At 40.5% G+C, this 60,948-nt stretch overlaps 1 protein-coding gene across 3 annotated transcripts; it reads right to left on the reverse strand.

Moving 5' to 3' along the window:
- Positions 1–25,181: 25,181 nt before the first annotated feature.
- On the reverse strand, positions 25,182–59,315 carry LOC144604485 (bactericidal permeability-increasing protein-like). Of its 3 annotated transcripts, none has more exons than XM_078418958.1 (16): positions 58,995–59,315; positions 58,296–58,445; positions 56,097–56,202; positions 51,693–51,821; positions 48,160–48,312; positions 46,063–46,126; positions 43,559–43,619; positions 43,371–43,462; positions 42,427–42,603; positions 40,209–40,268; positions 38,430–38,597; positions 38,217–38,284; positions 35,226–35,268; positions 34,932–34,995; positions 31,613–31,689; positions 25,182–25,330 (listed from the first exon to the last, which is right to left on the reverse strand). In XM_078418958.1, the coding sequence occupies exons 2-16, from the start codon at positions 58,405–58,407 to the stop codon at positions 25,295–25,297; spliced, it is 1,410 nt and encodes a 469-aa protein (XP_078275084.1). In that variant the 5' UTR covers positions 58,408–58,445; positions 58,995–59,315; the 3' UTR covers positions 25,182–25,294. The 3 variants fall into 3 exon arrangements, with proteins under 3 accessions (XP_078275084.1, XP_078275085.1, XP_078275083.1); XM_078418959.1 differs by lacking the exon at positions 25,182–25,330 and adding an exon at positions 25,522–28,346 and having other exon boundaries at positions 58,296–58,350; positions 58,995–59,313; XM_078418957.1 differs by lacking the exon at positions 25,182–25,330 and adding an exon at positions 25,522–28,346 and having other exon boundaries at positions 58,995–59,313.
- Positions 59,316–60,948: the final 1,633 nt, after the last annotated feature.

Below are 60,948 nucleotides of genomic sequence, written 5' to 3' on the forward strand. Positions count from 1 at the left end.
TCAGCACCCTTCCCCCATCATCAACCCAAAGAGCCAAACTCAGTGGTCAGAATTCAGGCCACATTATTTTAACCATCTAACGCGGAGCAGTGGGATTAAACTGTGGATCCCCAGGGTGAGCTCGTCAGAAGCACTGAATGAAACGGATAGGATGTAACGGACACTCCCATCAGTTTACATGGAAATTCAGTAGCCCACCCGACTAATCTGCAGATAATTGGAAATCTCATTTGAGGACAGCAGTTTATCAGTAAGATCATCATGTGCTCAGTCCTGCTGTTACCGTTCACAAACTGCATGAAAGAGGTGAGAAACACAGCCATCAACAGGTAGTAAAACTAGCTGTAATTCTACATGTCTCTCAGTAATTCAGAAAGGTGACTCAGCTAATGGGGTTGTTCCCATCTACAAAGGGATCCAGATCAAATAATTTCTTCTCAAATTAGCTCTCTACAGCAGTGCAGAGAGAGAATTTAAAATCTCAGAGGTTGAGATTGGTCTTTAAGGAACCTGCTGAACCTGAGGAAGAGTGAACCACACTCTACAATCATCAGAAAAATGCAGGCAGACAGGGGGCACTCAGCTAAGCAGGTAGTACATGTGTAGACAGGTTATCGTTTCAGGCTCTGAAGACAAGGTTAATTGACTTCGGTAAGATTTGTAATTTGTCCCCAGTGTGTAGAATAGCATTAGTGTAAGGGGATTGCTGGTCGGCATGGACTCAGTGGGCCAAAGGGCCTATTTCCTTGCTATATCTCTAAACTAAACTAAACTAAACTAAATTAAACTGTCAGTTAATTCCTAAATATTTCCCTATTCCCCATAACCTTGCAAGTTATTTTCTCTCAAGTGTCTCTCGACTTAACTACTGAAGGCCCTGGCTGTTCTTGTTACCGTTGTCCTAAATATGTGACATTTTTCATGACTAATGTTGGGACTTCATAGGACTCTGTATTTACGAAGCAGACCCAAGGGCAATGCTTCCCAAACTTTGATCTCTGACTGGGCTCGACCTTAGCATTGATTCTGGTGTTGTGGCAGTTCGAGTGAAATGAAGAAAATGAATACAAGGAACTGTAAATACTCGTTTACAAAACAAGACACAAAGTGCTGGGGTAATCAGTGGGTCGGGCAGCATCTCTGGAGAACGTGAATAAGTGACGTTTTGGGTCAGGACCCTTTTTCAGATTGAATGTGGTAGAGGGAGGGTGGGGGGAGTTCCACAGATTTACAATTCTGTTTCGGGTCGAGTCCCATCTTCAGGTGTGTGCCGCTGAGTTACTCCAGCATTTTGTATCTATCTTCAGTGTAAACCAGCATCTGCAGTTCCTTCCTATACACCTCAATGTCTACATTTGCTATCCACTTTTGGACTTTAAAATATCTGATACTGGACATCGAGAATAAAAACAGAAAATGCTGAAAACACTCAGCAGGTCAGGCAGCATATTGCAGATGGAAAAACAGGATGAGTGCTTCAGGCTGAAGCCACCACATGAAAACTGTCCTGTCTTGGTTGCCTCTCACTTCAACTCCTCGTTATAAAATGAGTAACACAGGAATTCACTCACTGTATCTTCACCACATTCCATTGAGTTTCTTTAAAAATGGCTGAGCATTTGATGTCCTTATTGATATGTACAAGAACATGAAAGGTATGGGTAAAGTGCACACTCATCACAGTCTTTTTCCCAGAATAAAAGATTCTAAAACTAGGGCTCATAGTCCTCAGGTGAGAAGGGACAGTCCAAGAAGGGACAGTTGGAGGGTAGTCCAAGTCTGGTCAGTTTAAGAATAAGGGGTAGGTCATTTAGGACTGAGATGAGGAAAAACATCTTCACCCAGAGAGTTGTGAATCTGTGGAATTCTCTGCCACGGAGGGCAGTGGAGGCCAATTCACTGGATGTTTTCAAAAGAGTTAGATTTAGCTCTTACGGCTAAAGGAATCAAGGGATATGGGGAAAAAGCAGGAACGGGGTACTAATTTTAGATGCAGCCATGGTTCGAAGGGCCGAAAGGCCTACTCCTGCACCTATTTTTCTCTGTTTCTATGTTTTCTATGTTGCGATCGAATGAGTTGCCAGAGGAAGCTATTGAATTGGATACAATTATGACTTTGAAGAGACATTTGGAGAGATATATGGATAAGAAGTTTTTAGAGAGCTATGGGTCAAATTAAGGCAAACGGATTAGTCCAGTATGCCAATTTGGACAAGGTGGGCCGAAGGGCCCGTTTCTTTGCCTACAGCTCTACAACTATTATTCAAAACAGTCTAACTTTTAAACAATAATCCTAGTTCTAGATTTCTTCATAAGGGGAAACATCCTCCCCACATCCACCCTTTCAAGATCCTAGAGCGAGAAAAAGTATCACTAATGATTAAAAATATTCATATGCTCCTTCACCCCAAACTAAAGTGTTTGCATGTTAAAGAGGAATAATCCATTCAGTGGAATAATGGAACATGTTGGTAAGGGCCTAAGAGCACCAGCACTGCCATCTGGTGGCAAAAAGATGCATTGCTTCTACCAAGCCAGAGTAAAGATGAAGAGCAGCAAAAATGAATAATTTTGCATTTGATTCTGAACAACTAATGCTAAACTGTTGCTTCTTCAGAGGTGCTGTCATGAGGTTGCACAGTACCAGTAAGAGCTATGCTTATTGACTGGGCTGCATGTGTTCCATTCATTAAGAAAATAAGGTATCAGAGGTCTTGAAGACTATTCGGTACTATTTCAATGTAATCCAGAGAGAGTGCTTTACTGCCCCTTGGATGGGTCATTGACCCTTGTCTCTAAATTCCCTCCCTCAGGTGGATGTTAGAATCACGTGTCAATATTAGCAGAAGCAGAACAGCAACATTAAGTCTTCACAGTCTTGACCTGCTGTCAATTACATAGTAACTTAGAAGAGTTAGATAGAGCTCTAGGGGCTAGTGGAATCAAGGGATATGGGGAGAAGGCAAGCACAGGTTGTGCACTGATTGTGGATGATCAGCCATGATCACAATGAATGGCGGTACTGGCCCGAATGTCAGAATTAACATTAACCCACATTAAAAAACGCTAACCCATCAACTACTGTGGCAGCCACAGGGCCAAGCAACTCAATAGCTGGTTTTAAGACTTTCCCTGGTTGGTAGCTCTTCAAAGCTATCAGGCTTGTAGGTTCGTAGATGTCTTCTTTGATTAAAAACATAGTTACCCTCCTTCTGTGATGGATGGATCCCTCACTCGCATCTCCTCTGTGTCCTGTGGTTCGGCTCTAGCTCCACCTCCTCCCAGATGGAACAAGGATAGAAAAGCCCTGGTCCTCAGCCGACATCTTCCCATCACTAGACAGCACTGAGCGGAAAACAACCAGCATCTTTCAAAAAAGAATTCAATGAATACTTCTGACAGGTAAGCATCAAATCCTGATCAGCATGTTTACAAGGATAAGATCACACTCTCTGTAAGGAGAATGTCACAAATCACGGACTGATTCTGTACTTGATGGTCCACTCCTCAAATCCCCCATAAAGAGAACAATGGAAAACATTATTTTAGTTCATCCAGTCTTTAAACTCCCTTCGCTCAATCTATGTGCGCATAAATCAGTCAGTTAAAGCATTGACATATTTTATATTTTATATTTACAAACACATGACTTAGAAATTTTCAATTCAAGGCACCAAAGAGCAGAAAATGTCCAGCTCCTTTCTGAAAGAATTAGTTGAGTACTTGAAGCACAAGTAAGAGGAAAAGAAGATAGCACATGGAATTAACTGGATTTCTCTTTCAAGGAGCTGGCACAGGCATGACGGATTGAATGGCCTCCTGTGTTGTAAGATTAATGATTCTCAATGTCGATTTAAAGTTATTCCTTTTCGTACTTTAGCCAGGTTTACATATGGAAACCAGGTTTGGAAGGTGGGACAAAGAAGATCACCGGGGTTTAAATTAATGAAGGCGCAGAAAATTGCCGCACGTTGCTTGGAATGCCAAGTGTTTGTGAATGTATTCACACTGCAAGCCAGCTCCAATCACTTGTTGCTTGGCTGAGTCAATGTGCTGCTTTGCTTGACAAGAACAGACCACCCTAGAGGTACATTCAGCTTAATTATTGTGTAATGTGAACACAAACATCCACTTGTTTCCGTGCTGGAGAAATGGGCGCATGTTTACTGATACAGCTGAGAACTTTACAGTCCGTTCCAAGTAAAGTTCAAACTGGGCCTTTCTGGAGTCTGACCTCAGCTTCAGCCTCTGAACCCTTTCTTCCTTTCTTTTCTGGATCCAAATCATTAAATATTTCTCCTTTTCTGTGGCTGTTAACACGTGACAGGAAGCAGAGTTCAACAGAGTGAAGATAGACGCATAGGGATTGGAAGTGTGAACTTGGTAAGTAAGGGGACCATTGTGTCTTGGCGCGCCTGTATGGGAAAGCATAGCAAGAGACTGAATACACTATTCACTGATACATCCACTGCCTAGCCTGCCACTGAGCCTCACAGGGAACAGCTTTGCCTCAATCTACTGTACTGTGATAGATGGTGTAAAATATTAGAAGAAAAATATACAAAGTTCTAGGAATATTTTTAAGCAATCTGGTGACGTCTAATGGATTTGCTTCAGCTGTATTGCATAACTCCATTTTATTTCTGTTAATTTGTTTTCATAAAAAGCCAGTATGGGTGACCCCCCCCCCTCCCTCCCATTAGAGATATTAGTAATGGTCCCTTTAAGGTGAAGACCTATTGTGGATCATGGCCTGTTGGACCTTGAACCTTCAGATAAATGATGAGCATGTGGAACTCACTGCAACCAGTTCAGGCAAATAGATGAGATGCATTTCAGGGGAAATTCCATTGGGGCAGAAGAGTGAAGGGAAGAAAGAATTTACTGATAGTGTGAGGGAGTGGAATGCGAGGAACCTCATTTGAAGTATAAACTTAGACATGTTTTGTTCACTGCTACTTACTTGTTTATCAGTTCAGAAAGAGGCCATTCAGCCCATCAAGTCCACACCAGTTCCCAACAGTTCCCTCTGGCCCTACAATTTAATCTTCCTTATATTGCCTTCAACATCCCTTTGATTCTTTCAACCACTTACGAGCGGTAATTTGCAGCAGCCAATTGACTATTGTTGGGATGTGTGGGGAAACCAAAACGCCCACTTGGTCAAGTCAAGTCAATTTTATTTGTATAGCACATTTAAACACAACCCACGTTGACAAAAGTGTTGTGCATCAATGCAGGTACTAAAACAGAACATACAATAGCACACAAACCTAACAACACAGACATAAACAGTTTTCAGTGCCCCCTCAGAGGGCCTCAAATGCTAGGGAAAAGAAGTAGGTATTGAGCCTAGACTTAAAGGATTCGATGGAGGGGGCAGTTCTGATGCGGAGTGGGATGCTTTTCCACAGTCTAGGAGCTGCAACCGCAAAAGCACGGTCACCCCTGAGCTTAAGCCTAGACCGCGGGATAGTCAGTAGCTCCAAGTGGTGATAGGAAAAATGTGCAAACATCACATGGATGGACAGGATTGATCCCAGACTGCAGGAGCAGTGGGGAAACAGCAATATCCACTGCAAAACCATGGATTCCACATGATTATGTATGTGGATGACAGAGAGGACATGGGAGAGTGAGACGGTTGAAAGTGATGTGTATTTATGACACTGAATTGTAAAAAGATAGGATTCTTCTGTGTGGAATAATAAGTGAATGTGAGTATCTAAAACCACAAAGACGACATCACTATGTAGTTTAGTTTTTAGTTTAGTTTAGAGCATGGAAACAGGTCCTTCGGCCCACCGAGTCTGCACCGAGGAGTGGTCTCCCGCACATTAACACTATCCTACACACACGAGGGACAATTTATACACACACCGAGCCAATTAACCTACATACTACATACCTGTACGTCTTTGGAGTGTGGGAGGAAACCAAAGATCTCGGAGAAAACCCAAGCGGTCACGGGGAAAATATACAAACTCCGTACAGACAGCACCCGTAGTTGGGATCGAAATCCGGGTCTCCTGCGCTGCAAGCGCTGTAAGGCAGCAACTCTACCTCTGCGCCACCGTGCTGCAGTCACCGTGCTATAATCAAAACAGAAAATGGGAGAAACACTCAAAAGGTCAGACAGCATCTGCAGAAAGAGAACTAGAGCATGGGATAAATATCCTTCTCCTCCCTGCATGTTCATGTGCATGCCTAAAGGCGTCTTAAGTTGTCACCATCATGTCTGGTTCCACATCCATCCCTGGCAGCATGTTCCAGACACTTTCCATTCAGTGTGTAAAAAAAATTACCCCCGCTCATCTCCTTCAAACATTCCCCCTCTCAACTTAAAGCTATGGCCTGTAGTATTTAACATTTTTACCCTGGGAAAAAGAATCTGCCTGTCTACCATCTCTGGGCCTCTCATAATGTTATGAACTTCTATCAGATCTCCCCTCAGCTGCCAACATGCCAGAGAAAATAATCCAAGTCTGTCCAAACTCTTCTCATAGTTAGCACTCTCTAATCTAGGCAACATCCTGGTAATCTTCTTATGCACCCTGTCCAAAGCCTTCATATCCTTTCTGTAATGGGGCAACCTGAACTTCACACAATACTCCAAATATGGCCTAACTAAAATATTATACTTTTTCTTCTTCTTTCGTATGTCAACTACAACAATCAAAAGTGGCAATTGGTGCTTCAGAGTACCGTCGTTGACGCTTTGCTGCAAATTTTGCCAGTTCCGTAGAACTACCCAGGGTGGACGATGAGGACATAAAGCAGCTCCCACCCCGAATGTTATACATTACTTTTTGACTTTTATACTCATTGCTCCCACCAATGAAGGCAAGGGTACCATATTTTTTCTTTACCTGTCCATCCACTTGTGTTGCCACTTTTCGGGAGCTATGGACTTACACCCTGAGCTCCCCGTGTACATCAATGCTCTTAAGGGTCCCTGCCAGTTATTGTAAACTTTCCCTTTACATTTCACCTCCCAAAATGCAACACCTAATAGTTCTCCAGATTAAACCCCCTCTGTCATTTCTCTGGCCATATCTGCAATTGATGTATTAATTGCAACTGTTGTATATCCTACTGTATCTTTTAACAACTTTCTTCATTATCCATGATTCCACTGATTTTTGTGTCATCTGCAAATTTATTGATCAGCCCATCTACATTTTCATCCATCATTTATATATATCATAAACAAATCTCAGTATAATAGTCATTTCCAGACAGAATCAATATTTTCCCTTTCCTCAATATTTTCCATCTTTCCCTTTTTAAAACTTTTTTTCCCTTTTTCCCCTTTAAACCTTTTATGTCCCAACTAGTTGTTGAGTCCAAAGTGTTGTTATTAGCTGGTGAATGTGAGGAGGCATGGAAGGCAGAAATGGAGGTAGCAATACATAGCAGCATTGAAATCCCTCTGTTTGTCAAGATGACAATTATAAATGCAACAGTAATTTTTTTCTTGGAAAATAAATAAAACTGCAGACTGCAGCCTGGAATCTGAAACAAAAGCAAAAAAGCAGCTCGTCAAGCAGCATCTGCAGAGAGAGATATCAGTTAGCGTTTTTGGTCAGTGAACCTTCAGACCAGCGGAGGAATGGAGGGTTTACAGTTTTCAAAGTAGAGGTGTGGAGACTGCACGGAATTACGTTAATATAGATCAGGTGATAAAGAGTACGAACATTGGCCATTAGCTAGATACTATAAAGAAACAGAGAAAGGAACATAAGCATGATAATGGGAACTTATGAGAGGGCAGTTTCAACTAAATTTGGAAAACACAATGTTCATACAAAAGGTTGCAATGTGCCTAGATGGAAGAAAATATGTTCTTCTTTTGTATATCTTTTATTTATTTGTTCTATTTACATTCTATATCTCCCATTTCCCCTTCCCCTGACTCTTAGTCTGAAGAAGGGTATTGATCCAAAACGTCACCCTATTCCTTTTCTTCAGAGATGCTGCCTGACCCGCTGAGTTACTCCAGCTTTTTCTGTCTATCTTGAGTGTAATCCAGCAGTTCCGTCCTACGCAATCTTCTAGTTTACGTTGATCCTCATTATAGCTGTGGGAGGAGACTGAAGTCAAACAAGTCAGGATGGGAGTGGGATTGAGAATTAAAGTGGCATGCAACTTGAAGCTCAGTGTCACCCCTGTGAGAGTAGGAACTTTAAAAGGTGGGTTGCCTGTGGTCACTGTATTTCCAGATCTGAAGGCTCTTTCCTATCTGAAGTACACCAATGAATTTTACCTAAGACCAATAGCTGCATTGGCTGTGAAGAGCTCTTGAATGTAAAATGTGCTGTTTAAATGTGTGTTTATTCTTTCTTATGAGCTTGAAGATGTTTGCAGGAACAAGCGTCACATTCATCATGGATGAACTTAGATTTAACTCTCACTAATTTCCTTGAGGCTAGAAAATAGCAACACTTGGGCTTGTCGTGAGTGATCAAAGGAAAAACCTCCATGAATTTGAATTGCCAATCTTTGCCTTTGGCGTAAGGATAGTTGAGAACCTCCCCTGATCACTGCCATCTGTTTCCTGTGTTTTACATGAGTAAGATTCAGTAGAGTTATTCACATCCATTGGATTTAGGTTTGTTTGCTTGGTTTGTGGGATGATTAAGGTTTTTTTACATTGGGACAGAGTATTATTTCATTAATAGGACAATTTTATTTTAACCACGAAGGACTCTTTATCCAATAGTGATCTCAAAATAATTGAATTTGATCTTAGATTTGGAAAGAGTTAGTTAAAGCTACAGATAAGGAGTTCAAAAAAGAATTTAATTAATACAAGACCAGTAACTAAATGAGTAAGAAGGAACTGCAGATGCTGGTTTAAACCGAAGATAGACACAAAAAGCTGGAGTAACTCAGCGGGTCAGGCAGCATCGCTGGAGAGAAGGAATAGGTGACATTTCCGATCGAGACCCTTCTTCAGATTGATCACTCTCCAGAATTTTGCATTTACTTTCGGTTTCAACCTGAAACATCACCCATTCCTTCTCTCCAGAGATGCTGCCTGTCCTGCAGAGTTACTCCAGCTTTTTGTGTCTATCTTCAGTTATTAAATGAGACTGGTTTGGTGAGAGAACGTACAACTTGTGGGACCTGGGCAGAAATCAAGGACACCAAAGAGAGACAAAAGGGTATAAAAAAGAATATTAAATGAGCTTAATGATAATTGATATTATCAAATAAAACTTTGGCAATGTTGTTCGACATTAAAAGATAGCCAACAAAAATGAGGACCTTTAAAAAAAAAGGATGTACTAAAGCAAATAAAAATAAGGAAATGGAAAACTTGGTCAATAATTACTTTGTGTCTGTCTTTTTTGAGAAAGACATTGCAGCGAATAGAATGAATTTGAGATGGAATGTCACTAACGTCAAGATTAAGAACTGAGAACGTAGGGAAGTGTGAGCTAGAAATGTAAACTAAATAGAAGCAGTCAATAAAGATGTGTAAATGAAAGGTTTTTAATTGTGTTTTTTGCAAAAAATGGTTACAATAGTTGAGAATGGGATAATATCTATGGATATACCTTATGAGGTCTTCAGAAGTCTGCATGATAAAAGTTCATTAAATCTAAGGTCTGTGGAAGCATAGGGAAATGATTGACTACTTTGAAAATTGATGAGGCCAAAGATTCTCAAACTATTTCTGACGCCCATCCACCACCCTACTCTAACTATAGGCGTTGAATATTTGTTAAACATATATCAATGTTCTTTCAATTACAATCACAAAACCCATCTTTAAAAATAAGAGATGATGATAGCAAACACCTAACCGTAAATATTTAGTTTCTATTTTTTAATGGTGTTAATGTAGCATTGTCCTTTTCATATAAGCTGTTTTTATAAATGGCATAAAGGTTTTGAACTTCAATTGTAAGGTTCCCAGAACAGTGTTGTTGTTTGTCTGCCTAACAACGTGTGGTGTTAGTTACTGCATGGACTGCTTTATTGATCAACTAGACCAAGTGGACCCGTTGGGCCCAAACCTCTCCTGCATTGGTGCAGCACCCTGTCCTCCCCCACTCCCCTCTCTCCTCAACCTCTCCCCTCCCCACTCCCTTCACCCCCACTCCTCCCTCCCCCCCTCCCTCCTCCCCTCCCCCTCCCCTCCTTTTAAACTTAAAAATGTGAATAACTTTAAAAATATAACATTAATTTCAATAAAAGTACTTGCATTATCACTAAAGCGACAATGGTGAGTAAGGTTGGCCTAAAATTGTTGCGCTATCGTGTACCGTTTTGGCTAAAGTTCAGTCACAAACAAGATAACAAACAAGAGTTTTAGTATATAGATGGCAAGGTGTCACAGCTGCAGGGACAGCCTTCCACCTGCCATTTCAGTGGCTTACTGGAGAATACCACAAGACATGAAATAACCTTCCAGCCGATAAAGCTGTAATGTCTGGGGAAAGAGGGCAGGGCGCTTCCAGGGAGTGAGAGAGACCAGGACAGCTTGGTGAAGAGCCGCGCCCACAAGAAATATGTTCTGAGTGCAAAGGCACAGTGAAGAGATCTTTCAGCATCACAGCTTGATAGTGTTGGCAAGGTGCTGCCAGGGATATCTCTATAAGTAGCATGGAAGTCGGCACGGTGGCGCAACGGTAGAGTTGCTGCTTTACAGCGAATGCAGCGCCGGAGACTCAGGTTCGATCCTGACTACGGGTGCTGTACTGTAATGAGTTTGTACTTTCTCCCCGTGACCTGCGTCGGTTTCCTCCCACACTCCAAAGACGTACAGGTATGTAGGTTAATTGACTGGGTAAATGTAAAAATTATCCCTAGTGTGTGTAGGATAGTGTTAATGTGCGGGGATCGCAGGGCGGCGCGGACTTGGTGGGCCGAAAAGGCCTGTTTCCGCACTGTATCTGAAATATGAAATAATATGAAAAAATATCTCTGAACACCAACAATTAGGTGAAACTTGCGAAGAACACAAATGCCTAGGTTCTCATTGCCTGCACCTTTGAAGTGACGAAAGAATGGATGAGAATCACTTAATTTTAAGTTTATTTTGCAAAGTAATTTGTGGGTCATAGATTCATAGAGTCAGTCATGGAGTAATACAGCTTGGAAACAGGCCCTTTGACCCAACTTGCCCACACTGGCCAACATGTCCCAGCTACAATAGTCCCATCTGCCTGCATTTGGCCCATATGCCTCCAAACCTGTCCTATCCATGTACCTGTCTAACTGTTTTTTTAAATGTTGGGATAGTCCCTGCCTCAACTACCTCCTCTGGCAGCTTGCTCCATACACCCACCACCTTATGTGTGAAATGGTTATCCATTAGATTCCTATGAAATCTTTTCCCCTTCACCTATGGGTCATATAGATCCATGGATCAATACTGAACTGACTTACAGCCCCCAAACCCAGACTACAATGTTCAGTCACAAACAACAGGTCACCAGAAAAGTTCAAATAAAACTGATCTTGAAAGTGGTCAGGTAGCTCAACTCTGGCCTTGGGCAGGTGTTGCAAGTGAACACATTTGGTTCCGAACCCCAAGTCACCCTCGTGATGAATGGCACTGTGGTGGCGCTAGTAGTACTACTGCCTCACAGCTACCGATTGTCAGGTTCAATCCTGACCTCGGTTTCCGTCTGGATAGAGGTTGCATATTCTCCTTGTGACTGAGTTTTCTCCCATGTCCCAAAGACTGGCAGGTTGATGGATAACTTGGCCACTGCAAATCACCCCAACTGTGCAGATGACTGGTACAATTTGAGTGAAGTTAATGACAAAATGAGGATACCAAAATGGGATTAAAATAGAATCAGTATTCATAGGTGCTTGATTTTTGGCATGTAGTTAGTGAATCGAATGGGCTGTTTCTGTATAGCTCTATGACTCCATGATATTTGCATCAATAATTCATATTTAGGTTACACTGTCCAGATTTCATACTTATTTTGATCAATCAACTCGTTTTTCAGTGGCAGAAGGTTCCCCAAATCTCACATCACCGATGTACCTACTGAGCCAGTAATTCCTTAGAGAACCTGTAGTCAATGGCTGTGTGCATCAGAGCATGACATCCGTCTCTTTACAAACTTTGGGGATCTAACATCTGAGAATGAAATCATCATCTCTGTAACCAAAGAAAAACCTATATTAGCTTTAGAGAGAACATGACATGATTTAGCCGATTGATTCCTGGAAATAACTTGCTGCCCTCTATGGAGGGAATAAGCAAATAGAAATGTATCGGTTGAAAGCAATGCTTTTTGAGCAAAAAACATAAAATTCCTGGCTGTGTGTAGTCCCTGAAAGTCATTTCCATTGCAGAGAAAGACAGGGAGCAAATTGACATCAGGACCAACACCAGCAGCCTCAGAGTATTGTTTTTATTAAATTTCAAATATAAACTTTATTCAGAATAAAAAATATATTCGAAACATAAACTGGGCAAAAACTCTTCATGCATTCTCAATGTCTCTATGTCAATGGTGTCATACTCAGTAGTGTTCATACCTGTCTTAAAGGAAAACACCCTTACTACACCCTGACGATATCCCTTCCCTTATTTGAGGGGTGTCCCCACCAGATACTGCCCCTCGATGTCTGGCAGTGGAAAGACCCTAGACAGCAGTCCTCCCCACAGTTGCACCAAGCTTCAGTGGATCCCTCAGCACATACTCCTGCAATCTGGAATGGGTCAGTTGCAACATTTCCTGATGGACATCTCATTGGCTGGAAGACCAACAAGTTTGGGGCAGACCAAAGAGTGTCTTTCACCAAGTTGATGGTCTTCCAACAGCACTTATATCTGTGTCCAAATGTGTTCCCGGCAACAGGCTGTAAATCTGAGAGTCTTCTGTTGTGGAGCTGTTCAGGATGAACCATGACATGGAACCTTGCTTCCTTCTCCAGACCCTCTTCGCAAATGTGCGAAGAGATGGGAAAGCACCTCTCCATAGCAGTCGTCCCAAGGTCAGCGTGTATTGTTAGTAAGACTCTAGCTACACTTCAGATTGTCTCAGAAAAGCAGCCAACATTATCAAAGACGTCCAACCCTGGTGAACCCTTCGTCCTCCTGGCAGAAGGTACAGAGGCTTGAAAGCACGTACCATCAGATTCAGGAACAGCGTCCTCCCCTCTGTTATCAAGCATGGTGCTTCCATAAGCTAGTGTACTCTCCGATTCACCTCTACTCCATTGTGGACGTTGGCCGATATCTAAGGAACTGAAGTGCTTCAATGCTGAGGACTATATTCTGCACTCTGTATCTTCCCCTTTTCTTCATCTATTGTACTTGAGTTTGATTTGATTGTATTCATCAATGGTATATTTGATCTGTTTGGCTGGCATGCAAAACAAAGTTTTTACCTGTACCTCGGTGCACATGACAATAATAAACCTAAGCTTAAACCTAAATAGCATCTTTAGCCTCACGGCAATGACAAATGTCAATTGAAGAAATGACTTTTTTGGTCTTCGTGGTGGTTAGAATGTGAAATGTGAAATTTACTGCAATGGAAGTTGGCTGAGGTAAATTGATAATTGATTTTTATCAAAAAATGGAAGTACTTGAGGGAAAAAGGGATAGAAATGTACAGAGAAGGCTGAGTTGAGTATATGGCACAAGAGGAGGTGAATGTAGAGCATCAACAGCACCTCAGTCTAATGCAGTCAAAAGGTCCACAACAGTGCAGAATCTGCAATGCAACATTGTGTTGTACTGAGGCCTGCGCCAGCAGTTGGCTACATTAGCAGCTCCACAAGGACAGGTCACAGTTGTCAACATTTAGGTTGATGCAGTTAAGCTACTTTCCCTTTTAAACATACTAACATGTGTGATTTTTTAATGTCCGTGATTTATTAAAACACTCCCTCTTACCAGTAACCAACAGGAATACCCAATCATGAAGTCACTCACTAAACTATTGAATCTGACTCAATAACTTGTTGATTCCTGAACAAAGGAGTTGAATCTTAACCTGTGCCAGCACCTCCATCCAAAACGCTTCAAAGCAAAATCAATGCTTTCATTACGTGAGAAGGAAAAGTTTTGTACATTTCTCTCAATAATTTTATTCATTGAATAAAGGCCTCCACAGCGGTCGATCTCAGGTAGCGTCGATCTCAGGCAAGGGATCACAGGCTCTGATGGTAAGTCTACGGCCCCGTGGTGGGGCTAAAAGTCAGTCTCGAGCAAGGCCACCAGCTCCATGATGTTAGGCCTCAGATTGACCGTAGATACGATCTGGAAAACAATCCCATCTCCCCCACATAAAACAAACCAGAGAACATTTATACAAATTTTTAAACACAGTAAAAATAACAAAAAAGACGATAAGACAGACAGACCATTGGCTAGAGGTAAAAGAGCCATTAGGAGGCAGTGATCACAACATGATAAGTTTTACTCTGCAAATGGAAAGGCAGAAGGGAAAATCGGAAGTGTCGGTATTACAGTATAGCAAAGGGGATTACGGAGGCATGAGGCAGGAGCTGGCCAAAATTGACTGGAAGGAGGCCCTAGCAGGGAAGACGGTAGAACAGCAATGGCAGGTATTCCTGGGAATAATGCAGAGGTTGCAGGATCAATTTATTCCAAAGAGGCGGAAAGACTCTAAGGGGAGTAAGAGACACCTGTGGCTGACAAGGGAAGTCAGGGACAGCATAAAAATTAAGGAGAGGAAGTATAACATGGCAAAGAAGAGTGGGAAGACAGAGGATTGGGACTCTTTTAAAGAGCAACAAAAGTTAACTAAAAAGGCAATACGGGGAGAAAAGATGAGGTACGAGGGTAAACTAGCCAATAATATAAAGGAGGATAGCAAAAGTTTTTTTAGGTACGTGAAGAGGAAAAAAATAGTCAAGGCAAATGTGGGTCCCTTGAAGACAGAAACAGGGGAATTTATTATGGGGAACAAAGAAATGGCAGACGAGTTAAACCGTTACTTTGGATCTGTCTTCACTGAGGAAGATACACACAATCTCCCAAATGTTCTAGGGGTCGGAGAACCTAGGGTGATGGAGGAACTGAAGGAAATCCACATTAGGCAGGAAATGGTTTTGGGTAGACTGATGGGACTGAAGGCTGATAAATCCCCAGGGCCTGATGGTCTGCATCCCAGGGTACTTAAGGAGGTGGCTCTAGAAATAGTGGAAGCATTGGAGATCATTTTTCAATGTTCTATAGATTCAGGATCAGTTCCGGTGGATTGGAGGATAGCAAATGTTACCCCACTTTTTAAGAAAGGAGGGAGAGAGAAAACGGGTAATTATAGACCAGTTAGTCTGACATCAGTGGTGGGGAAGATGCTGGAGTCAATTATAAAAGACGAAATTGCTGAGCATTTGGATAGCAGTAACGGGATCATTCCAAGTCAGCATGGATTTACGAAGGGGAAATCATGCTTGACAAATCTACTGGAATTTTTTGAGGATGTAACTAGGAAAATTGACAAGGGAGAGTCAGTGGATGTGGTGTACCTCGACTTTCAGAAAGCCTTCGACAAGGTCCCACACAGGAGATTAGTGGGCAAAATTAGGGCACATGGTATTGGGGGTAGGGTACTGACATGGATAGAAAATTGGTTGACAGACAGAAAGCAAAGAGTGGAGATAAATGGGTCCCTTTCGGAATGGGAGGCAGTGACCAGTGGGGTACCGCAAGGTTCGGTGCTGGGACCCCAGCTATTTACGATATACATTAATGACTTAGACGAAGGGATTAAAAGTACCATTAGCAAATTTGCAGATGATACTAAGCTGGGGGGTAGTGTGAATTGTGAGGAAGATGCAATAAGGCTGCAGGGTGACTTGGACAGGTTGTGTGAGTGGGCGGATACATGGCAGATGCAGTTTAATGTAGATAAGTGTGAGGTTATTCACTTTGGAAGTAAGAATAGAAAGGCAGATTATTATCTGAATGGTGTCAAGTTAGGAGGAGGGGGAGTTCAACGAGATCTGGGTGTCCTAGTGCATCAGTCAATGAAAGGAAGCATGCAGGTACAGCAGGCAGTGAAGAAAGCCAATGGAATGTTGGCCTTCGTAACAAGAGGAGTTGAGTATAGGAGCAAAGAGGTCCTTCTACAGTTGTACCGGGCCCTGGTGAGACCGCACCTGGAGTACTGTGTGCAGTTTTGGTCTCCAAATTTGAGGAAGGATATTCTTGCTATGGAGGGCGTGCAGCGTAGGTTCACTAGGTTAATTCCCGGAATGGCGGGACTGTCGTATGTTGAAAGGCTGGAGCGATTGGACTTGTATACACTGGAATTTAGAAGGATGAGGGGGGATCTTATTGAAACATATAAGATAATTAGGGGATTGGACACATTAGAGGCAGGAAACATGTTCCCAATGTTGGGGGAGTCCAGAACAAGGGGCCACAGTTTAAGAATAAGGGGTAGGCCATTTAGAACGGAGATGAGGAAGAACTTTTTCAGTCAGAGAGTGGTGAAGGTGTGGAATTCTCTGCCTCAGAAGGCAGTGGAGGCCAGTTCGTTGGATGCTTTCAAGAGAGAGCTGGATAGAGCTCTTAAGGATAGCGGAGTGAGGGGGTATGGGGAGAAGGCAGGAACGGGGTACTGATTGAGAGTGATCAGCCATGATCGCATTGAATGGCGGTGCTGGCTCGAAGGGCTGAATGGCCTACTCCTGCACCTATTGTCTATTGTCTATTGTCTATTGATGGCGCCACCCAGTGGAAATGCCATTGAATGTCAAGAGTAGATGATTAGACTCACTCCTGTTGGTGATGTTCACGGGTACAATAGTTGCTAGTCACTTATTAGTTATCCAGATCTTGCTGCATTGCAGGCGTGCGATGTTTTATTTTCTGAGGAGTTGCAAGTGGCATTTAAATTGGATCTTTAACAGTGACCATACCCTTTGTGACACTTCAATGAAGAAAAGTAATTGAGTAATAGTCGAACATGGGGGCTGGGCTTTGAATTTCTGCAGTGGTGTCCATGAACTGAGGTGATTGCTCTCCAACAATTACAGATAACGGATACAAACATTAAGGAGGCAAAAGATGTGATCAGGGACCAGTGAGTGTCAGGAGAATGGATTGTGAGCTGGAGCCATCGAGAAATGTGGAAACAGATAAGGAATAAAAACAGCCAGTCAATAGGTTACAAAGTTATTAAAATCTATATCTACACTCAGGGGTAGCAAGGAAAATGTGAGAGGTTGCATTTGAAGTATATTTGAATTTCGTTTCGATGTTGGATGTGTGGATAATGTCCATTAATTTTGAAACAGTAATTCCTAGGCTCCAATCATGTCATGCCTATAAAAAAAAGACTTCTCACACTCCGTGTGTATTTGCAGGATAAAACATGTTCAATATGTCTCAATTCACACTCCCATCCAATTCCAAATGGGGTTTTTCTGTGAGGCATCTGCTCTTCCAGATAAATCTAAACAATTGTTAATGAGCGGGTCCCCAAATATTAATGGATCTGTAGATACGTTTTGGTGTCATATTTCAAGAGAGTTACAATTCCCCAAGCTTGTTGGCTAGAATGCATTATTGTTTATCACAAGAACAGCATAATTGAAAAAGACAGCAACATATTAGCAACCAGCATCCCGGACCAGAACAGTTCACCTCTGCACCATCTCTAGCATCAGACACGTCAGCACTTCTTTCCTCGTTAGTGTGCTGCTCATTAGCATGAGGCTGAGCAAATTGCTGTTGGTCTCCCATCCATCTATTGCCTTGCCTTGATCTTTCACCCACCCAGCGGTTGTTGTTTCCCGCTAAATTCTGCTGTATGAAAAGATTAAAAAAGAATTAATATGAACACAGTTATTTGTTGTGTTAAGCTAAGCATTATTTTTGTGATCCAAGAATTAGGAAAATGAAGAAGTGAAGAAAGGTGAACAAGGGAATACCATCAGATGGTGGTCAATGTGCTTGAAAATGAAAACCAATATGACAGTGGAATCAATGGAGCAGGTTACTGTGCTGTAGCCAACCCAGATGATGTCTTGGAGAACTTTGGAGAGGAAGAGTAACAGTTTGACAGGCTTTTCCTTGTCTCCAGTGGAAGGAGATGGGGAAATGTTTCCTTTGTGTGTTCCAAGCAATGAACATCAGATCTTAGCACTGAGCCATGGTGTAAAGGATATGGATTGTCAAGCACAAAGAAATGAGTCTTCTATAGGATAGTTTGTAGTCAATAGCCATATTCCTTTGCATTGTATTTTTGTGTGCTATTTTAACAAGGTTAAAGATTAGGCAAAATAGCAACCAATAATTTGATATGAATAGTGTACTAAATATCATTGCCCAAGGGATTCCATACAAAAACACACACGACTCAAAAGCGGACAATGACTAAATTACCCAGCAATTCTCTCCCACGCACTTGAGATGCCTTTAAGAAGCTCCTCCCACAACATGCAAGGCATTGCCTGCATTGCAACAAACCAAAGCTAGCCATCTCCACCTCTTCCAATCACTTCCACCATCTCCACTTTCCCAGCCACTGACTAAATTTGGGTTAGAGATTCAGAAAATTCCTCTGTGATATGCAATAGTTAATTACAAATGGTCCAGTAGACCACATTGACCATAGTTGTAGTTTCAGTAGTTAACCTGCTTTTTATTGTCCACCAAAAACTATAGATAATGGATACAAATATTAAAGAGGCAAAGACTGTGATCCAAGAAACAAGTGTACTGGGAAAATGGAATGTGACTGGAGCCACGGAGAAGCTTGGAAACAGATGTGGAGTGAAAACAGCCATGTTCACAGGTTTCAAAGTTATTAAAGGTGATATCTACATTCAGGGGAAGCAAGGGAAAAGGTGAGATGTTTCATTTGAAGCACATGTAGACTTAATTTGGATGTTGTTGAGGGAGAACAGTGTCTGATGATAGTGAAACAGTGATCCCAGGGCTCCAATCATTTAATGCTCCTAAAACAAGACCTTTCACATCATGTGTGTATGTTGGGGTACCGATGTTAAATATGTCTCAATTCCCACCCCAGTACCAAATGGGATTTTTAAAATATATGCAGCTCTTCTGAATGAATCTGAACAATTGTTAATGACACAGTCCCTTGAATATTAATGGACCTGTAGTTCATTTTTGCTCTTATGTTTCAAGGTAGTTAGAATTCCTCTAATGTTATTGGCTAGGGGTATTATACAAATAAATTGCTGCATGGATCATAACACCATGCATCCGAACAGCATTGACTCTAAATAGTAGTCAATATTTAATAGCATACCATTTGAACATGTCCCATGTTTGGCACCATAACTGGTTTCTGCACATACATGCCTCTTCCTCGAGGAGCTTTACGGAAGATCTGTTGGTTTTCTATCCCTCCGTAAGCTTGTTCCAAGTCGATTTGGCCTGAAATTGTATTCTGGTGAATCAAATGCATTAATGTGAATACAGTTATTGGTTTTTATTAAGTCATTCACTATTTCTATTTTGATTTGCCAAGTGGCCAAGAGGCAGAAAAAGGGGAACATGGCAGTTCAGTGCTCAGGTGAATAATATGGTTGAGAAATCAATAGAGCAGTGCTGTTTTTTCTTGTGTATTCATGATCCATGTCCATCCATGACAATGTCTTTGGGAAATCAGAAGAGGGATTGCAGTTTGACAGGATTTTACTTCTCACCAGGGGTGGAGGTTGAGAAAGGATACATGTTTTTTTAAAATCTCAGGATTGAACCATGATGTAATGTATATGTTCAGAGAATCACAGGGAACTGAGATTCTTTTGTGGGAAAGTTTGTCGCACTGGCAAAGTCCTTGGCAATGTTATTGTGTGGGCTATTTTTAATATTAATTAACAGCAGAAGGTTCAAAAGTTGGCAGAACAGCAGGCAATATTTTGATTTCAGTTTTTTTTACCACATAACAATACCCGTGGCATTTGGAACAGAAACATTAAAAATTCACAAGGAAGCAATAATCAGACTGTCTAACAATTCTCTCCTACAAATTCATGAAGTATTAAAGAGCTCTTTTCCATGGCAGGCATGGGTGGCACGAGAATAGTTTATAGGAAAATATGATGAGATTGATGGGAATGTTCTGAGAGCTGGCATAGAGTCAATGGGCCAAATGGCCTCTTTCTATGCCATAGTCCTAGAGTGATACAGTGTGGAAACAGGCCCTTCATAATGGCACTTGGAAATAGTTCACCAAAAAAATTGAAAAACATTAAAAAAAAAATGTTAAACCTAATAATCTTATTTAAAAGCATGCGAAACTACACTCAATTAATTAAAAATAGAAATATACAATCAAATAAAGAAAAATAACCACAACACGTACTTAAATACCTCTTGTGTGATGGTGTGGCCTCTATTCTGGCACCAGCTCGGCCTGGTGTAAAGATGAAGGGCCAGACCTGAAGTGCATCTATCTGCTCCTTGGCTCAGCAACTCAAAATGAGTCCGCTCTGAATCCAGGGGGCAGAGAGAGAGGTGGTGTTTGTGTATCTGAATGGAAGGGCATTCTCTGCACACGTCCATAAGTCAAGGATATCATGTCTCATAAATTACAGCAAGCTGTCCATTATCTGCACGTGCAGCATTGCCTCAAATGGCCAAAGGGCCTACCCCTCCCCTTCACCAGAATGTTCACTCCACCTGCCTGCACTCTGGAGCCCAACAATATTTGCAAATCAACAAGGATTGTAAGAATTTTTAAAGACTCCTTGAGTTCTAATATGTACAGGTTACCTTATACAGTGCCACCGAGAAACCCAATCATGAAACTCTCAAAATTATACATCAATATGGGTTCATCAAGCGGAGGTCTTATCACTCGAGGCAAACAGTGCCTGCTGTATTAAGAGTTGGGTACTCTTGATCAATCTTGATCCGTTCAGTCTGCCTCAGTATTACTCAAGGTGGAGAGATGAAATGGTCAATCCTAAGGAAGCTAAAAGCCCGGAGCACATTGTATCAAAGGTTTACTCGAGCACCCTACATACATAACCCAATCTGTTGCACCAGAAATTAGTATTAATGAACCTTCAGTTATTCGTAAGATTATGTTCCAGGACAGTTAGAAACCCCCAGTTTGTTACACAAAAAAGAACAGCATATATAAAATATTGCATTGAACAGGGTAACTTGGATCTAAACAATATTCAACTCTTGAAAAGCATTCTGACTCAAAGCAGCATTATCATTGATAACAGCAGCGTGGATGAGAATACACAAGGCATGATTAAGAAGTTTACAGATGACACTAAAATAAGTGCTGTTGTCGATGGTTACGGGAATTACAGTGGGATTCTGATCAACTGGGAAAGTGGGCTGAGGAATGGGAAATGGTGTTTAATTCGGGTAAGTGAATTACCATTTAATTCGCAGGTAAGTGAATGCACAGGTAATGCACATGTAAGTTGCATTTTGGGAAATCAAACCAGCGCTGTACATTGAGAGTGAATGGTTAGGGCCCTGTGGAGTGCCGAATAGAGGGATCTGAGAGTACGAATATATAGTTCCCTGAAAGTGGCACCACAGGTAGATGGAGTGGTGAAGAAGGCTTTTGGCACATTGGACTTCATCAGTCAGGAAACTGAGTGAAGAAGTGGGGAGGTTAAGTTACAGTTGAAGAAGATATTGGTGAAGTCGGTTTTGGTGTATGGTGTTCAGTTTTGGTCACTCTTCTATGGAAGTGAGGCCACGAGCAGGAAAGGGTACAGAGAAGATTTACGAGGATGTTGTCAGGACTCAAAGAGCTGAGCTATAGGGAGAGGCTTGGGCAGGCTTGGACTTTATTCGTTGGAGATCGGAAGGCTGAGTGGTGATATTCTCGAGGTGTATATAGTCATGTAGGGAATAGATGCAGTGAATGCATAGTCTTTTTCCCAGGATAGGGGAATTAAGAACTAACGGGCATAGGTTTAAGGAGAGGTGAAGGATGTCAGAGTCATATAGTTATAGAGTGATATAGTCTGGCAACAGGCTCTTTGGCCCAACTTGCCCACACCGGCCAACATGTCCCAGCTACACTAGTCCAACCTGCCTGCGCTTGGTACATATACCTCCAAACCTGTCCTATCCATGTACCTGTCTAACTGTTTCTTAAACATTGGGATAGTCCCAGCCTCAACTACATTCTCTGGCAGCTTGTTCCATACACCCACCATGCTTTGTGTGAGAAAGTTACCCCTCAGATTCCTATTAAATCTTTTCCCCTTCATCTTGAACCTATGCCCTCTGGTCCTCAATCCCCTACTATGGGCAAGAGACCCGATCTATTCCTCTCATGATTTTATACAGCTCTATAAGATCATCCCTCATCCTCCTGTGCTCCAAGGAATAGAGACCCATCCTACTCAACCCCTCCCTATAGCTCACACTCTCTAGTCCTGACACCATCCTCATAAATCTTCTCTGAACCCTTTCAAGCTTGACAATATCTTTCCTATAACATAGTACCCAGAACTGAACATAATATTCAAAATGCAGTCTCACCAACGTCTTATACAACTGCAACATGACCTCCCAACTTCTATGCTTTATACTCTGACTAATGAAGCCCAATGTGCCAAAAGCCTTTGACCACCTTATCTGCCTGTAACTCAAGGAACCATGCACCATGTGATAGGAACATGTGTGGCAGACTGTGGGTATATGGAATGAACAGCCATTGCAGTTGAGGCATGTACAATAACAGCATTTGAAAGACATTCAGACGGGTACATGAATAGGAAAGGTTAAGATGGAAATGGACTAAAAGTGGTTAAATGGGGCTAGCTTTGATGGGGCATCTTGGTCAACATGGTTTTGGGCTGAAGGACCTGTTTCCGTGCAGTATGACTTTCTGTCTCTATGCCTCTAATCATTGAACAGTACATTACCAAAATATCTTCACTGTTGGCCTGATAAGCAGCTTCATATTCAATGACTGCACTGTCCATACAACAGTCGCTATTTGGGAGCATGAAGTCAGCACCCATCGGGAGCATGAAGTTGTCACCCATCGGTGGCATAGAGAAGTCACTCATCCATGGCATAAAGGAGTCACTCATTTGGGGCATTTCGCAGTCACCCATCTGCGGTATGAAGCTGTCACCCATTGGGAACATAAAGCCGTCCTCTAGAAATTCCATCTTTCTGTTGACTTGTTACAATCTTTCAACGCCCTTGCTGATGTTGACTGAAATTGTATTCTGGTGAACGAAAAAAAAAGATTAATAAGAGTCATTGATTTTATTAAGTTCAATGCATTTGGATCTGATTTGCAAAGGGACAAGAATGAAAAGGTGGAGAAAGACAAATAAGGGATCAATGTGGGTGAGGAATCAAATGGGTATTCCGGCAATATTCACGGTTTATGTCCATCCAAGAGAATGTCTAAAAAGGAGAAAAGGGTTAACAGTTTGACAAGATATTCCTTCTCTCCATGGGAGGGAGATGGCAAAGGGCATAAACATTTGAGTCGCGATGTTTTGGAGAACACTGGGCACTGAGATTTTTTAATGGGATACTTTGGAGTAACTGCAAAGCCATTGTTATTGTGCGTGCTATTTTTAAAAGTATTTAACTCCAAACAATTCAGGATTTGGCTGGCCATTTTAGCTCACCTTCCCCTTTTGTCCTGGGACTCTTCCATTGCTAGAGTGAGGCCACGTGTGAACTGGAGGAACAGCACCTCATATTCAGCTTGGGTAGCTTACAATGGTATGAACATTTAATTCTCCAAATTTTATTAACACCGCCTTCCCCCTCATGCCCCCACCATGGTGGACATCAATCCTCTCACTACCACCCCCCCCCTCCATCCACTTCCACCTATATCCATCCCTCTAGCTTTACATTTCATTCTTCCTCCCTCCTTATCTAAAACCCCTTTGTCTCTCATTTTCATCTTTAGCATTTGTCCACCTACAGTAATTGGCAATCACCCCCCCCCCCCCCCCACCCACCTGTATCTACTTATCACTTGCCAGGCTTTGCCAGACCCCTCACCTCTTTTTTCTCTCTCGCTCACTCACAGCACCTGGAATGGTTCGTGAGAGGAGGGACTAATGTAGCTAAATTATCTCGACGCCAATGTATGAAATCGAATCAAACAATACAGTCGCATATTTAAATGACACGTGAAAGATTCCGAGTTATCTCAGCAATGCTGGATGGAGACAATAATCTGATATGAAACTTGTACCCAAACCAGACCCAGAGAGTTGCGAAATCTTTTTCAAGGTGTCCCAGTCGAAGAAAAATTTGTCTGAGTTACAAAATGGAAATGATAAAACAATACAGTCCATTAGCATTTTTTAATTACCAACTACTGTGTGAGCTAATTCCACATTTTCTAAACGTCAAATAGTACAAATTGCGGAAAATCTGAAATGGACCCGTCGATGCTGGAAATACCCAGCGTTTGTGCACGGAGAAACTGTTCAACATTTCGGGTAAATGACTGTCATCAGACCTAGAGGCCTCAGAATTTGAATATTTGAACTTGGCATCAGTGTGTATAAGGTATTCTCTTCCCCTTTCCTATACGAGCATTGTTTCTCAGTGCAGAGGGGGGAGTGGGTCATCTGGCACAGACATCCCCATCTTGTCCTGGTCACCAACCTTTAATAGTGACCCGAAACAGCAAATACAACTATCCAAAACATACCTATCACCCTACAAAAGAGCAACATCGAAGATAGACACAAAATACTGGAGTAACTCAGCGGGTCAGGCTGCATCTCTGGAGAAAAGGATTGCGTGACTTTTCACATTCAGACCAGTCTTCAGAGCTGAAACATCAACTATTCCTTTGCTCCCCAGATGCTGCCTAGCCCACTGAGTTAATCTAACACTTTATCCAGCATTTATTGCCTCAATCTCTCTTTATCCATCTGTCACTTGGTTTCTCTTCCCCGTTTCTCACCCTGTGTGTGTGCGAGTGTGAGTGTGTGTGTGTGTGCGTGTGCGTGTGCGTGTGCGTGTGTGTGTGCGTGTGCGTGCGAGTGTGTGTGCGCGCGTGTGAGTGTGAGTGTGTGTGTGTGTGTGTGCGTGTGCGTGTGCGTGCGCTGGGAAAGGAAGAGACACTCTTGGAATTTCTGTTTTTCTGATATATGATTCATAATGAATGCACGTTACTTTGAAGTAAAATACCGTGAAGTCACCTATTCATTTTCTCCAGATCCACTGAATTACTCCAGCACTTTGTGTCTTTTTTTGTAAATCAGCATCTGCAGCTCCTTGTGTCTATATGTGCATCCTACATTACCCCAAATACACTGCCACCTTTTCTTTCTGGTTTACTTTCAAATTATGCATCATCTCAATTTTGAAATAGTTCACTGTTTATTCATCATTGCTGGTCCAAAATGCTGGAAGCCCCTGCAAAACAACATTGTGGGATTTCAGACTTTTAAATGTACATGCACTGGATGTGAACTACCACCACTTACTGATGGACAATTAATAATTTATGTGGTCATTAGAGGCAATGCTTAAATAATAAATAGAAATAACATTCCATTTCATTACCATCTGTATAAAAATAAAAATGGAGAAAATCGGAGATGGTATATTCTCATTAATTTTATTCACTAATACAACATTTGTTCAATATCACTTACTACATGGGAAAAAAATTACAATCCAAAAAAACGATTTAATCACGAATAATCAGAAATCATCCTCACCAATACCCCAGCTTTACCCCAATACCAACAACACATTGTAGATGTTGTTAAGATTTTCAAATGTTTATGAACTGGAGCATGACTTGAACAGCTGAGACCAGGTTTCACATACAGTGAATAGAGTGCAGAATTAAATGATGAAGGAAGGGAGGTTATAGGTGAGCGTTACAATGAAATAATGCGGAATATAGTAATACCAAAAATCATTCGAATAGGGTTAATGGCATCTGAAACTTACTAAGGTTGAAAGATTGGATATGAGAAGGAGAAGGGGAAATGTAGAAAAAGAAATGTCTGGGTCAAGCCAATCACTAAGCAAGCAGTGCTTAACGTTTCTTTATTTAATGCTGTAATTTTGGTGTTTACAAGAAATACTGAGGCTTTCTCAGCAGCGGTCTTAACTTTGTAACCCTGCTTCTGCATTTCATCGATTTCTGAGCCTGTGATAATGTCAAGGTCTTCATCTGCCTGGTGGCCCATTCTTTGGCAAGGAGTATTTGCCCCCCATGGATGACCCCCTCTCCCATCTCCAACACCCCTCTTCCTCTCTGACATTCCCTTCTGGCCTTTTAGCCTTTCTCGACAAATTTGTTTTCAACTGCTGACAGGACATCTACCCGCTTGACTTCTCCACCCCTTTCACTCAATCCAAGCTCACCCTCTTCATGCATGCAAATCAAGAATCCTGATGCAGGCCTTTACCCAAGATATCAAATGTCCCTTTGCCTCCATAGGTGCTGACTGGCCTGCTGGGTTTCACTAGCAGTTTTTTTTTTCCAGATTCCAGCATCTGCAATTGCTTGTGTCTGTCATTGGTATGATCACTTTGATCAATATGTGGTAAGTAAAAGGATCTGTCAATACAAGTCTCCACTCAGTATTTATCTTTCTGTAGAAGCTCATGTTATAACTTCTATTGCATTAAATTCTTCCTTTTCACGCATGCAGGTAGCGATGAGGGAGAAACCTAAAGTATGAGCATTTTCCTCTATTGTATCTTAAAGTTTTGATGTTTTGCAGTGATAAGATTCTCTCCTTACTTTCCGCTATCATCTTTAATCAACAACACAGAAACGGTCCTTCAGACCATCGAGTCTGCACTAAACATTACGCACCCACTTACACTAACCCTATTTTATTCTCCCCATAAATGTCATCACACACCAACACACTGGGAGTACTTTACAGGGGAAAATTAACCCCCCAGATCTCGTTTACTTTAGAGATACAGTGTGGAAACAAGGCATTTGGCCCAACAACACTAACACCATCTTACACACACTATTTTTACCAAAGCCAATTAACCTACAAACTGTACGTCTTTGTAGTGTGGGAGGAAACTGGAGCACCCAGAGAAAACCCATGCAGGTCACAGGGAGAATGTACAAACTCCGTACAGACAGCACCAGTAGTCAGGATTGAACCTGGGTCTCTGCCGCTGTAAGGCAGCAACTCTGCCGCTGTGCCACCATGCAGTCCCATTCCTGTCTTTGGGAATTGGGAGGAAACTGTAACATCTGGAGGAAATCTCCCTGGAAACAGGGAGAATATATGCTCTCCAAACAGACGGCATCAGAGATCAGGAGTCATGCAAGTCATTTGTGCTGTAATTCTGCTTGCTGCATCACTGTGCCACTTTATTTATTTGTTTATTTTCAGATCTGAGAGTCACTGGCATTTCTTCGCCATTCCTAAATCCCCTTCAGAAAATAGTGCTGTGCTGCTGCCTTAAACTGTGTTTGTCCTTCTGGTGTAGATTTGCCAAATGTGCTGCATGGAGATCCAAAATCTAGACCCAGTGATGATGAAAGACTGGCAACAATTTCTAAATCAGGATAGCATGTGATTTGGAGGAGATCTTGCAAGTGTTGATATCCCCAAGTAGCTGCTGCCTTTGTACTTTGTACTTTGTACATCATGGGTTTGGGAAATGCTAATGAAGTAGCTGAGGTGAGTGACTGCAATATATTTGTTGCTATTTTGTAAAAAGGTGTGTACTGCAGCCATCATGTGCAGCTGGTGGATAGAGTTCCCATTAAATAGACTGTTGTCCTGGACATGTAGGCAGTGAAGAGTATTCCATCATGGTGCTGACTCCTGACAAACAGGCTTTGGGATGCCAGGAGGTGTTTGCTTTAGGATGACCTGCACTTGCAGGCAAGATACTAATGTGAATGATCCAATTGGGCGATGTTGACAGTGACAAACATGATGATGATAACGCCATTGAATGTCAAGGTAGATGGTTATAATATTCACAAGCAGGCTAGATTCTACCCTGACATGAAGCAAAAACACATGCATTTATGATCAGAGAAAAATGGGAACTGAAGTCCAGTTTCATTTCCCTAACTCAGGAGCAATAAACCCATTTGTCACTATGCCATTATTCTTCAGTCTTTAACTCAGAGATTGAATCTCATACACCAACTACTTGCCTTATCCGTTCATTTTCAGATGTGCTGACGTAGAAAGTTGTTACGATTAACTTCTAAGCATTTGCAGGACAACACATTTTTAGGCTTAGTTTTACAGTGTGAAATTATGTTAGTTTATATTGCCATTTAAAGGAAGGATTAAGAAATAAGTAAGTGTTATCTGGGTAACTGTAGATTAATTTAGTAAATTTTAGCAGTTTGGTATGTTTTATGGTGGTAAATTAACTTTCAATTTCCATATTGTAGATCAGTTGTGAAGAGTATTAAACCCTGTAAGATTAAACAGATGAATTATTAAGTCAGAGTTGATTTCATATATTTTTCAACTCACATTGTAACATGCTGAATGCAATTTGAGCTGTTGTATCACAATATATTTTGCTTTCAAATTACCCTTCACATTTTTCAAAAACTAAATGCAGACCGGTGCCTGGTCTTTGTCAATATTTTATCCAATATTTGGAGGTGCTTTATGTCTAACACAATCCACCTTCCAAATTTGTTCAAGTTCCACATTGGAAATTCTAGCTACTCTATCATAGCAGCTTCCTTTTCAGAGTCAGGGTACCAATGGAAACAGTGTTCAGCATGTCACAGGTGTGAGCCCATGAAGTATTAAATCATCCCATATACAAGAAAATATTATTCTATTGGTCCAAAAACAAACCTTTACTGTAAACTGAAAATCACAAAATCTACTATTTAATTGCTATGCCTTTCCCTTTGAACTGATGTAATTGTCACATTTTTCAAATGTGTACTAAGGAGGGAAGCTTAGGGTTGGAAACCCTCCAGAATTATTCTGCCAGCAGGAATTGTAGCTTTATTTTGGTTTACTTTAGAGATACAGCATGGAAACAGGCCCGATGGGCCACTGAGTCCACACCGACCAGCGATCACCCCCATACACTAGAACTATCCACACACTGGAGGGTGGCAAATGTTGTACTTCTTTTAAAGAAGGGCTGCAAGGAAAATGTTGGGAACTGTAGGCCGGTGGGCTTAACATCTGTAGTTGGTAAGTTCCTGGAGAGTATTCCGAGGGATAGGATATACAGGCATTTGGATGGGCAAGGGCTGATTAGGGATAGTCAGCATGGTTTTGTACGTAGGAGGTAATGTCTCACAAATCTGGGTGATTTTATTGAAGACGTGACCAAAAAGGCTGATGAAGGCAGAGCTGTAGGTGTGTACATGGACTTCAGTAAGGCATTCAACAAGGTTCCGCATGGTAGGCTACTCTGGAAGGTTAGATCGCATGGGATCTAAGGAGAGATAGCTGAATGGATAGCAAATTGGCTCCATGGAAGGAAACAGAGGGTATTGGTGGAAGGTTGCTTCTCAGACTGGATGCCTGTGACTAGTGGTGTGACTCAGGGTTAGGTGCTGGGCCCGTTACTGTTTGTCATCTACATCAATGATTTGGATGAGAACATAAAGGGCAAGATTACCAAGTTTGCTGATGATACAAAAGTTAGCAGTTTTGCAGATAGTGAAGATGGTTGTGAACGACTGCAGCAAGATCTGGATCGATTGGCCAGGTGGGCGGAGGAATGGTTGATAGAATTTAATACAGAGAAGTGTGAGATGTTGCATTTTGGGATGTCGAACAAGGGCAGGACTACACAGTAAATGGTAGGCCTCTGGGTAATGTTGTAGAGCAGAGGGATCTAGGAGTACAGGTGCATGGTTCCTTGAAGATCGAAGAGTCATATAGCACAGAAACATGCCCTTTGGCAAATCTTGCCCATGCTGACCAAAATGCCCCATCTATACTACCACCTGTCTGTGATTGGCCCATATCGCTCTAAACCTTTCCTCTCCATGTACCTGTCCAAATGTCTTAAATTTTGTTCAAGTACTTGCCTCAACTACATCCCCTGGCAGATCATTCCAAATACCTAATGCTCTGTGCGAAAAAGTTGCTCTTTATGTTCCTATTAAATCTTTCCCTCTCACCTGAAACTTTTGTCTCCTGGTTCTTGATTTCCCTACTCTGCATATAAGACCCTGTGCATTCATCGTATCTATTCTCTTCATGTTCCTATATGCCTCTAAACTTCACTACTCATCCTCCTGCAAGGACTAAAGCCCAAGCATGCCCAACCTCTCCCTATAGTTCAGACACAAGTCCTGCCTCTGATTTTATCCTGTTCATTCCTCAATGGTCTGTTTCTTTCCAGTGATTGTGGAGTATTTCACTATTTTCTTTTCTGTTTAATTTCACAGTTGCTTTTTTGGCTTCTTAATTGCTCTCTTGGGACTTTTCTCCTGATTACTTTGTATTTTCCACCATGCTCTCAATGTGCTTGGTGAACATATCTCTCCTTATGTTCAGCTTTCACAAATGTCCTCCTTCACTAAACATAGAAACATAGAAACATAGAAAATAGGTGCAGGAGTAGGCCATTCGGCCCTTCGAGCCTGCACCGCCATTCAATATGATCATGGCTGATCATTCAGCTCAGTAGCCTGTACCTGCCTTCTCTCCATACCCCCTGATCCCCTTAGCAAAAAGGGCCACATCTAACTCCCTCTTAAATATAGCCAATGAACTGGCCTCAACTACCTTCTGTGGCAGAGAATTCCACAGACTCACCACTCTCTGTGTGAAGAAATGTTTTCTCATCTCGGTCCTAAAAGACTTCCCCCTTATCCTTAAGCTGTGACCCCTGGTTCTGGACTCCCCCAACATCGGGAACAATCTTCCCGCATCTAGCCTCTCCAACCCCTTAAGAATTTTATATGTTTCTATAAGATCCCCCCTCAGTCTTCTAAATTCCAGCGAGTACAAGCCCAGTCTATCTAGTCTTTCCTCATATGTAAGTCCCGCCATCCCAGGGATCAATCTGGTGAACCTTCTCTGTACTCCCTCTAAGGCAAGAACGTCTTTCCTCAGGTTAGGAGACCAAAACTGCACACAGTACTCCAGGTGCGGTCTCACCAAGGCCCTGTACAACTGCAGCAGAACCTCCATGCTCCTAAACTCAAATCCTCTTGCTATGAATGCCAACATACCATTCGCTTTCTTCACTGCCTGCTGCACCTACATGCTTGCTTTCAATGACTGGTGCACCATGACACCCAGGTCACTTTGCATCTCCCCTTCTCCCAATCGGTCACCATTCAGGTAATACTCTGCTTTCCTGTTCTTGCCGCCAAAGTGGATAACCTCACATTTATCCACATTATATTGCATCTGCCATGCATTTGTCCAGCACAATATCCATTTCTAAGACTATACTCAAATCTACTTTGATTACTGTTCAACATTATTGTAATATACCATCACATTTTGTTTTCCCAGGGTTAGTCCTCTTTCCCAAATCAGCTTTGATCCAATCTTTTACCCTGGTCTCCATTATTGCTTCACATTTAAAATGCCATTAACTCCAATACCATTTAATCAAATAAATATTAACCATACTTGAGCATGCTCAAGATGCACATTTACTGGATTACAAATAAGTTGTTAATTTGAGTAAATGAGAGATGGAACCATTCACATCTCCTTTTTGATCAGCAGTAACCCTTACCTGGTCAATTTCGATGATCGGATTGATCAACGATATCTTGTCTATTTTTGGTATTGGGAGTCCCTTCTTCAGTTTTGCTTTGAAAACATTTAAACATTTAGAAAGCATTAAGTACAAGAGGAAAATTATATTTTATATAGCCAGGTTCTGGTTTTCATTTTAAAAAAAGGTACATATATTTTAGAGGAAGTTTTAAACAATTAGTCTCTTGAAAAATAATTGTTACCAGCAACATGTTTATAATGTAAGGTACTCTGACCACAGTAAATAATGACAAGGCTCATGACATCTCTCCATTTGGTTACAATTTCCCTCTTCACGTATTGTGACGGATTCATCTTAGACAATTTTACAGTATATCTTTGCAAAAATGAGTAAGGATCTATATTGTTATATCTGCAAGAATACCATTTATGTTATTTTACAATATTACACATGTACAGTCCATGTAATAAACACCAATTATCCCTCACAGAACAAGAATTAGAATTTGGAAATATTATGCTGTAACTCAGAGACAACTCTTAAAGTCTAATGAAATGGTCAAAGCTCTGGGAATAAACAAGATATCATGTGGGAGCGTTATAGTATAGAGCGTTAAGGAAGAGAAGTGTGAAAACGCACCCCTCCAGATTCAGGGACAGGTTCTTCCCAGCTGCTATCAGGCAACTGAATTATTCTACCACAACTAGAGAGCAGTCTATCTACCTCATTGGTGACCTTCAGACTATTCTTGATTAGACTTTACTGGCTTTATCTTGCACTAAACGTTATTCCCTTATCCTAGTTATTCCCTTGTCCTAACTATGCTTACCTCTTTGTAGGGTACGTTGAACAATCACTGTTCCAGGCGCACACTGGCCCTATCCCCGAACTCTACCTCCGCTACATTGACAACTGCATCGGTGCTACCTCCTGCACCCATACAGAACTCACGGACTTCATTAACTTCACGACCAATTTCCATCCTGCACTCAAATTCACTTGGATCATCTCCAGACTGTTTCTAGATCTCACCGTCTCCACAGGAGACAGACTATTGACTGACATCTACTACAAACCCACTGACTTCCATACCTATCTAGACCACACTTCTTCCCACCCTGCTTCCTGTCAAGACTCTATCCCCATCTCCCAATTCCTCCATCTGCGACGCATCTGGGCTCAAGATGAGGTTTTCCATACCAGGTCATCGGAGATGTCCTCATTCTTTTGGAAACGGGGGTTCCCCTCTTCCATTATAGATGAGGCTTTCACTAGGGTCTCCTCGATATCCCGCAGCTCAGCTCTTGCTCCCTCTCCCCCATTCATAACAAAGACAGAGTCCCCCTTCTCCTCACCTTCCACCCCATCAGCCGTTGCATACAGCACATAATCCTCCAACATTTTCGCCACCTCCAACGGGATCCCACTACTAGCCACATCTTCCCATCTCCACCCCTTTCCGCTTTCTGCAGAGACCGATCCCTCCGCAAATTCCTGTTCAACTCGTCCCTTCCCACCCAAACCACCCCCTCTCCTGGTACTTGTCCCTGCAATCACAGAAGATGCAACACGTCCCTTTACCTCGACTCCATCCAATGACCCTGACAGTCTTTTCAGGTGAGGCAGAGGTTCACTTACACCTCCTCCAACCTCATCTACTATATCCGCTGTTCCAGGTGTCAACTCCTATACATTGGCGAGACCAAACGCAGGCTCGGTGATCATTTCGCGGTACACCTCCGCTCAGTCCGCCTTAACATACCTGATCTCCCAGTTGCTCAGCACTTTAACTCCCCCTCCCATTCCCAATCTGACCTTTCTGTCCTGGGCCCCATCCCTTGTCAGAGTGAGGCCCAGTGCAAATTGGAGGAACAGCACCTCATATCTTGCTTGAATACCTTACACCCCAGTGGTATGAACATTGACTTCTCTAACTTCAAATAGCCCTTGCTTTCCCTCTCTCTCTCCATCCCCTCCCCCTTCTCCCACCAGTCTTACTGTCTCCGACTACATTCCATCTCTGTCCCGCCCACTCCCGACATCAGTCTGAAGAAGGGTCTCGACCTGAAACCTCACCCATTTCTTCTCTCCAGAGATGCTGCTGGTCCCGCTGAGTTACTCCAGTATTTTATGTCTACCTTCGATTTAAACCAGCATCTGCAGTTCTTTCCTACACATTCCCTTATCCTGTATCTATACACTGGAGATGGTTTGATTGTAATCATGTATTGTCTTTTCGCTGACTGGTCAGCACACAACAAAAGCTTTTCACTGTACCTCTGTGCAAGTGACAATAAACGAAACTGAAACTGAGCAGCAGCCTAGCAAGTAACATTCCATACCACATGATTGATGTGAACACTTGGTTTCACGCCATGAAAAGTTCAACTCTGCCCTCTGGTAACTGCATGAGAGAAGAGTGTAATGACTGTGCAGATCCAGTCCGTAATGGACAGGGAGCAGGGAAGATTCGATAAATTAAAAATAAAAGTTCTGTAAATGGAAATTCAAAAGTTTTCTGAAAGGCATGACTAATGAAGAGAAGATCAGTGATATATTTTTGTGGACCGCAGAAGGATCAAATAATTTCAAGAAAATGGAAACTACGCGAGCCGGAGACCAGATGATCCAACATACATCTTGAGCTGAATTCAAATCACTGGGCCACATTTATGAGTTCCATTGCCAAGTTAAAACCAGGTGAGTCAGTCAACAATTTTCTTATAAGGTTTAGAATGCAGTTAGGAAGTAAAAATTCAAAGTAGTAAATGGAGAGTAATTGGCAATTGTTTGGGATACAGCATACCGACAACTGCAGAAAGCTTGGATTGGGAAAAAGGAGTTCATGATAGCACAGGACATGGATGCAACCAGAGCATAGGATTTGGAAGACATGAGGAATTAAATTAATCTCATTAGCCATGAGCTAAAAAAACCCAACTACATGGAGAATTGAAAGCAAAATGCAGAATAAAAATGCTCTCCAGTAAGAGGCAAAACAAGGATCAGTCCCCATCAGCACTGAACATTTCACCGGGTTTGAAAACCAGGCACATATCCCCAAGATGCCACCGTTAGTTGCAGTATCATTACTAGTGGTTGCGGCCTGGCATGGAGTGCTCTATGGCCAAGTGAAAGCCTAGTCTGTTAATGAGACTGATCTCAGGGAGAGAAGCCTGCCAATTAAACAAGATAGGCACACTATAAAGTCACAACTTCATGGTACTCTAATTGTCAGAATTTCCCTCTGAAATGCTTCCTTCTATCCAGTCAACAGTTACAATGGTCCAAAGTGCAACTCAACTGGAGGATTTTCAATTTTAGGCAGACATACCATTTATTTTCGGAATCACAATCTTCTGTAGCCCCAACTTCAAAACTATTTCCATTGACTTTACCTGGGAGCAAATTATAATAAAAATTAATGTATTTTTTTTATCTTTAAGCTTTATATTTTCCATAGATTGTTACTTTAAGAGTAAGCAATTCTACGTTTAAAATAAATAAAGTCACATGGTTTACTCGCAGAAGTGATTAAAAAATATATAATCAGCAATTATATATTAATTTGTAAAGTTAATAAGCAGTAATTAACTGCATCACTTTTAAAGTGACTCTGCACACTTACTGGAATGGTTCCCACTTTAGATTCTTCCACTACCAAGTCCACACTAATTTAAAAGTTAGAAAGATATTTTTAAGAATTGAAATTGACACAAATAAGTTGCAAAATGTTAAACTATTGCAGAAAAATGTTTCTTTAGAAAATCATAATGTAACTTTAATGGCTTGCAGAATAAAATGGTTGCACATTGGTTTAGGCAAACACTGTTCTTGAACATGACTGCCTCATGTCTCCTACTGATCAGTAGTCTATTAAGTTGTAAAGACAGAAGCCAAAATCAAAGATCCTGATAAATTTAACTCTTCCAAGAATTGAAGGGTAATTCAGAAATTAAAAAAAAAGAGTTGTCAGAAGAGTGGGGGGCACAGTGGGTGGCGCAGAGGTAGAGTTGTTGTCTTACAGCGCCAGAGACCTGGGTTTGATCCCATCTATGGGTGCTGTCTGTACGGAGTTTGTATGTTCTCCCCTTAAACGCGGGGGTCTTCTCCGAGATCTTCGGTTTCCTCCCACACTCCAAAGACGTACAGGTTTGTAGGTTAATTGGCTTGGTATAAGTGTAAATTGTCCCTAGTTTATAGGATAGTGTTAATGTGTGGGGATCACTGGTCAGCGTGGTCTCTGTGGGCTGAAAGACCTGTTTTCGCGCTGTATCTCTAAAGCTAAAAAAAATGGATAGAAACTGCTCGTTAAATAGACACGTGATGCAATTGAGTAGGGGATAAGGAAGTGGACACAATGCATGCTTTGCCTTGCATGCATTCTTTGCCCGACAGTCGAAAACATCATGTACAATTGAACAGTACTTGCATTCTTTTGCACCCCTTTACCTTCATTCACTCTGTTATTGTGTTTTGAGCAGAGGATCTCAAGTAGGTCACATGCTGCAGGAGAGTCAGGATGGATATAGTCTGGGGAGTAGGAGGGATGTTGGAGCTTATTCCAAATGTTACACACAAATTATAATATGTAATAAAATGTCTAAATATTTTGTGCCAATGGTCTTGTCTGTTGCAAATTATTTACTCAGAATTATATGTATGACCTCAAAGAGTGGACTATACCTTCATACCCAATATCAAAATGATAGTGGCATACAGGTTATGAAATTAGACCAGCACTCATTATTTACACATTAGGCTTGCAGCAAACGGTTTGATGATCAACGGGAGAGCCACTGCAAAATCCAAGATGAAGTCTTATTTCTACACCAAACATATTCTACTTTGTGTTTGAATCAGACAACGCAATGAAAAGCAGGACTGGTTAAAATCACAAGTAACACAAAGCTGTTAGATATCTCCCACCTTCATCACCACAAATCAGGTTTCAGACCATCTAATTTAATTATATATCATTGCAGCAACATTGACCATTACTCAGAATCCTAGATATTCCCATCCCGAAGCTCTGCGGCAATAACTTCTTCATGTGGTCGGCAACAGTTCAAGACCACAACTCACCACCACTTTCTTCAGGAAGGAGGAATTGGCAATAGATAATACAAACAACCGTTGAGATACTACATGGTTATTTATGGGCATTATTTAATCAACATAAGAAATTTTAAGGGAGTGTCTCTTCTAATTGATTGAACAAAGGTCAGGGAATAAACAATTTGATCTCCTCCAGAAAACTTATCATATCTTTAATTCAAAGGTAGACACAAAATGCTGGAGTAACTCAGCGGGTCAGGCAGCATCTCTGGAGAGAAGGAATGGGTGACGTTTCGGGTCGAGACCCTTCTTCGGACTGATGTCAGGGGAGGGGGCGGGACAAAGATAGGATGTAGTAGGAGATAGGAAGACAGTGGGAGAACTAGGAAGGGAAGGGGAAAGAAAGGGACAGAGGAACTATCTGAAGTTAGGGAAGTCAATGTTCATACTGCTGGGGTGTAAACAGCCAAAGCAAAATATGAGATGTTGCTCCTCCAATTTGCGCTGGGCCTCACTATGACGATGGAGGAGGCCCAGGGCAGATTGGGAATGGGAGGGGGAGTTGAAGTGCTGAGCCACCGGGAGATAAGGTTGGTTAAGGCAGACTGAGCGGAGGTGTTGAATTAAACGATCGCCGAGCCTGCGCTTGGTCTTGCCGATGTAGAGAAGTTGACATCTGGAACAGCGGATACAATAGATGAGATTGGAGGAGGTGCAGGTGAACCTCTGCCTCACCTGGAAAGACTGTTTGGGTCCTTGGATGGAGTCGAGGGAGGAGGTAAAGGAACAGGTGTTGCATCACTGTATTGCAATCACTGTGATGGCTGTTTGTGTTATAAATTGTATCTGTGTGTCCTGTGCTTTGTGTTGTATACTGCCGGACCCTGACGTGAGAGGACGCTGGCGCTGTTTATTCGCCGCTTCTCCGTTAGGATAGTTTGTCTGTTTGTTTTTATGTTATGATTGTTTTTGTAAAGCGCTTTGAGCTTCTGGTAAGGCGCTATATAAAATAAATGCTTATTATTATTATTATTATTATCTTCTGCGGTTGCAGGGGAAAGTACCTGGGGAGGGGGTGGTTTGGGTCGGAGGTCCCTCTCTTTCCCCTCCCTCTTCCCAGTTCTCCCACTAGTCTTCCTGTCTCCTACTACATCCTATCTTTGTCCCGCCCCCTCCCCTGACATCAGTCTGAAGAAGGGTCCCGACCTGAAACGTCACCCATTCCTTCTCTCCAGAGATGCTGCCTGACTCCCGCATTTTGTGTCGACCTTCGATTTAAACCAGCATCTGCAGTTTTCTTTCATACATATCTTTAATTCAGGTCATTGAGATAATTGGAACTGAACCTTTTGAAAACAAATAGATGCTTGAAGTTGTCTGAAACACGCTTCACCACTGAGGCAAAAACAAATTCAGAAAAATTATCTGCTTTTATTGTTGTTTGTCTACAATTACACATTATTTTCTGTCTTGAATTTGGTGTCAACTTGAAGATCCAAAATAATAAAGCTAGGATCTGTTGACAGATAAAGAAAATATTTTTCTCCTCTTTATTTCTTACCTGCTGAGAGACAATGATCCATGCAGGTTTCCATCTGAAGTGTACACCTGCCCACACACACTGGCTGTCTGTGGTTGACACAAATATTATTAAAACAATATCAGCACATAAATCTTACTTACAGGAAAAATAATGATATTACCCCAGCCTTTTTCTTTTTTTACGTGAACACCGGTATATTTAATGTAAAGATCTAGTAAGAAAGGCACTTACAATACCCAAAAGGAATAGCTCCGCTAAGGAATTGTTCGGAAAGATTGCGAATACGTCGGCTGCAATAAATACATTAGAAGAGAATTTTCCTGGAACAAGCTTCACAATTGGTTGTTTTGTAGCACTCATCACAACTTTCATCAGTAAGTTGGGGTACTCCTTTGCAACCTGGATGGAGTCAAGGACATTATATAATGGACTGACAAGAGATAACATTAGAATTTAATACTAAACCCATTCACTCATTATCCCCAAAGATTAACTAAAAGCACAAGTCAGTTCACTTCCCTTTTGAAATTTCAAACCAATTCCAACTTAAAAAAGAGTGCACATTTATTTTTCTGATTTAATATTCATGAATCTAATATGTATTTTTAATAATGATCTGACTCTAATTCTGTAATTAGAATCAGAACGTCATTGCATAATTATAGCATTCAATTTGTTTTAACAGTAGAATTGACTTTAACTTTTAGACGACCGATCAATAGAGCATGTCAATATATCAGATATAATGGCACGTTCTGTCAAAGAAGCGGCCGCAGTTTTAATGAATTGACTTATTGTTTTTAGCCAAGAGTTATGAAGCATCAAGTGACCACCCTAATGTTACTTACTAAATTAAAATTTTCCAATTCAGGCTGGCCTGGCTGCCTTTGAAGTGCAAATAGAGAGTAAATCACAATTGTCAAGGATGAGACTCCTAGCACAGCTGTGACCAAAATGAGAATTTACCGTGTGTAGCGAGATTGTGAGCCGTGCAAGAATCAATTAGTTCAAAGTTAAAATGAACATCAGTGTCCTAAAATGGCCACTGACATCATTTGAGGCTGATATAGTTCCAGAAATGAAAATTGATTCCATAAAGGACTCATAAACTCACGTTGAAAGGAATTAAATTTTAATCTATCATTGGCAGTATTATCTGAGGGAGGATAGTTGTCCAGGTCATAAGGGAGGACTCCTCTCTTTGATTAGAGATCGTTATTTGTCCTCAGCTCCCAAGGAATTCCAATTCTCTCATCCAAACAATTGTATCTCCAATGATGCAGCATCTCTAATAAAATTCTATGCTCCAATTTTGAGTGGGATTGAACCTGTACCATTCTAAATCATGGGTATGAATGCTACACACTGGCCAATCTATCACAACTATTTCTGGCTTGTGCAATTAACTGGATTAATTAAAAGAAGGGTCTTGGCCCAAAATGTCACCCATTCCTCTCTCCAGAGATGCTGCCTGTCCTGCTGAGTTACTCCAGGTTTTTGTGTTTATTTTCAGTTTAACGCAGTGTCTGCAGTTCCTTCCTACACAACTGGATTTTAATGTTAATTTACAAAAAAATTTAGAGCAATATATATCTGAAATGTTACAACTTGACCAATGTTGATATCACTTTTGTCTAAATTCCTTAATCCTATTTCAAATTGGGAGTAACTCAAAATATTTCATAATTTTACAGGGATCGATGCAAAACCAATGTTACCGACTTAAGAAGAAAGCAAATTTTAACCACTGCAAAATGGTGGCAAGAGATAATCACCAATGTTTGTATTTTAAAATTCTCTGTTTTGTTAATTTATCATTGAGAGAAAATGATGAGGGGCAAAGTAAAAGTGGAAAAAAAGTACTTAATATAGAAACTGCTTAAATAATGTAATTTGCACTCTAATAGTTTACATGGGATTTATCCAGAAAAACATGTTACACTATGATGTATTTGAATAGATGCAGTTAAATAATTCACACAACCGGTCACATAAATTGATATTTAATACCTCAGGTAAAAGAAAATTTAAACTGGATGTGTTCAACTGAAATGGTATATCTTTTGGAATCTGAAATGAGATGGAAAAATGTTATCACCACATGAAGTTATCAAACATGACTGAGCACTCTTAAGGCATTCATTTTTGTAATGATACTTAATCAGCTTTTTCACATCAGCAATTTTTTAATCGATTATTAAAATAGATAGAACATTCCTTTTTAAGCTGAGTGATATTGTGGATTAAACTAACAGAGGACATGTAACATTAAATTGATCCCGGCACTTTGGTTTGATGGTACATCATGCCAACAGACTATAATCAGAATTCAAAGATTCATTGAGGACAGGAAAAGATGGATTTCTGCATCGCCAATATGATGGGTTACACTTAGATTGATAAATTCTTAGGCTCTGGCAGAAATATGTCTTTAACTGTTTCCAGCTATCTTTTGCAGATACCTCGTAACAAATTTGTTGAATAAACTATTCATTTATAATTAATTTTAATGTTAGATTTGTTAGATATTCTTTCTGTGCTCTTAGATACTATTGCCAAATAACTACTTACAAACTCCTTTAAAACTCCCACCTCCCACCTTCATGCAGTTGTTTTTGATATCCCAATCATGAGAAAAATGATTTTGATTATCCACCCTATCCATGCCTCTTATAATTTACTGGACCAAGTGGACCCGTTGGGCCCAAACCACTCCTGCATTGGTGCAGCACCCTCTCCTCCCCCACTCCCCCCTCCCCTTCCACTCCACGCTCCTCTCTCCCACCCACTTTCCCCCCCCCTCCCTCCCCGCCGACCCCCCCCTCGCCCCCTCCCTTCCCCCAGCAACAGGCCTGGCTCTCCCGTCCCCAAGAGACAGGTGGCCGAGCCCTGCTCAACGGGCCCCAAACTGCACAGGCGCGGACGCTTTTGTTCTACGCACGTGCGGATGCGGCGGCCATCTTATGTAAGTACCAGATCAATGGAGCCCCAACTGCGCATGCACAGTTTTAAAATCTTTAAAATGTGAATAACTTAAAAAATATAACATCGATTTCAATGAAACTTCTGCCATTAGCACCAAAGGGACGACGATGAGTAAGGTGGGCCTAAAATAGTCATGTTATCATGTACTGTTTTGGCTGCAGTTAAGGAACAAACAAACAAACAAGAGTTTTAGTATATAGATGATATACCTTTATCAGAGCATAGAAAACAAAGGCAAGAGGTGTAAAGGAGACGAGAGGGTGTCAGATAAGGAAAGAAGAGGAGGAGTGAAATGTAAAGTCAGATGGAAGGATATGGGTGGAAGGAACAGGGAAGTGGAAGTAAAAGGAGGAAAAGGGAAACGAGTAACTAGGTAACGGGAAGGGTGGGAAATGATCGTAGGGAAGAGGGGTGGGTGATGACGATACAAAGGAGGGAACGTCACTGTGCGTCTTTCCCCACCAATCACTTATCTCCCATCCCTCCCATCTCATCTCCCCCTCACCTGTATACACCTATCATTTGTCAGGCTTTATCTCATCCACACAGTTCTTTTCCTGCTTTTTTCCTCACCTACTCCATTAGTCTGAAAAAAAGGTCTTGGACCTGAATGTCATCTGTCCATTCCATCCACAGATGCTGCCCGACGTCCTCCAGCACTGCTTTTTGCTCAAGGTTCCAGCATCTGCGATCTCGTCTCCATGTGGTCCTGACATCCCATCTACTTTAATGGAGACCTTTGAACTATCTTTTCATTCACAAAATGCTGGAGTAACTCAGCAGGTCAGGCAGCATCTCAGGAGAGAAGGAATGGGTGACGTTTCGGGTCGAGACCCTTCTTCATTCAGACTGATGTCAGGGGGGCGGAACAAAGGAAGGATATAGGTGGAGACAGGAAGATAGAGGGAGAACTGGGAAGGAGGAGGGGAAGAGAGGGACAGAGGAACTATCTAAAGTTGGAGAAGTCAATGTTCATACCGCTGGGCTGCAAGCTGCCCAGGCGAAATATCATATTTTGCCCTCAGCACCTCATATTTCGCCTGGGCTACACAATAATCAGGGCTGTTGAGAGATAAGCAAATGGTTCTTTCCAACTATTTTAAGAATTAACAAAAGGCATTTGAATAACTGAACACGTGCCAAAGATGGATTAAGATTTCAACTAGTATTTCGTGTTTGGGAGTGGTTACCCAGAGTGGGGTTTTTTCCCAATCAGTCTACTTTGGAGACATGATTCACTTACCATGTCATTTGTGATGTTGAATTGCAGTGCTCCAGCGACAAAGTATGCAAAGCCCCCAGTGTTAACAGAGTATTCAGACAGTCCAACGACTAACATTTGGTTTGTGGTGTTTGAGAGATTAAACAATTGTGCAGTAAACGGAGCCTCCGTGTGATGTTGAACATCATATAATTGTCCCTAAAGAAGATTTGAAAAAGTTATCAGTCACTATTACACGGAATTAATATCAATTCAGAAATTGTTCAATGCAATTGGCAGAATACTTTCAAATTAATCTTTTAATCACTATTCAATACACATTCCATTCCAATCAACTGACATTTTGTTATTACAATTTGTTCGGTCTGACCTGCTGAGTACTTCCCAGTAAGACATACAATACAACATTCCATGCAAAAGTGCTTGGAGGGGAATGAACATTTCGTTTTCTTTCCGCCAAAACTTAATTCTTTTTTTCCAAGGAAAAATGATTGACTTAATCTTCAGGAATGAGACTCCATTGCTAACCTGGAGTCCTTAGCAAGAGACATTTGTGTTAGTATCCTGGGGAATAATTTCATACGACACATATTCTTCATGCCAGATCCATTCTGAGAGTCTAAGCCTATGGTTACCATTCGCTTTGTGTTTCTGCAGTTTTGGTTGTGGATGATACACTCTTTAAAGCCAAGAGCTGCCAGGGTCTGACACCACTTAACATTTCTCAGCCCTTTCACGTGAGGTCCACGTGCCAGTAATTATTCTCAAATTTTAATGATTTATTGCCACCCAGGTTGAGCTCACAACTCATTAATAGCTATTTTAGACGAGCAAATATCTCTGCTGACAAAAAGCCAAATTAAATACTAATCAAAATAAACTTAATTGTGTTTAGAAATGCAAGCCTGGAAAAGCGGAACCATATTCCCCAGAAATTTAAAAATAAATCACTTATGACAATGTACCTTTACGGGGAAATCAATGAAATCGGTTGTGATCTCCGGTTCTCCAACCAAAGAATAATCAAATTCTACATACTTGTCCAATTGGCATGAAACTGTGAACAAAACAACAGAAACAGTAACGTCCACAAAAGACACAAACGCCACATGTAAATATTTCCCACTGACAACTTATGCTAATGAATACTTACCTCTCAGAGTCTGGATGAAGTCTTCAAGCTTTCCAACTGCATCTCTGAATTCAGAACACAACTGTATGATAAATATAACAAATAATTAAAATGTTAACGAGAAAAGTACATTGAACCGCCCATTTCCTTTTTCAGAAGCATTAATGAATCAGTGAGGTATGCGTGTTGAACTTAGTTTTAGGTTTAGAAATTGAGCATAGCCTCTCGGCCCACCCAGTCCACACTGACAAACGATCACCCATACACTCGTCCTCTCCTACACACGAGAGCCAATTTACAGAAGCCAATTAACCTACAATCCATCATGTCTTTGGAACGTCGAGGGAAACTGGATCACCCAGATGAAACCCACATGGTCACAAGGAGAATGTGCAAACTCTGTACAGGCAGTACCTCTACCACTGCGTAAACGTGCCGCCCCACTTCATGGTTATTGACTGATTTCTGAATCTTTCCAGTTAAACCAAATACAAATTCTCAGTCGGGGTTCATATTCTAAAGTATAAAACTTAGGAAGAGGAGAGCATTGTCTGTGTTTCTGCTGTTTTTCCCATCAGCTTCATGTTCCAAAAAGTCTTCAGGTTCACAGCAATTGCCAAGATTCCACGTAAACGAAATGAAACATTTTTTATTATAACCTTACAGTTTTATAAGTTTGGAAAATGTTATAACAAGGTTTTAAAGACAAACATACATTTTTCTTCAGAAGTTTTCTTTTGTACTGTATGTTACATTTTTGTGATTTGCACATCAGAGCACCCTGAAACTTTGGCGTTGCAGATTTAAGAACATTTACATTTCTATTACTCTGAATAATTTCACAGTTCTCCACATTATGTTCCATTCCTAACATTATTGTCTACTTGTAACTCATTTTAGGAGATCAGAAAATTCCTTCCTCACATTTTACTGTCACATAAAAAAACATGGTCGATAATCATTTTTTTCAAAGATTCTGCTACAGTCCCTGGACTAGTCTAAGAAGAAAATCATTAACCAAAAACAAAATCAATGGAAGGTGTAGGGTACTTGATCTCACAAGCCTGCCCCACTGCTTAATATGATCATGGATAATCTATGCTAGCCTCAACTCCTCTACTATTCCTTATACTCATAACTCTCAGTTTCTCAATCTTTTAAATATTGATCTATCTCCAACTTAAATATATCTAATGCCTCTGGAACATCCTGCCTCCACTACCTTCAGGGCAGGAGGTTCCAGAGTTTTGCATCTTATTTTGTAGCTGTGCCCACTTGTTCATGATTCTCCCGTTAGTGGAAATAACATTCACCCCATCAAGTCCCCAAAGAATCTTACATGTTTGAATAATTTCACTCCTCATTTTTCAAAACTCCAAGGAAGACAAACCCAAACTATTTAGTATTTCTTGATCGGGCAAGCCTCTAATCCCAAGATTTAGACTGATAAACCTCCCTTCGACTGCCTTCATTGCTACAATATCCTTTCAGGTAAGGGCCCCCAGAACCGTGCACAGTATTCCAGCTGTGAGCTTACTAATACTCAGCACAACTGCAACAAAACTTACCTGTTCTTGAACCCCAATCCCTTTGCAATAAAAGCCAACATGTTGTTTGCCTTCTTAACTACCTGTTAGATCTGCCTGCTAACTTCATGATTTGTGCACTCAATGATCAAGTACAAAATGAAATGATATATTTAACATAAAAAATAATACATTTTTTAGTGATATACATTGTCTCTAATTTACCTGAATTTACAATTATTAAATCTCTTTACAATTTTTTTGAATTTTACAGCTTTGATCTTGATAACATCCAAAACTAGACTGACATTTTCATAGGAACTGAGCTAAATCAGGGGAGGTGGAATGGTTGGCTTAATCAATAATACTAATGAGGGTCAAACATAATCCGAGAAAATAGATCACCCATTTTACAAGGCTTCTAATCTCCTTCACCATTTATGATAATGGAAAAGACAATCAAATTTGACAGACAGTTTAGAAGCATAAGAAGTAATTCTGGCAATTCCTAAGCTGATTGAGATCTAACTTTACTCAATTTAAACCTAGCAAATCGAAGCCTAGCCACCAGAAAATTGTCTGCAAAACTTGCAATTTATTATTAAATAAGGAATACATCATCAAATGGCCATCAGGAAAGATAATCTATCAATCCTGCATGTTCTGGCCTACACTGGATGATTAAGGCCAATTGGCTAATTGCATGCAAATAGATGATTGTTATTGTCGATAGCAAATAAGGCCTTGCAATTGCCACTTGTATACCACAAGCTTGTCCCTTAGTAACAAAGCTATATACCACCATCACCCAATGCCAGATTTTTGCTCCAGATTGCAGCATCTGCAGTCTCTTGTGTCTCCAGCCTATATTCATTTCTTCTTGCATACACCAGTGTATGAACAACTACAACAGTTGGCAACAATTAACTACAAGGGTTTCTTCAAATATGATGAAGAAACTTTGAACTAGCTTAGAAAACAAAGGATCTCTGAGCTTACCTGCTGGGGAATAATTTGTCGAATCAGATCTTTCACTTTACCAAGGAACATCTTGTAAAACCAACTTTGAAATAAAACATGCTGGTATTACTAAGAGTAACATGGTCCAGGTTATAATATTGTAGATTTATCGGAAAGATTGGCATTGTACCATAGCTAAAATGTGTCTTTAGATTACAGCAAAATTGTTTGTTATTTCCCATTTTTAGACTCATCGCCCAGTTTTTCAGTCGAGACAAAAGTGTTCCCAGATACTTTCACTGACTTCAGTTGAAGTATATGCTCGAGGCAGTGAGTTCCAGAGTAAAGCAAAGACACAACAATTAAACTCAAGGATTGTCAAAGAATGAGAACTAGAGCAATGCAGAGATCCTGTTGATTTGGAGGATGTTATAGAAATAGAAGTGAGACTTTTCAAGCATTTTGAAACATCAATGAGAATTTTAAAATGAAGCCATTGCTGAACCAGGAACTAACACCTGGGTGGTGGCAGAGGGCAGGAGAAGTATTACTATGTTATGGAATGGCATTGTGCATTCTGTTCATATACAGACATGATGGTCAATGATCACAATTCTAAGTGGTTTAGATACCCTCCACATTCATCTAAGCTACCTGTTGAAATACAGGTTACTTTCTTTATTTGTTTATTTGAACTTTTGTAAGGAAGGTACTTATAAACTGAATTCTAGGGAGACTTAAATATCACAATTCATACAGCGATTACAACACCTTTAGCATGATTATATGTGATCTGTATCGCAGAATTCGAGTTACACATCATTGGCGAACATTTTATTAACCGATCTTTAAACATTTAACTAACACTTTTTGATTCATGCCCTTGAATGAATGAATGAATGAATGAATGAATGAATAAGTTTATTGGCCAAGTATGCATATAGAAGGAATGTGTCTTGGTGCTCCGCTCACAAATGACAACACAAACATACAGTTAACAATTAAGAATAAAGCATAACCACATCAAAACAATAAGGATACAACACTACGGTCTAAACATGTGGGTGAAAATAAACCAGAGCATAAAAGAGACTACAAACTTTGGTTATTGAGTAGAACTATCACTCGTGGAAAAAAAGCTGTTTTTATGTCTGGCTGTGGCTGCTTTGACAGCCCGGAGTCGCCTTCCAGAGGGAAGTGCTTCGAAGAGTTTGTGGCCAGGGTGAGAGGGGTCAGAGATGATCTTGCCCGCTCGCTTCCTGGCCCTTGCAGTGTACAGTTCGTCTTGATCAGTACCCTGATCATGGCCAGACATCCCTTTGATCCAATCTGTGTAACATTCCTTCAAAGGTAATTTATAACCAACAAGCTTTAGATGTGTTTCTAAAGTTATCACTTCTCCCCACATTTCTAGAGAAATTGCTTGAGGGGAAAAGCCTGTGGCTCTTTACATCTCTGAAAACATTTGAGTAGGTCAATAAAGCCCTTTTTAGTCCATTCATCCAGTTAACTTACTTACTCTCAACAAAACTGCAAGCAGCAGAATCAACCACCATACAGAACATTTTAAGAGGTTATAAAAGTGAGAGGAATTTGGGATACCCGTCTCAAATTTGTCTGCCAGTAGAAATTTCTCACTGTTTTTTGTTTGCTTAATGATGACATGCAACCCATGATCTTAATGAATGGGTCTGCAGCAGATACAGTTTCAGTTTTACATCATCAGCCTAATGAATTTCTCAATCTTTCTCACCTTATTTCCTCACCTCTCACATGTCCCCAAACTCAAGGGGCAGCCTGACTGGAGGAGATTTGGATGGCATTGATAGAGGGAGATCAGTCAGGACTTTATTCATTGAAATATCTAAGTCTTTCAGCAAAAAGGCATGGATGATGGGAAGCAACTTCTTTATTTCACAATGGAGGTCAACCCCAAAAGTACAAGTTTTCTTCTGCTGCCAAAGATGAATATTAACTCCAATTGTGTGAAGAAACAGCAAAACGTATATGATTTTTTAAAAAAGTCACATTGTTGCATATTGTTTGCAATATATACATTTTGGTTTTACAATATGTTCATCATTAACATTGTTGTTTTGCATTGCAGATATTTTCCTTACTGCATAATGAACATACCTGCCCCCTCCATGCATTTGGAGGTCAAGATCACCTAACGTTGCACCACAGTCATTGTAAGTTATCATCGGTCTAGAACTGTCCAGTGACACACCAACCATAAATGTGGCTGAAAGATCATTAATATTCAGATCAAAGGTTCCTCCATCGTGTCTAAAGATTTAAAGCAATACACATTAAATTAATTATTGGTACAACTTCCAAGTTAAGCTGAAATTAGTGCAATATACTCTTCCAAACATCAACTGTGCCCATTATGAAGAACCTTTGAATACGTTTGCACAGTTTTCTTCATACTAAAATATTTACCAAATGTGTTCCTCTCCTGAACTCTCATCTTTCTTGTACCATTAGTCCCTACATACATATGCATCAGCGGTTTATGATAACAGCTACAAAACATAATAATCAACAGCCAAGCCAAGTTCCTTTTGTAAATTAATCCCAGGGTTTGCACTGCACTGCAAAACATTAGTAGCTGTATTCTGAAACAGATAGAAGGCAGTGAAATAGAATAGAAAACAAAGTTTGTCAAGCAATCAAACATAGATGGTTTACCAATGTCACATAACTAATTAGATTTGTCAATGCATAATAAACTCAGAACAGAAATGAGATTAGCAGATAAAATAGCCACAATAATTAAAGTGATTTTATGAGCATTTGTTTTAATGCAACTATATATGTTTGTGTACATTGCTCTAAATCAATAATGTAAATCTCATTGATAATAACTCAGTTGAGTACCAAATCTAGCTTTACTTCCATACTTGATTAAAAAGTAAAGACTCTTACAGAAGTTTGGAACTAGATTATATCGGCTCTTAGATGACCAAGTATATGCTGTCACATTAGTTCAATCACCCTTGATTGTAAATAAAAAAGAAAGGAGTCACAAGGCCACGTTTTGTAGAAGCAGGCCAATTAATGAGGTGTAATGTTAGTTAGAATTGCTTGTGCATAGTTTGATTTTGCCCATAATGTTGATGGAAATGTAATTATGTGGTGGCATGGCAAGGGAGGCAGCTCATCCAGGATCTTGGTAATATGAACAAAGGCAAATACATTTATAGAAGTGAGACTTGTAAAAGTGAGCATTGTAAGAAGTGGAAGAGGAGCACAAAGAAGACAGGGAACCTTATTCAACTTAGACTTCACCTATCTAATACAATGTTCTCACGATAATTTGCAGGTTATAGTTTAGCAGTTCCATTGTTTTAGGTTTTGACTTTATTTCGACAATCAGATGATTATTTCAGACTGTTGTCTATCATTCTTTATATTATTGTTCCATAAAATCATGGAATCATACAGCATGCAATCAGACTATTCATCAACGCAGACCAGTGAGTACCCTTGTGTACTAACCCCATTGCCCAACACATGGTCTATAGCCCTCTATGCCAATGAGATTCAGATGTTCATGTAGACAATTATTAAATGCTGTCAACAATCCAGGTTCCACCAATCTCTCAGACAGTATATTGCAAGCGCTTACCACTCTTTAGGTGAAGAAGATCTCCCTCATATCAGTTATAGATTTCAATTTATGTATTCTTTAGATTTAGAGATACAGGTCCAACTTCTGGTCCAACTTTCTTGAGATTATTTGTAACATTTAATGCACACCGTCTTTCATCCTCGTTGCTTACCCCAAGTCTTAAATTTCACCCATCTGCTTATGTAATTCAGTCCCTTGATACCAAGAATCAGTCTTATTAATGTTTTTTTGCACCCTTGTTAAATCTAGTGTCTCTATTGTGCATGATTTGCACGAGTCTAATATATGGGGATGTAAGGAAGGCGAGAACAAGAATAGTTGTATTCATCTTATGCTTTGTGTAAGATTTTTAAAAAAAGAACTGGTGGTCTAATTGTTACATTGTTTGCAAATTTATTGGTTTTACCAAATCTCATAGCAAAATTAGTGTGAATGCGCTAAGGTGACAGCTGAACTATTCTGTCCTACTGGGTATTTGAGAGCAAACACCTGGAGTATTGCACAGTTTAGGTCCCCTTAACCAAGGGTGTAGGAGCATTGAAGGCTAACCAATAGAGATCCAGGCTAATGCCTGGGATCAAAGGGTGGCCCTGTCTGGAGAGACTAGAGTTTGTGCAGGTATTCTTCAGAGTTTAAAAGAATGATGGGTGATCTTATTGAAGCATACAAGACTGTAATGAAGTTTGACAGAGAGCTTCACTTGTGGGAGAATATCAAAATAAGTGAAAGATATTGAATGGATACAGGTCTTTCAGCCCACTGGGTCCACACCAATAATCGATCACTCATTCACCATAGTTTGACGATATTCCACTTCTGCACTCACTGCTGGGAGCTTTTTACAGAGGCTAATTAACCTATAAACTTGCATGTCTTTGTGATGCGGGAGGAAGCCCACGAGGCCGCATGGAAAACGTGCAAACTCCACACAGACAGCACCCAAGGTTAGAATCAACCCAGGTCTTTGGTGTTGTGAGGCAGCAGCTCTATCAGCTGCACCACTGTGTGACACCCTAAATGGACACAACTGTAAAATAAGGGGCTGGTTATTTAAAACCTAGGTACATAAAAATGGTTAAAAATAATTTCACTCAAATTTCAATTAGAATCTAATTGCACAGAGAGTGACAATGCTTTAAAAAATCAACAGGTCAACAAATCAACAAAAAAATGCAAAAGTCTTATTCTTTTTATAATAACAGAAATAAGAACAATTGTTGTAATGGATCTGAATAATTTTAAAGATTTTGAATCTTGTTTTCACCAGTGAACTACTGTGGATCTATATATACAGTAGTCCTAATGAAAGAAAGAAACTGCATGGACTTATATCACACCTACCATGACCTCAACATGCAGTTATATGCCTCCAAAGGTTTTACAGTTATCAGGTACCATTTGGCACTGTAGACACCATGCAATGTTGGAAATGCAGCAGCAGGTTTGGACACATCAAGGTCTAACAAGTAAATACTATTGGCTTATCTATCGTGGAGAGATACATATTGGCTGGGACACCAGGAAATACCTTCATTTTCCTCTTCAAAATATTTATGTTTGTCGACTCAGAAGGTAGTCGGGACCTTAGTGTAAAATGCAACCACTCCGATAGTTTGGCAGTCTCGCAGTGGTCAGCCTCAGATTGATAGCTTTCCACTGCCTGACTTGACTCCAAAAATACTATGACAGAGCTGCCGATTACATACAATAATTATGTTTGGAGACGATCATTAACTTTGGGTCAACCATGTTCATAAAAAGAGTGATATGACCGTGTGTTCTGCATTAGTTTTAAGACATCTTGAAATATAATAGTTGCAAATATAATAAAAAATAAATACGATAAAATGAGTGCGTTGAAGTAAATATAGTCTTAGTCTCGGACTGTGGTAGAAAGCAAAGATTTGTTAACTAAAGAATATTTTGTATTTTGATTGGACGTATTGTATACAGTACTGTATTGTATATGAATCTACTCTTTATGCACAACCTTGTTCAAAGACTGGTTATAAGGTCATGAACAAAAACATACATCAGTCCAAATATCACATGCCAGTTTCCACTAATGCCAATGTAGGCTTTTTCCACTGAAGACTTGAAACCAGTGTTAGGGATCAATCCGACATCAGAGACAGGCAAGCCAAAATTTCTAACCTTCATTCTGTGAATAGAAACAAACATTAGTTTTGTATATTCATTATAAAGAGTGAAGGCATTAATTGAAAAATTAAACATTGTAATATGTTTGTATTAAATATTGTAAGAATATCTTCATAATCGCTCCATAGAATGCTTGCATTTTATATGGCCAGTCCAATTTCCATCCCATTGATGTCAGCAGGACATTCAATAGGGCCAAGTCCACTATCGCTGACAGTATGGCAGTATGGCAGTATGTTTCTCTTATATAGAACAGAGAACAGTACAGCACAGGGCCTTTGGCCTACAATGTCTGTGCTGGACATATTGACAAGTTAACACGCTATTTCTGCACGTGTTCCATATCCTTCCATTCCCTGCACATCTATGTGCATATCTAAATGCCTCTTGAATGCATCAATCATATCTGCTTCCACCATCACCTCCGGCAGCACATTCCAGGCACCCACCACCCTCTGTAAATTTAAAAAAAACACACAGGCCACAAGTCTCCTTTAAACTTTTCCCCTTCTGACCCAAAGCTATGCTGTCTTTTCTTTGACATTTCCACCTTGGAAGAAAGGTTCTGAATGTCTAACCTATCCATGGGTCTCATAATATTATATTGTTATATCAGGTCATTAATCAACCTCCAATGTTCCAGAGAAAATAATCAAGTTTGTCCAACCACTCTTGAAGGTCATACCCTCTAATCCATACAGCTCTTCAAAGACTTCACATCCTACCTTTAATTGAGCAGCCAGAACTGCAAATACTCCAAATGCAGCCAAATCAACATTTTATAAAGCGGCAATAGGACTTCCTAAATGGCCTGTCCCACTTAGGCAATTTTTTAGGCGACTGGCGGCAACTATCAAAGTCGTAGCAGATCGGCAAATTTTTTTTTTACCTGACGACAATGACCACGACATTGCTGAGTCAGGTCGAGATTACACCATCTTTGGAAACATCGCGAAATTCCCACGCTGTCAATGCTTCTCCGGCGTCCTAATTGTCGCTGAAATCACTGACAAGTCGGTAAGTACTTGAAAGTTTTGAAATATAACATCTTGCCCGGGTTACTTGAAAACCAAGCTTCACGGTAACATGGCATAAACTGGATTGACTTCCAGTTTACAAATAGCAGTATTAAGAAATTTAATTTGAAAAGTGGTTAAATGGATTTTTGTGAAAAGTGTGTGGCCATTCTTTGAAAATGTACGGGAGATGCATATCTGGTTTCTGGGTTGCATATCTGGGTTGGGAGCCTACTTTAAATGTAATCACTGATGGCCATAAACATCGCGAAAATTCCCACACTTACATGACCATCAAACTGTTGCCTCCAATCTACCTGTCAAATGTCCTGACGGTAAATAAATTGGTTAAACACAAGTATTTTATGGTATCTTCAAATGACTTTACTTAATTTAATATTACGTGCTTCTAAATGCATCTAAGACAACCTAGCCAACCTGGGGACAGCATGCGACAGCGCCCGCAATAAGCAACGATACCTGGCGACAAGCCAGCTGTCGCCGAGAAATTTCACTCCGGTTGATTTCTCAGCGATGCGCTGAGATCCACTACGATTCTTTAAAGACTCCTCACGATCATGCCCGCCACACCCCGGCGAATTGTCGGCAACAGCCTAGTCGCCGGCAGTCACCTTAAAATCGCCTGTGGGACAGGCCCTTAACTCTTATACCCCATGCCTTGACTGATGAAGAGAGCATACATAAAATACACCATCTTTACCACTCTATCTACCTGTGTTGCTACTTTCAGGGAGCTATGGGCATGGGCTGCAAGATCCCTCTGGACATCAATGTTGTTTAGGACCTTGACACTTTCCCTTTACATTTGACTCCATTCCCTTCCCAAATGTTTTCACTTGGTGTTGGAGTGTGGGTCGTGCCCAAAATGCTATGACCACAATGGAAAGAGGAAGAGTAGAAGGAGAAAGTGAACTGGCAATACTGCTTTTTATAGGCTAGTTCTTGAAACTGTAGCGACCTTGTATTTGTGAAAGCTAAACACATCAAATAATATCACTGAAAAACAGATTACATGTATTTGAGTGGATGTCTGGGAGGTATCAACAACATCTCAGGCCGAGACCCTTATGAAACAAAGTAAATCCTATGTTCTGTGTAAGAACGAAATGCAGATGCAGGTTTAAACTGAACATAGACACAAAAAGCTGGGGTAACTCAATGGGACAGGCAGCATCTCAGGAGTGAAGGAATGGGCGACATTTCGGGTCAAGATCCTTCTTCAGAACAAATCCCATGCTCTGCACTGAACAAAATCACTGCATGTAAAGTAGTTATTGAAGCGTACACAAGGTGGCAGTGTGGAACATCAGTTCGATCACAATCTGCTTAGGCAGTCTGTTGGCATTGACTATACTTGTTTCACTCTGTTTTTTTGGGTTCTGTGGCTAGTTGATGAAGCCAATGTTGGAAATGCAGACTTTTCTACAGATACGGTTGAAGGTGCCTGGCAGCATGAGTAGGTGGGTAGTTTTTGAAGTGGTGCGCTTATTTTGTTGCTGACCCAAGGTACTGTGAGCTTGTGATGCCTCCAGATTCTGAATTCTATCCTGAATGCTGGCTTTCCATTTTGATTGCTCTTGGACCAGAAAAACGTTGGAGTCTGTGTAGATTTTGCATTATTCAAGGAAGAGTTTTGAATACGACCTTGAATCCTTTCCTCCATTAATGTCTTCCCAAGACAGAATAGACTGGCAGTTTTGGAAATTTGGTATTGGGTATGCCAATAACGTGCCCTGCCCAAAGTAGATGACAGTGTGTAAATGACAGTATGTAGCCAGGACCTCAATAATGGGGATGTTGATGTATGAATGGATATTGATTTGGGTTTGCTATTCCACCAACAAATTTGCAGACTTTCAGGGAGATGGTGTTGGTTGGACCAGTCTAGTATAAGGCCATGACCACTGTAGATGGTCTGTGCCTCAAAAACATGTAGACCAGCAGGGTCCTGCTGTCAGCTAGACCTTGTATTTTGTGCTAGGTCTGAGGTCTCTATCTTCAAATACCATTTTCCTCATTGATTAAAAGCTGTCCCATTGCATTGAAGGCGGTGGTGAATTTCATAATTTATATTGGCCTTTGCTGAGATGTGGAACGTGTTCCACATATTCCAGGGTTTTGCCATGAACCTTTATTATTGAAGGACAGTTTGGTGAAGTGCATGCAGGTTAGTTGAGGTAATTTGCCTACTGGAGTTTGAGGGCAAGGCCCTGTTCTCACAGATGCTTCAATGATTGAGAAAATGTTGGGGCAACAATGCAGCTTTGATAACCATCATCACTGTAATTGGCTATGTTGTAGACCCATTGAGTAAAATCACAGTTTGAATAAAAGTTACGTTGACCTGAATGTGTGGACAGCCAAATTTTAGAGAGGTGTTCAACTCCTGATTGATGGAAACAAGGGTTGCAAGGTTAACGTTGGGTATACAAAGTGGCTGGTGCTGCTTCCTGATTTTTCTTGGAGTTTTTTTTTTCTTGTTAATTGTCATATTAACTGTGTCTCTTGAAGCATGGGATCCATTGACGTTTCCAGTGATTACTTTCCCTGTATAGACAGACAGCAGATAAGCCCATCCATAGTTACCGCAGTCAGACTTGTCTGCTTTTCTGAAAATGATCGAAATAACAGCATTTTTAAGGTCTACTGGTATATTCTCCTCTTCACAGATTTGGATGATGAAATTGCACGTTGGCAACTGAACATCCCCAATCTCCTTATTTGACACTCTTTGTTTTCTTTCATCTTTGTTACTTATTCCATCCATCTGTTATATTCACCTATCACTTGCTATGTTATGCCCTGCTTCTGTCTCTCTTTCCAGATTTCTTACCCTTCTGCTCTGCTCAGGGAACAACATTCTATTGAAGATGCTGTTAACAACAGGAAAACAAAGTAAAAAAAATCAAAAATGAAAAAAAGAAAAAAAGAATTACACAGTAAAAACAACTTTCAAGTCTAGTGTAAAACCCTATCAGTACAATGATCATGACAGGTTGAAAATAGATATAGCATGAAACTGATATTCAATATTTTATGTGAATAGTTGCTTCCCGATAATTTTTTGGTACCTCCCAATTCATGGTTTGCATGGAACTGTAGAAATAAATGAAAATCAGTCAGTATTGCATAATTTCCTCCAGTCTAGCCATTTGTGATCTTAAAATGGAGTTCAATAAGCTGCAAAACAACAAGAGCAATAAACATGATAACAATGTATTCACTGTTGCCACACATACCCAGAGATGTGGTATTTTAAGCCAAACATGGATACTGTCCCACTTATTTCTGGCAAGGGCAACTCCTGAATCTTCTGCTCAGCAACCGTGATGGCAACTTGTTTGCCTAAACCATATCAACAGCGAAACACAAGACAAAGCATTAAACGCATGTAACAAAACAAATCAAGTTAAACTTATTTTCTGATGGCAGTGGATGAAAATTAAATTCATGAACATCAAAAGGCTGCCTGATAAATTGTGAATGAGAATAATAAAAACTGTAAGTCATATGGCCAATTGGAAGGCAGCATTGCTGGTGAGCAAACATTCAATAGTGGTTACAAAACTACATATAATGTTAAAAATAGCAAATCTTTCAGAGGCTTCCACTACAAGTGGAGTAGCTTGGGCCACCGGGTGGGAGGTGGCAGGAGCAGGGTCAGATGACTGGCATTGCAGCCCAATATTGCGTATGACGCGACACCGATTGTGGAGGAGGACACATCAGGAGTGTTCATTACAGTGACCTCCATAATGTTTGGGACAAAGACCCATCATTTATTTATTTCCCTCTGCACTCCACAATTTGAGATTTGTAATAGAAAAAAATCACATGTGGTTAAAGTGCACATTGTCAGATTTTATTAAAGGCCATTTTTATACATTTTGGTTTCACCATGTAGAAATTACAGCTGCGTTTATACATAGTCCCCTCATTTCAGGGCACCATAATGTTTGGGACATGTGGCTTCACAGGGGTTTGTAATTATTCATGTGTGTTTAATTGCCTCCTTAATGCAGGTATAAGAGAGCTCTCGGCACCTGTTCTTTCCTCCAGTCTTTCCATCACCTTTGGAAACTTTTATTGCTGTTTATAAACATGAGGACCAAAGTTGTGCTAATGAAAGTCAAAGAAGCCATTATGAGTCTGAGAAACAAGAATACAACTGTAAAGACATCAGACAAACCTTAGGCTTACCAAAATCAACTGTTTGGAACATCATTAAGAAGAAAGAGAGCACTGGTGAGCTTACTAAGTGCAAAGGGACTGGCAGGCCAAGGAAGACCTCCACAGCTGATGACAGAAGAATCCTCTCTATAATAAAGAAAAATCCCCAAACATCTGTCCGACAGATCAGAAACACTCTTCAGGAGTGGATTTGTCATTGACCACTGTCTGCGGAAACATCATGAACAGAAATACAGAGGCTACACTGGCCTGGCAGAACATCACCAGGGAAGACACCCAGCAACCGGTGATGTTCATGAATCACAGACTTCAAGCAATCATTGCATGCAAAGGATATGCCACAAAATAGTAAACATGACTAATTTCATTTACATGACATTGCTGTGTCCCAAACATTATGGGGGGGGGGGGGGGGGGGGGGGGGCTATGTATGAATACTGCTGTAATTTCTACATGGTGAAATCAATATGTATAAAAAGGGCCTTTATTAAAATCTGATAATGTGCACTTTAAATTGTGGAGTACAGAGCCAAATAAATAAATGATGGGTCCCAAACATTTTGGAGGGCACTGTAAGTGCTTGGAGAGGATGATCTGAGGATCAGGATTGTAAAATGGTAAATTTTTAACCAGACCAGCACTGAAGGATTATCACTATGTTCACTATGGATTGAGCAGCAGTAGACTCTCCTAGTACAATGTTATCCAATTCTCCTGGTGTCTGAAGAATTACCTCAACATTGGCATCCCTGGTGCTTAAATTGCATTTTGATCACAATTGCCCAAAGAACATTAGCATCCAAATAGCAACACAAACTTTGGAACTACCACTATTAAATGTTAGCATCCCTTTAACTCATCATTCCTTTATGTAAAATTACGGATCTGTTTTTCTGAACTAATACTTAAAATGTAAAAATCTACAACCTCAATGCTAAAAATAGACCACCTTATCTACAGAATGATGCCATGGATTGAGCTCGGGTTCCATCTTACACTTTCGGGTTACTTTTCTATGACTATTGGTGACACTTTTTTTGTCTCCATTTAACATGGCCATTATATTACATTTATTTAAATATAGATTTTTAACAGTGTCAGATGGTCATAATCTCTTATAATGCAGAAATCGCACACAGTTAAGTTCTCAAAATTCAAATATAAGCAATGACAAATTCTATGGTAACTCAAAGTGAAAGACACCAGGAAACTGGAACTTTTAATAAATATATTCATAACATACTTACCATATTCTAAACCTTTCTGTGTGATTTTGGTTTGTATCCCTGGATTGAGGTCATTCTTCTTTCCGAGTGTAGTTCCAATCAGAATAAACGCAACACAGACGGACAGATACATTTTTCTTGTGTTAAGTTTGGATCAGCGCAACAAAGTTGCTTTGTATTAAAGAAAAAAATTAATTCTTATAGCACTAATTCCTTAACATTTTCACAGATCATATATATCAGTAATGTTTAAAAGTGATCATGATTTAATTGTGAACATCATAAAATGTCAAGACGTTATGGTTCCTTCGTTATTACCAAGTGCTTTAAAAAAAAAATATTGGAAAATCAAATCAGAGTCAATCATATTTTAAAACTTTTATACTACATAACATACCCTTTGATAAATTACACTTAATTAGATCTATATATAGTGCAATATCAGTCATAACTATATCTACTTTAATAAAACATTTAAAATAAATGTGTGGGAAGGAACTGCAGATACTGTAGACACAAAATGCTGGAGTAACTCAGCGGGACAGGCGGCATCTCTGGATAAAAGGCATGGGTGACGTTTCGGGTCGAGACCCTTCTTCAGACCATGTCCCGCTGAGTTACTCTGGCATTTTGTGTCTAAAATAAAATTTTGTGTTTAAAATAAACATCAGAGATATGTAAATATGGACTGCAAGAACTTTTTAACGATGATCATCTTACCTTCTCTAAAGGCACAGTATCACTTGATTCAATTATAGTCGGTTGGTTTTGAAAGCAAAAAAATACTTCTTCAAAGTATTTTTAATTCATTTCAACAGAAACAGGAAGTAATGTCAAATGAACCTTAGAGCAGATACCACTCGATGACCACATTGCTTTTAACCTCATCATCTCTGAAGGGAAAGATTTAAGCGGCTTCCAAATAATCAAATCAATTATTTTTTAATAATTAATCTTAATCCAAACAGGTAACCATTAAATGCCGGTTATATATAAGAACACAGTTGTTAATCTTGCATGTAGTGTGAACTTAATGTGAACTTAATGCTCCACCTGAAATGATTTTGAGAATGTAAATGCACCAGCGTGCAAGCAATTCCTTCATTTTTCAAATTCAACAAATGACAAACATAATGATTAACTGCAGGTAAGCACTGTTATCAATACATCAGTTTTAACCTTGAAAATCTTGCCAATGAGCTTTGTAGGAACATTATCAAACAAAATTCAATACTGGGTCAGAAAGACATATTGGGACTGATTACTGGTATTAGTTTATTATTATCACATACGAAAATATAGTAAAAACGTTGATTTATTAAACCTTCCTACATAGCAATTGCATACTGCCCACCAGAGTATTGGTTCCCTTCAAGTGCAGTATAATGCTGGTTTGCCTATTAGGTTGTATCCACTACTCTCTGCAATTTGGCAGCACGGTAGCGCAACAGTAGAGTTGCTGCTTTACAGCGAATGCAGCGCCGGAGACTCAGGTTCGATCCTGACTAGGGGTGCTGCACTGTAAGGAGTTTGTACGTTCTCCCCGTGACCTGCGTGGGTTTTCTCCGAGATCTTCGGTTTCCTCCCACACTCCAAAGACGTACAGGTATGTAGGTTAATTGGCTGGGTAAATGTAAAAATTGTCCCTAGTGGGTGTAGGATAGTGTTAATGTACGGGGATCGCTGGGCGGCACGGACTTGGAGGGCCGAAAAGGCCTGTTTCCGGCTGTATATATATGATATGATATATGATATGATAATTTCTTGCAGTCTTGGACAGAACAGTTGCCATAACAAGCTGCCATGCATCTGAATGGTATGCTTTTAATGGTGCATTTCAATCCTTTCTTGCTTTAATTGACAGGCTTTCATGAAACAGATCTAACCAATTGTGGACGATCAGCCATGATCACAATGAATGGCCTCCTCCTGCACCTATTTTCTATCTATCTATCTAGCACTGAACAGCAGAGTCTGAAGAAGGGTCTCGACCCAAAATATCAACTATCCATTCTACCCACAGATGCTGTCCGACCCGCGGAATTACTCCAACACTTTATGTTAAGCATGATTTACTAAAAAAAAAGTCTCACATAATAATACAACCTTCACTTTTATATACAAAGTACCTTGTGCATCTGAATATTCCCACTGATTTACGAGAAGTTGCCATTGACTACTATTCATCCATACCATTTTTTAAAATAGTTTAAACAGTTAAAGCTTTGGCAATATGATCTGGCGTACTCAGATTTTAACAAGTTTACTTTATGGGTGTACACATAAAATAGAGATTATTCCATTCAGACGGCTTTATAGTTGTGTACACTTCTGACGCAAGTACATTCTGCGACACAATTTTTAAGGTGTCACCGTACTATACTGTGCGATGCACCATTATTCCTATTACATTATACTGTGCACAGTGAAACTTCTGTTGTAATATACAGTATGACTTTGTTTTGATTAGCATGGGTAGATTGCCATTCAAGATTGAATTACCAACATAGGGCTACCATTACTGTAGGATAAATTAGTGAAAATTTCTCAATTAGAAATTGTCTCATGAACTGAAGGAGAACTACAAAACAAAACGGAAGCAGTGAAGCCAACTAAAATTAAAAATATTCCATAATTTCATTTCTTTTATTGCAGTGTGTTTAATCACTCCACC

The sequence above is a fragment of the Rhinoraja longicauda genome, chromosome 22, assembly GCF_053455715.1.
Source record: "Rhinoraja longicauda isolate Sanriku21f chromosome 22, sRhiLon1.1, whole genome shotgun sequence".
In the NCBI taxonomy this organism is placed as follows: domain Eukaryota; kingdom Metazoa; phylum Chordata; class Chondrichthyes; order Rajiformes; family Arhynchobatidae; genus Rhinoraja; species Rhinoraja longicauda.

What these genes read in the sequence shown, in the direction of transcription:
- LOC144604485 (XM_078418957.1), bottom strand. Translation starts at nt 58,407, where the DNA reads ATGTATCTGTCCGTCTGTGTTGCGTTTATTCTGATTGGAACTACACTC. An exon ending in ACAGAAAGGTTTAGAATATG is followed by an intron (nt 56,203 to 58,295) that starts GTAAGTATGTTA and finishes GATATGGTTTAG; the next exon opens with GCAAACAAGTTGCCATCACG. An exon ending in CTTCATCCAGACTCTGAGAG is followed by an intron (nt 43,463 to 43,558) that starts GTAAGTATTCAT and finishes TTTTGTTCACAG; the next exon opens with TTTCATGCCAATTGGACAAG.